Source organism: Theobroma cacao, chromosome 5 (genome assembly GCF_053813885.1).
Source record: "Theobroma cacao isolate CCN51 chromosome 5, ASM5381388v1, whole genome shotgun sequence".
In the NCBI taxonomy this organism is placed as follows: Eukaryota; Viridiplantae; Streptophyta; class Magnoliopsida; order Malvales; family Malvaceae; genus Theobroma; species Theobroma cacao.
This window is the reverse complement of record NC_142643.1, coordinates 12,687,530-12,759,618: the sequence shown is the minus strand read 5'-3', so window position 1 is coordinate 12,759,618 and position 72,089 is coordinate 12,687,530. Positions and strand designations below refer to the sequence as shown.

Genomic DNA, 72,089 nt, shown 5'->3' with positions numbered 1-72,089 from the left:
CCACGGAAAGGGCCCAATAGCCACAAAGAAAGAAAAGTCCAAGCGAGAATAAAGGTGAAAAATTGGGCTTGGACTAACCTAGCCCAAATAGGTAAAACATTTCTTTACTTTTATTGGGCTTATTATGAAGTTGGATTATTTTAAGCTAGCCCACTTGTTTAGTTAAATTTTTTGTTATTAGTGATATGAATTAAAGTTAAATTATTTTAATAAAACAAAAAAAAATTCTTTATGACGTCTCATGGGATTAGAGCAAAGAAGAAAATATGAAATTGATGAATAGTGCTCAAGTGTAGTTAAGGAATTTTGAAATGATTTGTTGTGAAGAAGCATTGTTGCTGGAGGAATTTATTTACACAAGTTAGTTGAAAGTGTTAAGTTGAATGGTATATTATTTGGAAGAAATAAAGAGGAATAATGTGGGTTGAAATTGAAATATAATTGGGTAGATTCGAAATGACTGTGGTTATTGTAAATATAGTTAATACTGTGGAAAAATAAAATGCCCCATAGTTTGATATGGTGACAAATAAAGCTTATCGGATGTGAATTGAGGCATAATAAGGTATTTTGGGAACCAAAGAGACAAGATAAAATTTTTAGAATAAAATAAAATTATATTAATAAAATAATATTAAAATATTAATATTTAGTTGGATGTCGAAATCAGGCATGAAGAAGGATCATATGGTTGATCCAAGTAGGGGAGAAGATGTCAATCTTGACTCTATAAAATACTTGTCATAACATGCATGTGATTGATTGAATGTTTACATACTAGCTGAGCCCTGAAAAATCAACAAAAGTCAGTATTGTACCTAGAGGTACAACAAAGTTGATTTAAGTCTCGAACTAGATCAAATAGATATTTTAGGGTGAAATTGAAAATTTTAAAGTCCCAGAATGACTTAGAATGGTGATTCAGAGTTCCATGATTAATTTGGAGTAAAATAAAAAATTTCACTATCTAGGGGTAAAATGATAATTTTGCAACTCGAGGATAAAATGGGAATTGTTTTCAAAGATTTTGATCATATTTGACTTATTGGAGTATGATTTGAGGTTGATAAGTGAAAAATTGAAATCTCAGTATTTTTCGGAGCATAAGGGTAAAATGGTAATTTTGCCACCCCAAGGGCAAAATTATAATTTTACACACCAACACTTGTCCAGCACATGGATTTTACCCAATATTATCATGGATAATTGAAGGAATTTATATGGTAGAGAGAGAAAGCTTAATAGTTAAGAAATGACACATGGACCAATAATAGGGTGACATGTGTCAAGTTTATACCCATTTATTATTTAGCTTTAAATTTAGCATAAAATCAGCCCATTTTCTTCATATGGCCGACCAAACCAAGAGCAAAGCAAGAACAAAGGGAGAAAAGAAAAACAAGAACCCTAGGTGGGAAAATTCAAAGGAATATTGGTGGATTTCAAGTAATCAAGCAATCAAAGGTAAAATTTCTTGATTTTGACTTGTTATCTACCTTTCCCACGCATTTCTCCTTATTTTCCATGGTTAAATTACATGTTTTCATGATGAATTCATGGCTGGTCAAAATGGGTATGGAGAGAAAAAGATGTTGGATTGATTTGATTTTAAAATATGTTAGTGTTTTTAGTTAGTTTAGCATATTTAGAAGCAAAACAACAAAAAAAGAATCCATTTTCCCCATGAATCTTCATTGGTAGAATCTTCCTTGATGTGTGTGGGTGATGGAGTATTATTATTTCAAGAGAAATGGCTTAGAAAATGATGAATAATGGTGAGAAAATTAAGTAGGAAAAATCACGGTGTTAGTGCACTGTAATGGCCGAATTTTTCCATGAGGAAATGGGAGGGTTTTGATGCTGAAATTGGTGTTATTTGAATAATGTTTGGTGAATTGAGGTATTAGAAAAGAAATGGAGTAATTTGGGATTAAATTGGATGTGTTAGTAATTTAATCGGGTGATAAGACGAATTAGGCCAATGCCGGGTTTACATAGTTACCAGTGCATTTTTGCATTCCCTATCATGCATTAGTAGTTTTAATTAGTTTAATTTCAATTTATTACCAATGTAGTAAGTTTCTTGATTTTGTACTGTGTCAATGTGGTGAGTCCTCCGACAAGGGCAAGGAAATTATACTCGAGGATCGATAATCGGAGTACTTTAGAAATTCGACTTCTAAAATAGTGAGTAACCTTATCATCATTTTAATTATCTAAAGTATGTTTTGATTCGATTTTGGTGAATTTTATGAAAAAGAGTTCAAATGGTAAATTTTAGGTTTTATAAACAAAAATGAGTTTAAATGAAAATATTTTATAAATTATCTTGAAACGAAATAATGATTTTGAAAATAGAGTAATTGGAGACCACTAGTATGTTGTAAATTTTATGATTGAAAATTGATGGCTTATGTTATATTGTTATTGTGTTGGCATGATTGGCTGGGCTGTGTTTTATGAATTGTATGCATTGTTTTATTTTACCCTTGCAGGCTGGGTAGTAAAATATTAGCCCTGTCATGCTGTCAAAATTTTATTGTATGGTGGGTTTAGCTTGCTGCAGTATGCGGGTTTTCGTGGACTAGCCTATTAGAGGGGCACGGTAAACCCCGTTATATTTTACCTCGGTTGGAGAGGCAAGTAGGGTAACTCCCGAGGTATAACTTTTAGAGTTCACTTCACTCCAAACCACCACGTGAGGGGGAACTCAGCCAACGCCAAGGAACGACTATCTTTTCAAAATAAAAACATGATTTATGCGTACATGACTTTCTAATAGCCTTGGCAGACTCAGTTGGGATAGCCCTCGACCAAGGTTTCCCAGATAACTGAGTATCATAATAATTTTTGGCATGAGCCAAGCTTTTTAAGCAATTCATAAGCCATACTGATTACTTTATTTAAATAAATTGATTTCATTTGGTTGAAATAAGTTGAAAAATGATAAATTACAGTTTGATGAAATGTTTTAATAGTCTCCTTTTACTCACCTTTAGATATTTTAAATGATATTTGTTTACTCACTGGAATTACATAATCTCACCACCCTCCTTTCCACCCCTTTTAGGCTCAGGATAGTCGGTAGATAACTCATTTCATCAAGGATTACAATTGGACTAGCATCCTCAAAATATGTAGGTTTATCTCTCTAGATACCTTTGGTCATTTGTGGGCCCACGTGTCACTGCAAATTTAATTTATACTTTGGTTATCTGTATTACAATATATATGAATTTATTTTGCTTTTTCACTGTAAAAATTAATTATGCAGTGTTCTAAAAATATTGTTTTATGAGAAAATTGAATATTTTATTCTATATCTTTATTATATTCAAATAGTTATAATTTCATTTTAAATGAAAGTTTTAGACGTTTAAATTTATTTTTGATTATGAATTATGTGTTTTATACTTGCATATTACATTTTTAACTGGTTTCGAAACTTTTAAAGAAAAATGACCAAAATGCCCCTCTGAGACAAAAATAATTTTTTTTATTGATTTCAGTTGGAAATAGCTTAAATTCTTTTAGAACATGATATTTGGTAACGGTTGCTCACCGAGGAAAAGAGAAACTGATATTAAAGCCTTACGGGGTTCCGGTTGACATTCTAGGTAATGAGTGTTGATCGGGACAACGAGGCGGTTGTCACAGGCTCGAGGGGAGTACCGAGTCGTGACAAAAAATAAGATGGATTTGGGCAGAAGTTAATTAAAAGGTTGAAGTAGGTACGGGACATTATAAATAAGTTGTCGATGTTATAATTTAAGGAATTACATAAGCAACGAATATATGTAATTTTAGTAAAAATGCCTTATGATGTGAGTTAATTGAATATGATTTCATGATAGGGTGAGAAACAGAGGTGGGATTGATGTACTAAATGTATTGAGTTTGGATTATTGCTAGAATGTGTTAAAGTAAAGGTAGAATACTGTGGTGGCGTGTCGGAGGGAATAACGAGCAACTGGCAAGTAGAAATAGCTAGATACACCTTTGAGCTAATAGCGATGTAACATCCCGCTATCATAAAGTTATTGAACTTGCACTAAAATGTTTTGGGTAGATGTAAATATTGTGAGACCTTGACCTTTATAGACTCGTAGATAGAAGTACACGCGATGTCCCTGATCAGGGGTAATTTCGTCATTTCTTTAGTAAGCCCCTAAAAGTAAGTTTTAAACAATATTAAGGCCTAAGTAGGCCTAAGGCATAAATGGATGATGAAAATATGGGTAAAATGACAAGGAAATAAATATTTTGATGATTTTCATGGTAGGGGCAAAATGGTCATTTTTCACATTGGGTTAGAATTTTTAAGTTTTCATGAACCTGAGCATTTCTAGACCATTATGGACCTTGTGCCAGTGTCAAAGGAGTAAAAAGATTTGCATAAAGGGTTGGAGGAGAACAAGCTAATTTGTGGAAGGGCATTTTGGTAATTTAAGTGGAGTGGATAAGCATGGGTTATAGATATCTCTTATCTATTTATCCTACTCATCATTCCATCAAATATTGCTAAGTCACATTTCATAACTTTGAATCCAAATAGTGATAGACATTGCCAACTCGTACTGGCATTACTCATTTAAAATATACATACATTGTCTACAACATGTATTTTAATAATTTACATTAAGTTTGTCTATACATATCAAAAAGAGACTCGATATCCAGCAAAGAAACTCAACGAATGTACAGCTTCTGAATGTCGAGACACCTACCAATAGTCGAGCCTACAAGGACACCTTGACCTAGTTACCAACTGCTTCGTGATTTGAAAACATGAAGTTGAAAATGGTGAGTATAAACCCAGTGAGTGAACAAGAAGGGAACAAGCATACCATAAGAAATGTTTAACGAAATCATCATGCATTTATTTTTCAAAATAATGCAATTTATTTGAGTTCTTATTAAACCCCTCATGTAAACCCCACATGAGAAAAATCAGTTGTTGAAAAGAGTCCATGCTCAACAAAGGTTTTGGAGAGTGAAAACTTTAATAGCATTCATGCGAATCAAGTCAAATAAATGACCGATTCTCATTGCAGGGAGAATGCTTTTTCACTGTAGTGACAGTTGACTTAAATTATCATCTAGCTGAGGGTTTCTTAACTGGTATCAAAGAAGTGGAAAATAGGGCAACAATTGATCAAGATGTCAGACAAAACAAAAAGTTTTTCGCTGCAGTAAGAATGAATCTTGCTGCAGCGAGAATGCTATAGTATTTTCTCGCTGTAGTTTATTTTCAGCCAGCCACCCTCCAAAAACCTGAGAGTTTCTTGATTCTCGCTGCAACGAGAAATAGGGCACCTATGAAAATTTCCCTTCCTCCCAAAGAAATTCGCCGTACTGAAATGTCCAAAACCAATAAGAAACACATAACAACTTCTCAAAGTTTAACATACCGAATTTCACATACATTACAACCATATACCATCACTCATAAATTTCTTATAAAATACATGTTTACGTATGTATATATATATACATATACCCATCATCATCATGCACACCATCCCATCATCACCAGCTCATGCGCACTCCTTACTCGCACATGGCTAAGTCATCACCGGTTTATGTGCATTCCCTACTCGCACATAACCGGGTCATCATCGGCTTATGCGCACTCCCTACTCACACATTACCAAGTCCATATAATTACACAACAATATATTCATACGTATATACATATATCAACATAATGTAGCAGTATAGGAATCCATAATAGCCACATATCACAACATAACTCATTTCTCAAAAGCTTATTCCCAAGGCACTCATTTTTAAGAAAGTTGTATAAAATCATTCAAACGCTTTGTACAAACAATCACATTCCCCAAAACGAATTTGAAATCCAGTTCACTCACCGGTATATTGTTGAGCCTTTAGCTGACTCTAATTCCCCTAATGATCCAATTGGGGTAATGGGGCTTCATTAGAACCTAGAATCACATTAGCATAGTATTATGTTAATACACACACTATAAACCCTAAAAGCTATCTCTTAACTAGCTTTCAATTACCATTTTAAATGGCTATCTATGTTCACTACCTAATCACATTAGAGTCAATACACAATCTCAACAATAAACTTACAAATCAATCACTAACCATTATCAACACTTAAAACTCAATTCTAATTTACTAGTCACCTTGATAGCTTTGTAACTTTGAAATTCTTTCCAACAATTCCCAAGCTTATTATAGGGCTTTCTTTCTTTTTCTCTCTCTAAACACTTAGCTAGTGAGAGAAAGTATCAAGTAGGATTTTTCAAGGGTTTTAAAGTGAAAGAGAGAAAGAATACAAGGGTTCTAGTCAAAAGAGCACAAAGGTATGAAAACTAGAGCTAGAGAGAGAAAATTATGCAAGCTCCATATCAAGCTTCCATGGAGGATGGAAGCAACGTGAGATGGGAAGAGAAGAAGAAGAAGAAACTACAGGAAATTCAAGAAGTTGCTAGAAGGAGAAGATATTTATAGCCCAAGCTTATCCACTCCCTTAAAAATTACGAAAATGCCCTTAGTAAATTAACTTGTCCTTCTCCACCCCTATATGAAATCTTTTTACTCTTTTGACACTAGGACAAGGTCCATAATGGTCTAGACATGCTCGGGTTTGTGAAACTTGTAAATTTTTGACCCGAGGTGAAAAATGACTATTTTGCCCCTATTATGAAAATTATTGTCATTTCTAGTTTTCTTCGTGTTTTCATCATTACACATCATGTATGCGGTCTTATGCCTATTTAGACCTTAAAATATCATAAAAGTTTCTTCTGAGAGCTATTAGAAGAAAGGACGAAACTACCTCTAACTCGTGTTATTACATCTATGCTTAGTTACAAGCCTATAGAGGTTGGGGTCTCACAACTTCCATCCTCCATGGAAGCTTGGTATGAAACTTGCATAACTTTCTCTCTCTAGCTCAAATTTTCATACGTTTGTGCCATTTTGACTAGAACCCTTGTGCTCTTTCACTTTCTCACTTTAAAACCCTTGAAAAATCCCACTTTCATACTTTCTCTCACTAGCTAGTGTTTAGAGAGAGAAAAAGAAAGAAAGCCCTAATAATAGCTTGGGAATTATTGCAAAGAATTTCAAGGTTACAAAGCTATTAAGGTGAGTAGCAAACTAAAGTTGATTTTAATGTTAAGAATGATTAGTGTTTAGATTTGGGGGTGAATTGGTAGTTAGGGTTGTTCATTCATTTTAGAGTGATAAGGGTAGCGAGAATAGATAGCCATTTAGATGGCCATTGAATCTAGCTAAGAAAAAGCTTTTAGAATTTATAAGTGTGTGGCTTGAATTAATGGTGATGCTAATGTGATAATAGGTTCCAACGAAGCCCCATCGCCCCATGTGGACAATTAGAGAAGTAGAGTCGACAAAAGGCTCAACAAGATACCGGTGAGTGAACTTGCATTTCAAAAATAGTTTTGGGAATGTGAATGATTTATTCAATCTTTCTTAAAACGGGTGCCTTGGGAACAAGCCTTTGATAAATTGTCTCTATGTGTGACATGTGGCTGTTATGGATTGTTGTATTACTACATTATGTTGATATATATATATATAATGTTGTGTAATGATATTGACCTGGCTATGTGCGAGTAGGAGTGTGCATAAGCCGATGCTGACCCCGCTATGTGTGAGTGGGAGTGCGCATAAGTTGATATTGACCCAGTTATGTGCGAGTGGGAGTGCACATAAGCCGATGCATATGAGCTGATGATGATGGGAGGGTGTGCATGATGATTGATATATATATACATATATGGTATATGGTTGTAATGCAAACTGTGAGAATTTAACTAGTAATTTTGGGAATTTATATGTGTTTCATGTTGTTTGGTTAACACAGCAGGATGGCTTTTTCTTGAGGGGAATGGAATTTTTTTGTTGTTGCTCTGTTTCTCGTCGCAACGAGAAACTCTTGGGTTTGGAGGGGTGGTGCTGGTCGGAATCTCACTGCAGCGAGAATGTTATTGTAGCTTCTCGCTGCAGGGAGAAACTTTCTATTTTGAGACCAAAAATTTCGTTGAAGTGAGATTGAATCTCACTGCAGCTAAAAACTTTTTGTTTTGCTCCTCATTTGGTTCAGTTGCTACCCTATTTTTCATTTCTTTGGTACCATAGTTGAGCATGGACTTCCAACATTAAGGAATAAATGAATTAAGTTTAAAATGAAGAGGTTTGGTGAGAAATCATCGGCCAGTTAAGAAACCCTCAGTTAGTTGACAATTTAAATCAAGTGTCGCTACAGCGAAAAGAAATTCTCGCTGCAGTGAGGACCAATTGTTTTTTTGACCTGATTCGTATGAATGTTATTAAAGTTTTCACTCTCCAAATCCTTTGTTGAGCATGAACCCTTTTCATAAAGTGATTTACTCTTGTGGGGTTTACATGAGGGGTTTTTAATAAGAAGTAAAACAAATTGCATTGTTTTGAAAAATAAATACATCATGATTTCGTTAAACATTCCTTATGGTATGCTTGTTCCCTTTCTTGTTCACTCACTGGGTTTATACTCACCGTTTTCAACTTCATGTTTTCAAATCATGAGGAAGTTGGTAACTAGGTCAAGGTGTCCTTGTAGACTTGTACCTTTGATCGGTATCAATGGCATTCAGTAGCTACACCTTCACTGTGGTCACTCCGCTGGAAACCCATAGTCCTTTTGTTGTAAACATGTACAAGTGATGTAAATTATTAAATTGTACGTTTACACAATATATGTACATTTGATTTGTATGCCACTATGAGTTGGCAATGCTTAGTATTATTTTGATTCAAGTTATAAAATGTGACTTAGCAATTTTGATGGAATGGTGAATAGGTCATATTAATAGGCTTGCTTGGGCTTAGTGGACTACGTCCATTGAGCCCATGCGCTGGTCATGGCCCAAAATTTGGGTCGTGACACATATGTTCGATTGAATTACTTGAACTGTTTAAATTGTTTTTTCTGCAAAATGCATGGGAACAAGCTTTTAGTGAAATGTCTTTGTGACGTGGAACATGATTGTAATGAAACTATATACCTCTATATGATGCTGATATGTATGTAAAGATATATGATGTGTATTGTTAAGCAAAGTAATTTTGTATAATGGATGTAACCGTGCATGTGCGGAGTGGGCAGTGCACATGCCTGTTGAATGATGAGGTTTTGATAATTACAACCGTGCATGTACGGAGTGAGCAGTGCACATGTCGGTTGAATGACGATGTTGTGATAATTACTACTGTACATGTGCGAAGTGGGCAGTGCACATGCCGGTAATGATGCATATGGCCTGGGTGATGTGATGGAGGTGTATGTGCTTATATATATATACATGATTACTATATAGATATGTTTGGATTTAAAATATGATTAACTATTGATAACTTGAGTATTGTCAATGTGTTCAATTTAATTTACAACGTGGCGTGAGTGGATTTTCCCAATGGCATTGAATACCCCTTGGATTTTATATGGCTAGAATCTCGATGCAGAAAAAATGCTTTTTTACTGCGATGACAGTCAATCTATTATGTTTGACTTACTTGAAGTTTACTAAAGTTTTCACTTCTCAACTTCTTTGTTGTTCATGAGTCTTTCGTTATTAAGTGACTAAAAGATCAAGATTTGAAATGAGGGGTTTTTAATAAGCGTTAAGCTAAACTGCATTGTTTTGAACTTAAACGCATCATGATTTTTTTTAAAACCTTCCTTAACGTTGCTTGTTCCCTTCCTATGTTCACTCACTGAGTTTATACTCATGTTTTCAACTTCATATTTTCAGATTCAGTGGTGGTTGATACGTATATTGAGGTGTCCGCGTACCCCCATCTTTTGGGTAGGTATCCTGACACTCAGTAGTCACATCTCCCATCCAGAGCCACTCCACTGATGGTCAAAGTCTTTGTATATGTTTAATGTAAATTGTAAAGATATATTGACAAACTATCTATGTATGATTTGAATTATGATGCTAATGTGAGCATTCACCTAGGTTTTATAAGTTGCGTTGGAGAAATCGACATTTGAACACTATTAAGTTTATTCTTAAAGAAATATGCTAGATAGATGGGTTAATATACTAGTGCATATTGAGAGGGTTGCTTGGGCCTAGTGGGCTATGCCTATTAGGTCCTTGCGCCGGTCATGGTCCAGGAACTGGGCTGTGACAGAGGTGGTATCAAAGCTCTAGGTTTAGTTGAGTCCTAGGTATTCCTGTGTGGTCAGCGAAGTTGTTGGAGTTCGTGTAGAGTCTTGTCCTTGGATTGTGGGTGCGTAACGCAAGTCAAGGATAGAAGCCTACATGGGCCCTTACATCATTAGAACCCTAACTGTTTTTATGCGTTATAAATGGCTAAGTAATTTATACTTGGTTGCTTATAGGTTTGGAGGTGTGCTTATTATAAGTGCCATGTTTAGGAGAGGTGGTAGTCCCGATGCCCCTCATAGTGCTAGCAAGGGATCATTAGATTCCATTGCTAGGAGCCAATGGGGCCTTGATCCAGGTAATCTGAAACGTGGTCCATCCTAAATTCTTAATGACAGGATTCCTTCGAACTTAGCAGAATGGTTTCGTAATAAGGAAAGCTTCAAGAGTAGTGAGAGTCTTGAAAGTGAGGATAGCTTCGATACTCCGAAAACTGTAAGAAATTTCCTTTTGAAACAATCTGAGGAGTGGCATAGAGAATGGACGAGGAAGGCAATTTCAAGGGAAGATATTCATCCTAGGAAGGTGTCAGCTATTCGACAATTTCCTCCTGGATGTGGAATAGGTGCCGCACCTGTGAGTAGCGAGGAATGCAGGAGAATACAGCAAGCTTGGATTGAGAAACAAAGGAGAAAATCTCGAAAGGAAGAGGAGGACCCGAAAGAGGATCCGTCGATGTGCTTGGATCAAGGCGACGAGGATCCTAACGATACTTAATACCTTCGTTGAAGTTCGTATCACCATAAGTCTAAGTAGTTGTTGTTTAAAGGAAAATGTAGTAGTTATCTGTACAAAGGAATTAGGAGTTGGCTTTTAGTTTGTATAACTCAAACGGAATATAAAGTAGCTGTTTAAATGACTAGATGTGTATGGGAATCTTTTGGTATGACAGAGGTAAACTGGCAATATAATTATCGAGAAACGTTATGGGAGGAATCAATAAAGTTATAAATGACATTCGAAATGGATGATGTGATTAAGTTGATGATTGTAATTTAAGCATGAAACGGATTACCAAGTGATGCCATGACACTATGAGGTAATAATTGGGCACAAATATAGCCCAATGGAGTTAAATTATGGAGTTTGAAGAATATGAAATTTTGATTTAATAAGGATTGTGAGAATAAAGTGAGGAGGAAGCTGAATTGTTTTCGTAGTTATTTATACTGAAAGTTAATAAACTATTGGAGTACAAGACAAGAAAGATAATTAGATATGGATAGCAATAAATTTGAGGAATGCCGTAGATAGTGAGTAATTATGTGTGGGGTGATATATGTATCGTGAATTCATTACACCATATGGAAAGGATGCTTTAAGGTGGGATTTCATGAATGATGATGAAAGTCAAAAGATGATATGAGTTGAAAGTATTAACTTGGCTTAGTGCGTATGATAAGCAAAGAGAAGAATGACAAATTGGGAATTGAATAAACGAGTATGTATTTATATATATACCCTACAAAAATGGTGTGGGCTTTTGAAATATTTTATAAGCATATAAGTGTTGCATATGTGTGGAGTAGCTTAAATGGGGTTGGTTTTGATTGTAATTACGTAACTGTGAGATTCCAAGGCTTAAATTGAATTATTGTGGTTTATGGTTATAATTGCATGAATTAGCTCAAGGGTGAAAATCTCTGATTATTATAATTGATGTGTGGTCATAAAGAAAAAGGCTAGTAAATGATCTGCTCTAAGGATGAGCTTGAATTTTGCTATGCTTAGTGTGGAGCCAAAGGATTAAAGGACTAGATGTGGATTTAGCAGTTTGAAATTAAATGGCATGGAAATGACAAATTTAGTCGAAGTGCCATATGGAGTTCTATATGAAGATCGATATACAAATTGCTTTAAAGGTCAATTTAAAAATATGTTTGATTCAATATGCAACCTATGATGTAAATGATTAGTCTTGAATGTGACTTCTCTAAAGGTTAGGGACTTAAAACATGTGGATTTTCATATATGCTCTAAGAGGAAGCTTTTGCATCTTAAGTTTAAGAAATTTTGATCTTATGACTGCAAAGGCAAGATACAAAAATTACGTGAATTGTCCATCTTATGGATGTAATTGGTTAAGAATTGATGAGTAAAGTCAAGATCTTAACACTAAGTGGTGTACAATTTGATATATGTGTACCTAAGAGTAAATTTGGAGATCATTGCTTAATCAATTTGCACTTAATGTTGTGGTAAAGGTATATGAATGTTGGTAGTGAAGTATGTCCAAAGTGAGATATGTGGAGACTAATGTTCTGATCACAAACTTGTGATAGAAATCTAGTTTTGCAAATTGTGGTTTTTATGACCATGAAATATATGGAGGTTACCAATATGTAAGCATACACTCGAAGTTGTATATCTTGTGATTCGCATTCATTGTATGGAAGGAGATATTCCATAGAAGGATTTGGCCTAATTGGTGATTACATGACTATAGGCTTGGTATGAGATTAAGAATGCCTTAACATGTATGAGAAGTGTGGTTCGAAAGGCTAAAAGTCATTAAGACAAATGATGGGTGAAACATAGGTGTTGTTAAGATAAGCATAAAAAGCTCAAGGATAATCAATGCAATTATATTAAGTTAGTTTGGTTTGGTTCGAAATAAAAGTAAGGACATCTTGAAAGATCTTAAAATAATGTTCAATGGGGTTAATGAGCCAAATGTTATCGAATATATATTAAATTGTTAAAGTTATGCGTGGCTTTGAAGATAAGCCTTTGATTGTTTGAGTCCTCAACAGAATTCTATTAAAGGCTGTGTTAAAGCATTTTGGAAGTGTATTGGAAAACATAAGAATAATATACTAGTTTGACTTGCTATAAGAGGTCGAATTTGGATGGCCATGAGTGGCTTGTGAACAATCAAGCAGTGTAAAGTATGTGCTCATAAAGGGAGCTATGATTGGTAGGTAAAGGTGGACTTTTAGAATTTCATTGTCATAGTTATTAAATTATATTTCATATTATATAATATAGCGTAGAACATCAATGATGAGGTTGTGTTCAATGCTTTAGGCCTTGAACTATAAGATATGGACATGTATCCACCTTGTGAATACCTTGATGAGATAAATTCGAAAGACTTTTCACAATGAGCAAACATTAATTCTCAAAGAGCAAATGGCTATACAATCAAGTTGGGCTCGTGACTGACATGTCACATAAGTATGAAGATATAATACAAGCATAAGTATACTTGAAAATACTAGCTTAAGGCAATGATTATCCTATCGTTTTGTGGACCCGATGAGGTTATGGTCTCGACATAGTTGTAGACACAAGGCATAAATTGTGAAATGTGCTTCCCCCACAAGTTCCAATTTATTTTGAGTAATTATCAAGGTAAAGTGCCTGATAGGGATAGTGGAAGGTTGAACTATGCTTCAAATGTTTAGAGAACGAGGGTGACATGGTTTGATTAAATGATACTACCCTTGGTAAGGGAATAGAAATACGCTACGAAAATTGTAGAAATCTACGTAGAAAAGAGATGATGATTCGAGTATTTATGTGAGACCTTGTCAAGCTCGATTAAAAGACGGTATTGTACCGAGTGGTACAACTAAGTTAAATCGAGTCTTGAACTAGTTCAAATAGAAATTCTAAGAGGAATTTGAAAATTTTAAAACCCACAAAATGGCTTAGAATAGTGATTCGGAGTTCAAGGTCCAGCTTGGAGTCCATTAGGAAAATTGACCAATTAGGGACAAAACGGTAATTTTACCATTTGATGATAAATTGGAGATTTCTAGCCAAGATTTGATCACATTTGACCAAGAATAATTATATGAAATATAATTATGATTATTGGAGTACAGAATGATGTTTAATAGTGAAAAATTGTGATTCTCGGTATTTTGGAGCACAAGGGTAAAATGGTAATTTTGCCACTAGAGGACTAAACGGGAATTTTTATAAAATGATTTTTGCCCCATTTGGTTAATATTGATCAATATTATTGTTATTTGAGGTTGAAAAGTAGAAATAATGTGATTCCGGTACATTTCGGAGTATAAAGGCAAAATCATAATTTTTCTGTCTCGGGGGAAAATCAGTAAATTTTTTGCCCCAGCACTTGTCAAGACCAAGGGATTTTAAATGTGGTAGGATTGGATAAATACCAGAATAATTGTGGTGGAAAATTAAGAAGAAAAAGTCAAAAAGTTAAAAATTGGGCCAATAAGCATGTGACACATGGCATGCTTGATTTTTTTATTATTTTCTATAGAAATCAGCCCATTAAATCCCCAATTCTCTCACCATATTCGGCCTAGACAACCAACAACAAGAAAAAAGGAAGAACAAAGGGAAAAACAAGAAAACCTAGGTGGAAATTCAAAGAAAAAGTGAAGAAATCAAGGAAACAAACTGGGTAAGTTAAAATTTCTTTAATTCTCCATGATACCTAGCTTACCCATGCTTTTGTTCTTGATTTCCATGGTTGAATATTGAGTTATCATGATGAATTCAATTCTGAAAAATGGGTATGGAATAGGAGTTGTTGTTGGAATAATTTGATTTTAGACTATGTTAGTGTTTAAGGATAGTTAAGCATGGTTATGAACAAAAACACAAAAGAAATATTCAATTTCTCTAGGGTTCTTTGTTGGTCGAACCATGAGGGCTGAATATCAATGGGGGATTATTTTTATTTCAAGGAAAATGGCTTGAAAACTGATGAATTAAGGTGAAACGGTTATGTAAAAAAAATTTCGGTGCTAGTGCACCAAATGACCAAATTTTTCTATAAGGAACTGTGAGGGTTCTAATGCTGAATTTGGCTTTATTTAAATGGTATGTGGTAAATTAAGTTATTAGAGGAGAAATGGATTAATTTGGAGGTGATTTGGACACAATCGCCAATTAATCGAGTGATCGGTCGAATTTAATCGATATCGCGATTAAGCGGTAATCGGACGTATTTTTGCATTTACATATCAAGCATTAGTAATTTAAATTACTTTATATCAATTTAGGGACAATATAGTAAATTCCTTGACTTTGTTATTTGACAAGGTAGTGAGACGTCCGAAAAAGGCAAAGGAATTGCGCTTGAGGACTATTAGTCCGAGTGCACCCGAAATCCAGATTTTTGACACCTGTGAGTGAATTTTCATTTCAAAATTTATTTGGGAATTCTAATTAAGTTGAAATGAAATGCGTGAATAATTATATCTAATTCCCATTTAAAAATGAATCTCGAGGAACAAGCCTTTAGTGAAAATCTTTCTGTGATGTTAAATATGATTGCGATGCATCTGTGTATATCTGCATGATGCCTACATGTATTATTGAGAAATTGTGTGAAATTAAGTGTACTGAATCTTTGTACCCTTGTATTATGCTGATAAGCATTATTAATAAATTATGGTGAAATTGATGAAACTGTGCATGTGCGGAATGGGAAGTGCAATGCCAGTTGAATGAAAAAGGATGTGATAATTACGACTGTGCATGTGCGGAGTGGGAAGTGCAATGTCGGTTTAATGATAAAGGTTGTGGGGAAGGCGATATGTAACGCCCACAATTTCCTAAAAATTCAGAGGTGTGCAAAGAGGGATACTGAGTGATACCCCTTACCGAGTACTCCGATAGTTATTTCTTTGTACCACCAAGAATAGTGAAGACTTGGCGGTGTATATAATTGCTCATATCTTTGTGTATATATGTTTGATTGTGTAGCATGTGAAACCCTTGTTTGTGACGGTTTGTGATAAACCGTTAATTTTGTTATCTTGCTTGATAGAACAATTGGTGAATGAAATTGTATGTGATACATATGCATATATGAATCATACGGGTTGTGAAACCCTTATTGTGTGACGATTTGTAAATAACCGTCAGTTTTACTACTTTGCTAGAAGGATCGGTGTAAATTCAAGGATGTTTAATCCTTGAATGCGTAATAAATTTCTACGTAAGGGAAAAAGGGTTTGGAATAGTAGTTAGATGAAAATGGCTTAATTTTCAATCGGTGCATCATGATTGTCAAATTTCCTGGTTGAGATTGCTTGTTCCCTTCTAATATTTACTCACTGAGTATTGTACTCACGTTTTATAAAAATTCATGTTTTCATATCACGAGGTAGTCGATAATTAGGACGAGGTGTCCTTGCAAACCTGTGTCCATCTTTTAGTAGGTGTCTCGGCATTCGGTAGCTGTATATTCATCCGAGTCCCTCCGCTGGAAGTGAGTATTATTTTGTTATGTATAGATGAACTTAATGTAAATTTTAAATGAGTAATGCCAGTACGAGTTGGCAATGTATATCACTATTTTGATTCAAAGTTATGAAATATGACTTAGTGATAATAGATGGAATTATAAGTAAGATAAATAATAGGCTTGCTTGGGTTTAATGGATTACGTCCATTGGACCCATTCGCCGGTCATGGCCCGAAATTTGGGTCGTGACAATTTATATATGAGTAAAGACTTTGGTAATGAGCTACGACCTACAAGCATGATATTAGAATATGAATTTTGGCTAAGAAAAATCTATTTTTAAGACACGTGGTGCTTTGAGGATGGTGCCAATTAGTAGTCAATTCTAGTATGAGAATCGAATATTGGGATTAGCTTTGTGTATTCACCACAAATGATGAGCATGATCTAACCAACTATAAGAAGAATTGATTATAAACTTGATTGTTGGTTATTTTGGTTTTACAGATGGCTTATTAAGCTTGATATGCCTAAGGCTATTCGAAGTTAAATTTTTGGAAATTATATGTATGGATATATATGTTGCATATTGGTATAAAAGCTCATGCGGAGTTAGTTATAATTTGATTCGATGATGACATTCTATCAAAGGTTATAGTGCCAGACAATGATTAAGATAATTTATCACTGATTTTGGCAGTGAACAAGTGGATTATAATGCTGTTAGCTTAAAAGTAAGTGTTTATACTTTTGGTGTGAGTTCATCAAATTCTATTATATAGTGATAAAATTTGGTGTTTTAATATAGCCTGAGAGGTTTGGCATATAAACTAGCTTAACTGTGAGCTAGAAATTGTTAGGTTGTTATGAAGTACCCAAATAGAGAAGTATGCCATATATTTAATTCTTTAAAGGCTAATGGAATAGAACGTATGAGGACTAGTATAGCTTCAAAATAAGGTTTTGACTTATGGAGATTTGGGTAAAAATTTATAGCTTATGAGTAAAGGTGTGCACTTGAATTCATGTAATTAAAAGTGTAAAATCTGCCTTGATTGGTGTAAAGCTCATGATTCAAAATGAATGATTATGGATTTAATTTTCTAAGGTAAAAAGGACTAAAGAAGTTAATATCAAAAAAGTCTTAATAGATGATTCTTAAATTTTAAAGTGCACTTAAGGGGAGATAAATGTTTAATTTGATCTTCAGATTGATAAACTAATGAGGCCATGAGATCTGATGTTTGGAGTAAATTTGAGAAATATCAAGTTCAATAATGTTGTAGGTGATTGATGACGAGCAAATTAGCTATGACATTAAAAATATAGAAATGATTAGTAATCAAAATAAGACTTGAAAAGGAACTTTATAGGGAAAATTTTGAGCAACTTTAATCTTGAGAGGTTGAGTTACTAATTAAAGAGATTGGTTAAGATTATAAGGAGGTATGTGGAATGTCATAATTTATTGAAATGCCTTGTGGTAGAAGTTGAGATTTATCTAGTGAGCACTCGATCATGAAAGTATAGGAGTTGTTTTTGGGAATATGGTTACTAATGGTTATCGGATTTGAATCATCCGTGATGTTAAATATATATGAATAAATAATGAGTGTTTGATCTTTATGTATTGTGAAATGCTTAAATGGAATTTATATGGGATAATGAAAAATGAAATAGAGATTGGTTGACAAATTAGACCCATAGTCAATGGTGGAATAGATGCTTGAATATTGGAAGGTTTTGGTAAAGATGCGAGGTAGAGGAGTTACGAATGGTTAAGTAAACATGCATAATTGATGATTTAAGGATGATTCGATTGAGGTGTGACCAGAATTAATAGCTTATTTGAATTCTCTTCATAAGATGAAGGATGATATTGCTTTGATCCAACAAGAATAGTACACATAACTATATATTATGACATTGTCGAGTTTTCTATAGGATTGGAAGTTGATATGATGCATAAACCAAGGTTCTACGTTAAGAATGCCTGATAAAAGTGATGTGGTAGAACTTTAGAACTATGATTATTCACCCTACGCCGATTTGAATTCGAGGATGAATTCATTTTTAAGTGGGGGAGACTGTAGTACCCCGTATTTTAATACGGTGGCTAATAGAGTTTACGGATGCCAATTGAGGTTGATTACTGAGTTAAAAGGGTAATTCATAAGTGAACTTGTGAAATCTCGGTCTCTATAGGCACATAACTAGAAGTAGAGATGATAATGCGGACTAGGGGTAGTTTCGTAATTTCTCTTGGTAGGCTCTTATGAGTGGGTTTTTTTTATGCTATTAAGGTCTAAATAGGCCTAAGGAATGAATGAATGATGTTTATGATGGTAAGTAAGTGAGGAAGATAAAAATAATGATAATTTCCTCGGTAGGGGCAAAATGGTCATTTTGCACCTCGGGTCTAAATTTTTAAGTTTCGTGAACCCGAGTACCTTTAGACTATTATGGACTTTGTTTCGGTGTCAAAAGAGCAAAAAGGTTGCACAAAGGATGGGAGGAAGACAAAGCCACCATGTTAAAGGCATTTTGGTAATTTTGGTGGAAATTTGGAATAACTTGAAGCTTAAATATCTGAGCTTCAGCAGCTTCTCATTCTTCTTCTTCCTCCCCTTTCACGTTCCTTTTGTCCTCCATGGAAGCTTGCTTTGCAACTTCCATAACTTTCTCTCTCTAGCTTCAAATTTCATGCTTTTGAGCACTTCTTCATGGAACCTTTTGTTCTCTTTCACTCTCTCACCTTAAAACTCTTAAAAAGTCTTTGTTCAACACTTTCTCTCACTAGCTAAAATTTTCAGAAAGAGAAAGAGAGACTTTCCATGATAACTTGAGTATTCTTGAGAAGGAATTCAACTAAAAATCCACCAAGGTGAGTGATGAATGAGGATTGAATTTAGGTTGTTGATAATGGCTAGTAATTGGAGTTGTGAGTTGTTTTATTATTGAGGTTTGTTTATTTATTTCTAGAGTTACTAGAGTAAAAAGAATAGATAGTCATTTAATGGCAATTAGAAGCTAGTTAGGACTAATTAGTGGAGCTTGAGTTAAGAAAGAGCTTTCGGAGTTATATTAATGCCAATTTGGGTTAGTTGTGATGTTGTGTGTGTGTAGGTTCCAACAAGGCCTCACATGTCCATTTGGAGCATTAATTGAGGTTAGAGTCAAGCAAAAGAATCAACAAGACTGGTGAGTGAACTTGCATTTTAAAATTGTTTTAGGAATACGAATGTATTTGCACAAAACATTTGAATGATTTTAACCAATTTTTCTTAAAAACGTGTGCCTTGGGATCAAGCCCTTGATAAATTATCTCTATGTTGTGACATGTGGCTGTTATGGATTTCATGCACTACTATATTATGCTGATATATATATATATATATATATATATATATATATATATGTTGTGCATTGATAGTTGATATTGTGTAATAATTATAACCGTACGTGTGCACGATGTGGGGGGATGTACACGATGGCACTGACTATGCACGATGTGAGGGGATGCACACGATGACTCCGGCTATGTGCATGATGTGGGGTGATGCACATGAGCTGGGTGAGATGATGGTGGTATTGATGTTTATTTATGTATATAAGTACATATATGTTTGTGAAATAAAAGTTCATTAATATGGTATATGGTTGTAATGCATGTGAAATTTGGCATGATGAATCTTGAGAATTTCTCATTTTCTTGCAAATTGATTTTTATTACGACACCAAATAGATTTTTAGTGCAAAGGAGGTTTTTTTTACACTTAGGTACCCTGCTTCTTGCTGCAGGGAGAAACATTCTATTTTGGCAGCCAACAACTTGCTATTGCGAGAAACTCTCGGGTTTTGATGTAGTGTATTTATTTTGATAAAGATTTTGACCACATTTTCGTCTGAACTGGGAAATGTAGTAAACATAAACGTTGTATCCCTGCGTCTTATCTTTCTAATGGTCTAAAAATCAGGTCAATTGGACTTCTTTATCGGGAGATATGATAGAAAAACTGAAACACATGTAAACTGACACTATTTCTCGCTGCAGGGAGAAACTTTCTGTTTTGGTCACCCGAATCTTGCTGCAGCGAGAAACTTGCCGCCATGCTTGCTACCTTGGTTGATTTTGACCTACTTTTCACCCATTGAACTTCATGGATTGATCATGGGTTTGTGAAACACTATGAGGGTATTAATCAAGGTTTGAAATGAGGGGTTTTTAGCAAGAAATTAAATCAAGTGCATTGTTTTTTGAAATAAGTTGTCACGACCCAAATTTCGGGGCCATGACCGATGCATGGGCCCCAATGGACGTAGTCCACAAAGCCCAAGCAAGCCTATTAATCTGACATGTTCATCATTTCATCATAAATTGCTAAGTCACATTTCATAACTTAGGATCAAAATAATATTAAACATTGCCACCTCATATTGGCATACTAAACAAGTGTATATACATTGTCTACAACATGTATCTTAATAATTTACATTAGGTTTGTCTATACACAACAAAAGAATACTCAACTTCCAGCGAAGAGGCTGGGATAAATGTACAGCTACTGAATGTCGAGACACCTATCAAAAGATGGATACAAATCTACGAGGACACCTCGTCCTAGTTACTGGCTGCCTCTTGATCTGAAAACATGAAGTTGAAAAAGGTGAGTATAAACCTAGTGAGTGAACAAGAATGGAACAAGCATACCATAAGGAATGTTTAACGAAATCATGATGCATTCATTTTTCAAAACAATGCAAGTTATTTTAGTTCTTATTAAACCCCTCATGTAAACTCCACATGAGAAAAATCACTTATTGAAAAGAGTCCATGGTCAACAAAGGATTTGGAGAGTGAAAACTTTAATAACATTCATGCGAATCAAGTCAAATAAACAACGGGTCCTCGTTGTAGCAAAAAGGCATTCTCGCTGTAGCTACTGCAGCGACACTTGACTTAAATTATCATCTAGCCGAGGGTTTCTTAACTGGCCGAAGGTTTCTCACCAAACCTCCTTATTTTAAACTTAATTCATTTATTCCTTAATGTTGGAAGTCCATGCTCAACTATGGTACCAAAGAAATGGAAAATAGGGTAGCAATTGAACCAAATGAGGAGAAAAACAGAAAGTTTTTCACTGCAGCGGGATTCAATCTCGCTACAGCGAAATTTTGGGTTTAAAAATAGAAAGTTTCTCTCTACAGCGAGAAGCTATAGTAACATTCTCGTTGCAGCAAGATTCTCGGCCAGCACCACCCTTCTAAACCCCAGAAACCTCCCTAATGGTCCAATTGGGACGGTGTGTGTCACGACCCGAAACCTCCCTTGGGCCCATAACAACAGCCGCGACGTCCCGATTGACACTCATTACCCGGAATGCCAATCGGAACCCCGCAAGGCTTACGTATCAGTTTCTTGCCTTTCTTGTGAGCAATCACTATTAAACATTCCGTTTTAACCAATTACCAGTCGTTTCCGGCTCAAGTAAATCAAAAGACAAAAATATATTCTTTTTTTTAAAAGGATTTATGGACAAATATTACTATTTAAAATACTGATTAAAATATAGCATTTTTATATAAAACAATATTTATAGAAACACGTGTAAGTAATCTTTTGTAAAGAAGAAGTAAAATAAATTCATACACACAATAATTTACAAAGTTATAAAGTACAATAATAATTACAATGACAAGTGGCCCATAAATACACCAAGTGTTGATGATAGTAACCTACTGTTTGTGAGATAAAGGGGTTAACTGGAATCCTCTACAAAATCGGGTATCTACAAGCTACCACAAGCCTGAAATATTTGGAAAGGAGGTGGGTGAGATTTTGCAATCCCAATGAGTAAACAGACATTATTATAAATATCTAAAGGCGAGTAAAATTGTCACGACCCGGAACTCCCATTGGGCCCGTGACAACTGCCGCGACGTCCCGATAGGTACTCATTACCCCGAATGCCAATCGAAACCCTGCAAGGCTTAGCATCAGCTTCCGCATCTCCCCGGTGAGTGACAGTTATTAAATCTTACATTTCAAGAAATCATAAGTCGTTTCCAAATCAAAACAATAAAATATTATTTTTTGGCTCATAGGGGCATTTTCGTCATTTTTCTTCGATAATATCTAAACTTGCCAAAAACATGGTGTAAAAGCTAAATATGTTCATACATATTTTAAATCCAATAACTAAAGTATAAAATTACTTTTACAATGACACGTGAGCCCCCAACTAACCAATAAGATGCGAGTCTGTGGACCTATAATTTTAACAATGCAAGGCTAACAAAAGTCCTTGATGCAATCGGCTATCTACCGGCTATCCCGAACCTGAAATGTGGGGAATTGAGGGTGGTGAGATTATAAAATCCCAGTGAGTAAACAGACACCATCTAAACTATCTAAAGGCGAGTAAATGGAGACAATTAAAAAATAATTAACTTTAGCACATTTTTCACATCATGAATATTCATTTCAACCAAATCAATATGGCTCGTGAATTACTCAAAACTTGGCTCATGCCAAATCCTGTACTCGGTGACACTTGGACCATGGGTATCCAACTGAGTCCGCCAAGGCTGTTAAAAATTCATATTTCGCATAAATCATATTTTTGTTTTGAAACATAGCCGTTCCTTGGTGTTGGCTGAGTCTCACTCTCACGCGGTGGTCCACGTGAAGTGCACTCAAAAAGCCCACCTCAGAAGATACCCTACGCGCCTCTACGATCAAGGTGAGAATATAAAGGAGTTTACCATGCCCTTCTAATAGGCTGACCCACGGAACCCCCCACTACTACAATAGCTAATCTATTATCTACCACCTGATTTATAAAATCTTTTTCGGCATGACATGGCAATTTATCACAACCTAGCCTCTCAAGGCTAAATACACAGTATAAATAATTCTAACACCAAAATCAGTTTAGCCATTCATGCTCATTTATTGTCATAAGACATTCAATTTAAAACCATAAATTTACAACACAAGCAAGCAGTCTCCAATTACTCTATTTTCAAAACCAGTATTCGATTTTCCAGAAAATTTATAAAATCATTTTATAAAATCACAATTTCTCTTAAAACATAGCAATTTACCATTTAAACCCATTTTTCATAAAATCACACAATTGTATAAAACTACTCTAGATAATTAATACGATAATAAGTTTACTCACAGTTTCTGAAAACTAAATTCGGGTACTCCAACTATTACTCCTCGAGTGTGATTTTTTTGCCCTTGCCAGAGGATTCGCCACCTTGATAAATTGTACAATTAAGAGGTTTACTACTTTGGTATTAAACCAAAATAAACTAATTTATACTACTAATGCATGATATGAAGTGCAAAATGTCTAAATTTTGCCTAAACGTGATGTTAACCTATTTCGGTCTTTTACCCGATAAATCGATATACGTGTCCGTTTAAACTCCAAATTAATTTTTTTCAGTTTCTATACCTCAATTGCACCCAAATTGACATAATGTCCCTCAGTGTGGCGCAAATTATCAATCCCGATAGCAAATTACGAAAATACCCTTAGTGGGTAAAAATTCATATTTTTGCTCTGAAAATTCCCATTATTTTTCTAGGCTCATAATTCATCATTATTCATCATAATTCCTGAAATAAACATCAAGATCAGCAGCCAATATTCCCCTAGAAAATTCAGTATAATGGGTTTCAATGGGAGAAAATTATTTCTCTAGCTTATTTTTTCTAAATTTCAGTATAATCTAACTAAAATCACTTAATTCAATTAAAATCAACCAAAACTCAAGCTCAAAACTCATGCATGGAGGTTTGGCCAGCATGGGTGTCCATACCCACTTCTAAGTTTGCATGGAAATGAGAAAAAATGCATGGGTAGTGAAAATCACAAGGAAAATCAATGAAATTTATCTTTTTAATGCTTGATTTCTTGATTTCTCTTGATTTTCCCCATTTTTTTTCAGCTAGGGTTTTTATTTCTTTTCCCCCTTTTTCTCTCCTGGTTTGGACAGCTGAAGAAGATGAGAATTCTAGAATTTTGACTTTTTTAAAGGCTAAAATAATATAATATTATTTTACTTATTTTTTTTATTTTATTAATTTCTTAAATTCTAGCCATCCATTTATTTCCAAATTTTCACCATACACTTGTCCCACATATCCATAGCTTAGATAAAATTTTCAGACTTATCCAAAGTCTTGGTGGAGTAATTTTTTAAATTTTCTCTTTTGCCCTTGTAAAAGTCAAAAATTACATTTTTGCCCTAAAAACTGAAAAATTGCCCATAGACATATTTTTCATCCCTTATACTCATACCATTCTCCAATTTGTCAAATGTGATCTAAATTCTCTCAAAATCTCAAATTTTGTTCGCGGATGGAAAAATTACGATTTTACCCCTACACTCCAAAAATCACCGAAATTAAACTTTTTCACTGCCAAACCCTCAAATTAAACTCCAATAAGTTTAATATAATCAATCTTAATCAAACGGGATTAAAAATTTCCATATTCGTCTTCAGGTGGCAAATTACCATTTTGCCCCTAGAATACTTAAAGTCCGGATTAACTCCATATCGGACCTCAAACTCTGAATCCTCATTTTAAATCAACCCATGGGTTTTAGTTTTCTCAAATTCATCCTCGATTCTTTGTTTAAACTAGTTCAAGACTTATTTGACTAAACCGTACCATTATGGGCAATACAATCATTTAACTTGTTTTCCGGGGCAATTCAATATACAAACATGCTATCCAAAGCATGTGAATGATATATCACAGATAATTTAGGGTCGGGTGTTACAGTACTACCCCCTTTAAAATAAAAATTTTGACCTCAAAATTTCATTTATCAATCTCAAAGAACTAATCGGGGTATTATCTTTTCATCATGTCTTAAGTTTAACTCTTGAACCACTAAGAACCATTTTTCACTTGAACTGATCATAATATCAATCCCTACACATGTGTATATGCCTCATAATCCCATTTATGCTTCCAAGATCTACCTTGATTTGATCATTGAATATGATGTAATATCACAAATTCTCAGAGTCATCCTTTTGTCCTTAATCATCTTTCATGCCTCTATATTACCTTGTATCTTTCTTGCGTTACGATATTGATTTGTCACTTAAGACTCAAACTCATTTGAATCATGTATACCTCAAGCATTTTCGAATTCCAATTTCCGTAATGTATTAGGAAAATTTCATTATCTAACTTCCTTTTCAAGGTTAACTTCTATCATCCTTTGCTCTACTCTTTCATATGAATATAACATCACTCTTCCTTAAACCAATTTATAAATTGTACCTGAAATTGTAAAACTTGAAACTAGATTCTCCTCAAGTATTTTCAATATTAATATGAATATCACTTTCAACTTACAGCTTCCTTTTTATAATCACATAACTTAGTGTTTGCTTTCATGAAATCCGTAGCAAAACTCTTCTTGAGTATTTCATTGGGAATATCTATCTTAGACTTATGTCTCACAGTATACGATCACTTAACTTGTGACTTAGCCGTTAGGCTCCTCAACAAGTTTTAAAATCACATATCTTATACTCATCTCGTGTAATGTATAAGTCTTCCTCAAAGGTATTTAAATATTCTTGAAACACCTAATCACTTATTTGCTCTTTCATACTCCAAGTATATCATTTCCATAAAGGTATACCCAACTACTAATATTTCAGTTTATCTCCAAGAGTTTCTAGCATGTCACCTAGTTTACTTGTGTTATTACTAATCCTTTCCTTTCAACAAAGTTAAGACAAGATCAGTATATTCTCATAACAATATTCTATATCAACTCATTTGCTATATCATAATTGAAATCTTTATTTACATTTTTCCTCACTTGGTATTGACATCTCTTATCAGTATCTCATACATTCATCTAACCTTTCGCTCGCTTCCTCATTAGTCTTTAACAAGACTTAATCTCTTATTTTCTTTATTTCTTAAGATTTGACTTCAGTCATCATATTATTTATCTTAACACTCCCCATGTTAATTTAGTTTTATGTAACCATCTCAAAAACTCTCTAACTTTTCTTTCTCTTACATGCCAATATACAAGGCAATAAAGAAACTTTACAATTTCACTCATCATCTTTATCTTAATACCTCCCAAATGCACTTAAGATTCCAAACAATAAAGCTTAGCATGAAAACCAATGACCATTCCTCAACTCGTAAGTTTCATCTTCATGCCATTCTCAATTTGCTCATGCTTACTAGCCATTAGGGGTTCTTAAGGTGACAGCGTTTGATAGTCAGTATTGTGACGTTGCAACTGTTTGAATTCACTTTATCCCCGCAACTCTTCTACCTTTAAAGCTACAACCTCAATCATTCACAATCGTGTGGCTTCCCTCTAAGTCTATACCACAATTAGCAATACTAACTTTCATCACAAGTACGTGATCAGAACATTGATTTAATGTCTTTATTTTGTCACTAACATTCATATATCTTTACCATAACATTTAGTACGAGTTTGCTTAAGCAAAGATCTCCAAATTTATTCATAGCTACATGTATCTCAGATTGCACATCACTTATCATCAGTCAATAAATCCCACTTTAGAATAGTCTTTCCATATTGTATAGTAACTTCACCATATAGTATCACGGCACTCTGTTCCTCCATTCTACTATCATGCATACTCCACAAAATTTAATTAGAAGATTCACGTACCTTAACTAATGCTAATTCTATTTAATCATATCTTAAGTACTCCAAACTTGTAAATTACAACTCCAAGTGTATGTCCATATATTGATAATCCTTATATATTTCATGAAAACTATAACTTACAAACTAGCTTTCTATCATATGCACACTATTAGAACATTAACTTCAACATGTTTAATTCTCCTTTGGTGATATGTTAAGATCATTCCTGGATACATTTTCATATTAACATTGATATGCCTTTACCATAGCATTTAGTGCAAATTTGATAAAGAAAATGTCTCCAAATAACCCTTAAATACATAATTATCAAATTGTATACCACTAAACATCAAGATCTTGACTTTATTCATCAATAATCAATCACACTTATTAAGTGAATAATTTACTTAGTTATTACACCTTGCCTTTGCAATCATAAGATCAAAGTTGTCCTAAACTTAGGATGCAGAAGTTCTCTCTCTTTGAGTATATCCAAACATCAACATTTTCTAAATTCCTTGCTCTGGGGAGATCACCTTTAAGACTGATCATTCGTATCATAGACCACACTTTGAATCGAATAAACTTTTAAATTGATCTTTCAAGTAATTCGTATATCAATCTCAATTATAGAACTTCATATGACACTTAGACTAGATTCAACATTTCCAAGTCATTTAACCTCAAGCTGTTAATTCCACATCTAGTCCTTTAGTCCCTTGGCTCCTCCTTACTATGCATAGCAAAGTTCAAGCTCATCCTTATAGCAGATTTGTTTACTAACTTCTTACTTCATGACCACACATCAATTATAGTAATCATTAGTACTCACTCTTGAGTTAGTTCACGTGCTTATATCCATAGACTATAATAGATCCAATCAATTTTAAAAATCTCACAATCGCTTAATTGAAATCAACACCACTTTTATATGGGCATAACACGCTTAATTAACATAGTGTTCTTATCTTCATGCACATATGTTTGAATTTACTCTTACCTCAATACTTAATTTGTACACTCCACCAAATGAATAAATTATCACGGCCTATTTGTCCAACTCCAAATTTCTCCATCCATAATCGGAGGGATATATCATTTCATTAATCTTTCATTAGGAGCATTCGTTTTAAGATCTCTCCAACACTGGCTCGTGGCACGAGTGGCATCTTAAACCCGAACAACAGCCCTACTTATGACCTTTGCATGACATTAACAAGGAAGTGGATTACTAGGATCAAGAGTTCCTATAGATCCCATAAGATCTATAAGAAAAAACAAAACAAGTCTAAACAACTCCAAATTTTATATGCAAATGCACGTATTCTATTCTACCTAACCTGACTTAGCTTAACTAACTTAACTTAATTTAACTTGGGCCACGCAGTGTCAATGTGGATTTCTTAAAACAACTTTAAAACCAAAAACTATGAAATCCAAAGCTTTAAAATCAAAATCTCTGATCTTTAAACCATGCTCTGATACCACTCTAATTGTCACGACCCGAAACTCCCATCTGGCTCGTGACAACCTCTGCGACGTCCCGATAGGTACTCATTACCCTGAATGCCGATCGAAACCCCTCAAGGCTTAGCATCAGCTTCCGCATCTCCCCGGTGAGTGACAGTTATTAAATCTTACATTTCAAGAAATCATAAGTCGTTTCCAAATCAAAACAATAAAATATTATTTTTTGGCTCATAGGGGCATTTTTATCATTTTTCTTCGATAATATCGAAACTCGCCAAAAACATAGTGTAAAAGCTAAATATGTTCATACATATTTTAAATCAAATAACTAAAGTATAAAATTACTTTTACAATGACACGTGGGCCCCCAACTAACCAATAAGATGTGAGTTTGTGGACCTATAATTTTAACAATGCAAGGCTAACTGAAGTCCTTGATGCAATCGGCTATCTACCGGCTATCCCGAACCTGAAATGTGGGGAACTGAGGGTGGTGAGATTATAAAATCCCAGTGAGTAAACAGACACCATCTAAACTATCTAAAGGCGAGTAAATGGAGACAATTAAAAAATAATTAACTTTAGCAAATTTTTCACATCACGAATATTCATTTCAAAAAAATCAATATGGCTCGTGAATTAGTCAAAACTTGGCTCATGCCAAATCTTGTACTCGGTGACACTTGGACCAAGGGTATCCAACCGAGTCCGCCAAGGCTATTAAAAATTCATATTTCGCATAAATCATATTTTTATTTTGAAATATAGTCGTTCCTTGGCGTTGGTTGAGTCTCACTCTCACGCGGTGGTCCACGTGAAAGTGCACTCAAAAAGCCCACCTCAGGAGATACCTTACGTGCCTCTACGACCAAGGTGAGAATATAAAGGAGTTTACTGTGCCCCTCTAATAGGTTGGCCCACGGAACCCCCCACTACTAGAGTAGCTAATCTTTTATCTACCATCTGATTTATAAAATCTTTTTCGGCATGACATGGTAATTTATCACAACCTAGCCTCTCAAGGCTAAATACACAGTACAAATAATTCTAACACCAAAATCAGTTTAGCCATTCATGCTCATTTATTGTCATAAGCCATTCAATTTAAAAGCATAAATTTACAACACAAGCAAGCAGTCTCCAATTACTCTATTTTCAAAACCAGTATTTGATTTTCCAGAAAATTTATAAAATCACAATTTCTCTTAAAACATAGCAATTTACCATTTAAACCCATTTTTCATAAAATCACACAATTGTATAAAAACTACTCTAGATAATTACGACGATAATAAGTTTACTCACAGTTTCTGAAAACTAAATTCGGGTACTCCAACTATTACTCCTCGAGTGTGATTTTTTTGCCATTGCCAGAGGATTCGCCACCTTGATAAATTGTACAATTAAGAGGTTTACTAATTTGGTACTAAACCAAAATAAACTAATTTATACTACTAATGCATGATATGAAGTGCAAAATGTCTAAATTTTGCCTAAACGCGATGTTAACCTATTTCGTTCTTTTACCCGATAAATCGATATACGTGTCCGTTTAAACTACAAATTAATTTTGTTCAGTTTCTATACCTCAATTGCACCCAAATTGACTTAATGTCCCTCAGTGTGGTGCAAATTATCAATCTCGGTAGCAAATTACGAAAATACCCATAGTGGGTAAAAATTCGTATTTTTGCTCTGAAAATTCCCATTATTTTTCTAGGCTCATAATTCATCATTATTCATCATAATTCCTCAAATAAACATCAAGATCAGCAGCCAATTTTCCCCTAGAAAATTCAGCATAATGGGTTTCAATGGGTGAAAATTATTTCTCTAGCTTATTTTTGCTATATTTCAATATAACCTAACTAAAATCACTTAATTCAATTAAAATCAACCAAAACTCAAGCTCAAAACTCATCCATGGAGGTTTGGCCAGCATGGGTGTCCATACCCACTTTCTAAGTTTGCATGGAAATGAGAAAAAATGCATGGGTAGTGAAAATGACAAGGAAAATCAATGAAATTTACCTTTTTAATGCTTGATTTCTTGATTTCTCTTGATTTTCCCCAATTTTTTTCAGCTAGGGTTTTTATTTCTTTTCCCCCTTTTTCTCTCCTGGTTTGGACAGCTGAAGAAGATGAGAATTCTGGAATTTTGACATTTTTAAAGGCTAAAATAATATAATTTTATTTTATTAATTCCTTAAATTCTAGCAATCCATTTATTTTCAAATTTTCACCATACACTTGTCCCACATATCCATAGCTTAGATAAAATTCTCAGACTTATCCAAAGTCTTGGTGGAGTAATTTTTTAAATTTATACTTTTGCCCCCGTAAAAGTCAAAAATTACATTTTTACCCCAAAAACTGAAAAATTGCCCATAGACATATTTTTCATCCCTTATACTCATAACATTCTCCAATTTGTCAAATGTGATCTAAATTCTCTCAAAATCTCAAATTTTGTTTGCGGATGGAAAAATTACGATTTTACCCCTATACTCCAAAAATCACCGAAATTAAACTTTTTCACTGCCAAACCCTCAAATTAAACTCCAATAAGTTTAATATAATCAATCTTAATCAAACGGGATTAAAAATTTTCATATTCGTCCTCAGGTGGCAAATTACCATTTTGCCCCTAGAATACTTAAAGTCCGGATTAACTCCATATCGGACCTCAAACTCTGAATCCTCATTTTAAATCAACCCATGGGTTTTAGTTTTCTCAAATTCATCCTCGATTCTTTGTTTAAACTAGTTCAAGACTTATTTGACTGAACCGTACCATTAGGGGCAATACAATCATTTAACTTGTTTTCCGGGGCAATTTAATATACAAACATGCTATCCAAAGCATGTGCATGATATATCACAGATAATTTAAGGTCGGGTGTTACAAAAATGGAGGCAAGTTTAAACAGCAAATCACAAACCATTTCATAAGGTTTTCAATTTATTTCTTAAACTATAAAATATTTGTAATTTACCAAAACAGTTGTTAGGGCTTATGACTTTTATTAGAAACAGGGCTTAAGCTAAAAACTAGTCCTCGGGGATACCTTGGCTGAGGCATCTAACCAAGTCCACCAAGGTTGTTAAGATATTTACATGTTAAACACATGTTAGTTTTGAAAACAAGTCGTTCCTTGGCGTTGGCCAAGTTACACATTCACGTGGGGGTTCGACGTGAAGTGAGTTGTAACACTACCCGAGAGTTACCCTCCTCGCATCTACAACTGGAGTAACTATAAAATCGGGTTTACTGTACCCCTTTAATAGGCAGTCCACAGAAACCCGTCATTGCAGTGACTAAACCCACAAATTTTAATAAAATTTCGACAGTATAACGTGACTTTTATTTATTTACCCAACCTACATATTAAAAGACAACTTACATAAATTCCCCATGCAATTATAAAATATCGTCACATATACTCATATATCATAAGCCATTCATAGGAAAATATATTTTTCAAGACAATTGGTAGCCTCCAATTACTCAATTTCATAATCAAAAGTTTCTTATTTCAAATAATCAACACAATATATTTATTTGTTACATTTATTTCTAAAACATCAAAAGTCCCATTTTAATCTCATTTTCATTTTATAAAATACATAAAGAGCATTTAAAAATAAACTCTAGATAATTTACAATAATAATAGGTTTACTCACTTTTTGTACAATTTAAATGCTTTCTAGGTGCCCCGATCACTGTTCGTCGGGTACGACTTCCTTGCCTTTACCGGAAGGTTCTCCTCCTAGACACATTCCAAAAATTACACAATTCACCACATTGATGCTAAATCACTATATAAATTGACTTAAATACTATACTAATGCATGGAATGAAATGCAATAGCCTAAAACGGCTTAAATGCGGTATTAACCTATTTTTGGCACTTTACCCGATAAATTGCTAACGCGCTCCATTTTAACTCTAAATTGTCCCATTTTCTCTCCAACATTTCTAACCATTAAATATCAGCCAATAATCCTCTAAAATCACCAAAATCAGCTCACTTTCCTCCTTGAAAAATTGGGTAAAAAATGGGACATTAACTCAGTTAATTTTCCACTATGTTTTTCTATCACATTTAACCATTTTTCATCATTTTCTCTTCATTTCTCTTAGAATACAAATCAGTTCATCATTATTGTACAACACTAAATATTCGGCCAAGCGTGGGTATTGTGAGAATTTCATGCTTTCTTGCCCAATTTGATTTCTATACACATTTAACTAACTAAAACTGCCAATTTAACTAAGAATCAAAACATAAAAATTTCAAAATCCCTCCCCTTGAAATTCGGCCAGCCCTTGGTATCACTTTTTGATCTCTCTCCTCAAGCATGCTAAATGGAAACAAAGGCATAGGAAAGGTAGAAATCAAGCTAAAGTTGAAAAATCTTACCATTAGATGCGTAAACAGACGAAAAACGTGAATTCCCCTTTGAATTTTCTAGTTTTGCTTTGGTTTTTCTCTTTTCTTCCTTTCCCCTTATGGCTGACCATCACCTGATGTGGGGTTTAAATGGGCTGATTTTCCTTTAAAATAATATGAAATCATTAAAAAGTGCCATGTGTCACTTTTCCATTGGCCCGTTTTTAAAATTTCGTCCATTCAACTTCAATTTTTCACCACTTAAAATACCATAGTTATTCATACCAAAAATAAATAAATCCTATGATTTTGACAAGTTTTGGGTGGTGAAAATTACGGTTTTACCTCGGGCCAACAAAATTATCGTTTTGCCCTTATTTTTTTGAAAATTGCCGGAATTGAAAATTTTCACTTCCTTTCATTAAATTATACTCCAAATAGTTAATCTTGGTCAAAAATTTCACTCCATGATCAAATTATTATCTTAGGTGGCAAAATGACGATTTTGCCCCTAAACATCAAAATTCTCAATTTTTTCTCAAATGAACCCTCGAACTCCGAACAATCATTTTTAGTCATTCCTGGACTGTAAAATATTAAATTTCATCTTAAGATTCCTATTTGAACTAGTTCGAGGTTAAATCAACTTAAGTGTACCGTTAGGAACAATACCGGGTTTCGTCTATTCTTAGGGGCTTTCCTAGCGTAATAACATGCTACTCAGTGCATGTATGTCATGACATGTGTTTATAGGGTCGGGTTTTACAGTGTGGCTTCGTTGGAACCTTAATAGCTTTGAAACTTTGAAATTCTTTCCAACAATTCTCCAAACTGTTGTAAAGCTTCCTCTTTCTCTCTCTAAAACACCTAACTAGTGAAAGAGAGTATGGAAACAAGATTTTTCAAGGGTTTTAAAGTGAGAGAATGGAAGATCACAAGGGTTTATGGAAAGGGTGCACTAAAAGCATGAAATTTGAAGCTATTTGAGGAAGGTTGTGGAACTTTCTTATCAAGCTTTCATGGAGTTGGGAAGCAATGTGAAAGAGAAGAAGAAGAAAAAGAAAAGCTACTGGAGAATGTAAAAGCTGCTGGAAGAAAGGGATATTTATAGCCTAAGCTTATTCACTCCACTTAAATTACCAAAATACCCCTTCACAAATTAACTTATTGTCCTCCAATCTTTTATGCAATCTTTTTACTCTTTTGACACTAGGACAAGGTCCATAATGGTCTAGAAATGTTCGGGTTCATGAAAACTTAAAATTCTAACTTGAGGTGAAAAATGACCATTTTGCCCCTACCATGAAAATCATCAAAATTTTTGTTTCCTTGTCATTTTACCCATAATTTCATCATCCATTTATGCCTTAGACCTATTTAGGCCATAATATTGTTTAAAACTTACTTTTAGGGGCTTACTAAGAAAATGACGAAATTACCCTAGTCCGTGTTATTGCGTCTATGCCTAGTTACGAGCTTATAGAGCTCAAGGTCTCACACAAGTGCATCATGATTTCCAAATTCTTCCTATCGATTGCTTGTTCCCTTTTTATGGTCATTCACTGAGTTTTATACTCACATTTTTAAAATTCATGTTTTCAGATTCGAAGGCAATTGAGACCTAGATTGAGTCGCACACATATGCTCGCCTTCTTGGTAGGTACTATGACATCTTAGTAGCTGTACCTTCACCCACGATCACTCCGCTGATGGTCAAGAGTCTTATGCTTGTGTACATGTATAAGTAATGAAGACCACTAAGATTCATGTTAAAAATCAAATATGTATATTTGATTACTGATGCCACTGTAAGGTGGCAAATGAGTGATACTATGTTAGCATAATACAAATGTGAATATTGGATTGCTATAAAACGTTATAGAAATATTTATAATTGAGAATTGCAATATGTGGTTTTAGAAATGATGGTTGGGATTAATGATCGGGATTGCATAAATAGGCTTGCTTGGGCTTAGTGGGCTATGCCCATTAGGCCCATGTGTCGGTCATAGCCTGACATTTGGGCTATGACACATATCTCCTAATAAAGAAGTCCAAATGACATGATTTTTGAACCATTAGAAACTAAAAGACAGAGCTAAAACTTTGGTGTTTATCAAATTTCCCAATTCTGATCGAAAAGTGGTCAAAATCTTTGTCAAAGTGAAAGTACTGCACTAAAAGAACAAAAATGGGCATTTTTGTAAATTACGTGAAACTTTGATTGACTTTAGAGATAAATATGTAAAGTTCCAACACCTTCTTCATTTTCCTCTCATTTCTTCTCTCCTTTTTGCAGAACTTTTCATCCTCCATGGAAAGAAACCTTAAAACCTCCATAACCATCTCATACTAGCTCCAAAATTCATGTTTTTGCACACTTTTTCATAGGGTTTTTGTTCTCTTTCACTTTTTCACCTTAAAAACCCTCAAAAAAAGTTTTTTCTCTATATTTTCTCTCACTAACTGAACATTTTTAAGGAGGGAAACTCTTCAAATTAGCTTGAAAACTCATGAAAGAGTTTTCCTCTTTTAATCCGCACTAAGAAAATTCGACTACAAGTCCACTAAGGTGAGAAATAAGTTAGGGTTCATTTTAAGTTGTTAAAGATGCCTAATAATTAGATTTGTGGGCTATTATATTTTTTATGGTTATATTGTGTGTGACAGGTTCCAACGAGGCCCCACATGTCCATTTGGAGCATTAGTTGAAGTTAGAGTCGATCAAAAGAATCAACAAGGACAAGTGAGTGAACTTGCATTAAATTATTTGTGGGAACTACATATGTGTTAAGATGAAGCACTTAAATGATTATATTTTACCTTTTTTCTCTAAATCATGCTTGGGAACAAGCCTTTGATGAAATGTTTTAAGTTGCAAAATGTGTAATGTGATGAACCCATGTGTTCCTATATTCTGATGATATATATGTTATGCTTTCAATGATAATATTGTGCGATAATTGTAACCGCGCGTGTGCGGTGTGAGAGTACGCATGCCCGTGATGACGGGTGATTCTAGCTATGTGCGGTGTGGGAGTGCACATGAGCTGATGATCGATGGATGATGATTCTAGCTATGTGCGGTGTGAGAGTGCACATGAGCTATTGACCGATGGATGATGATTCCAACTATGTGCAGTAAAGGAGTGCGCATGAGCTGATGATCGGTGGATTATGATTCCAGCTATGTGCGGTGTGGGAGTGCACATGAGCTGATGAGCCGGTGGTTGTATACATGTTTACACATACCATCGAAATGTTAAAGAAAATATTATGTGATTGTAATGAATGTTGAATGTTGAAATTGTTAATTGCTTCTAAATTGATTTTTAATGCAATGAGAAACTCTCTGTCTTGCCTGTCTTGCTTGGATATTTGCTGTCATTTTTGCTAGTATAAGCCTTACAAGCCAATCTGTGGTTGTATGGGAATTGCAATTTTGAGATATTCATGTATGATATTTTGTTATCCATAATAACATTGAGGTAGTTCTTTATCCATAAGTTTGTAATTTAATTACCTTTTTGTACTTATGTAGATAAAGCCCATGGAACTATATATGCCTTGCAAAGGAATTATATTGGGATACAATTATGAGATCCTTATGCATTAAAGCATTGTTCCTAAAAGTTCCTGGTCATTGTATTATTGAGACAGGGTATCAATATTGCTCAAAGATTGGCACATGTTATGTTCCTTACTTGTGAAGTAAGCAATCGTTCTCATAGGTTGAAGTATAAAGATACTTGGAACTAGCATGTGGGTGCTTGCCATGGGAGAGCGAGTTCACTGAACATGACCCGCCATGAGAAGTGCATTTGGTATTTCACTCAAGTGTCTATGCAATACTTCTCATGTGTCAGTTATGTAAATACTCCCTAGACTTAAGACACCAGGTTGTCTTATGTGTGGAGTGCTATGCTTTGATTTCATCCCTATGGGTGCCTAACCAAGGATGCCAAAACAGGATGCTTTTGGATATAGCATGAAGCACGTGAAGGCAGATGAGTGGTCAAGATAGGAATCATCACCCCAAGTGATTGAAAGGGAAATATCTCATTAGTTCTTGGTTGATATTAGCTTAATCAAATCCTTGGCCAAGATGATTAGGAGATTATGAAATGAGTTTCATAAGTCTCCATAAAGCTAACAGTCTAACTGCAAGGAGAAATATGGAGATCAATAAGAGTAGGCACTGCACCAAGCTCTTATCATCTTCAGGATATATAATGAGGGAATGAATTACACTGAAAGGTTGTCAAAGAATCCTTTGACTCTCCTAACAATTGGGTGGCCATGATGCATTGCTAGATGCCAATCATGGTTTATGGAATTGAATTAGTTAATTTAAAATTGAATATGATTCATTTAAATTAATTAATTAATAATATTATAATTCAATTCCATTGCCAACATTTTAGGAACCTAATGGGTCACACACAAAGGTTGCAATTTGGATTAAATTGAGAGTGTGATGATTTAAGTTAAACTTAAATCAAATACTAGGTTTTAACTGTTAAGGACCTAATTAAAAGAGTTTAATTAGTTATTGGTTAAATATTATAATTGTTACAATATTAAGGACTTATTTTGCAAATTTTAATAAGTTAAACCTAGATATAAATATCACATTATAGCCACACTTTTTTTTATGGAGAAGGATTTTTCTCTTGAGTTCTACAACTCTTGAGACATTTATTTTCTTTTGAAAACTTCTCCTTTAATTCTTTGCTGGAAATCAAAGAAGAAAAGAGGACAAATCATTGTCCACTTGCTAGCACAAGCTCGTGAAATAAAGCTCTCTCCTTGAGAAGGATCCGTTGCAATCATGTGTGCATCATTGGAGGCCAAATGATTGAGTGGCTGGGATTCTTTCACACCAAACTTGTTTTGTCACCAAAAGGAATCCATTTGATTACGATATCACTTGGAAAGGTATATTCTTTTTCTGATTTTATGTGGTACATAACTTGTAAAACCCGACCCTATAAATACATATCATGACATACATGCATTGAGTAACATGTTATTACGCTAGAAAAGCACCTAAGAATATACGAAACATGATATTGTACCTAACGGTACACTTAAATTGATTTAACCTCGAACTAGTTCAAATAGGAATTGTAGGATGAAATTTAATATTTTATAGTCCAGGAATGACTAAAAATGATTGTTCGGAGTTCGAGGGTTCATTTGGGGTAAAATTAGAAATTTTGATATTCAAGGGCAAAATCGTCATTTTGCCACCTAAGATAATAATTTGATCATGGAGTGAAATTTTTGACCAAGATTAACTATTTGGAGTATAATTTAATGATAGGAAGTGAAAAAGTTTAATTCTGGTGATTTTTGAAGTGTAAGGGCAAAATCGTAATTTTGCCACCCACGGACAAAATTTGAGATTTTGAGAGAATTTAGATCAAATTTGACAAATTGGAGAATGATATGAGTATAAGGGATGAAAAATATGTCCATGGGCAATTTTTCAATTTTTGGGGCAAAAATGTAATTTTTGGCTTTTACGGGGGCAAAAGTGTAAATTTCAAAAACTACTCCACCGAGACTTTGGATAAGTCTGAGAATTTTATCTAAGCTATGGATATGTGGGACAAGTGTATGGTGAAAATTTGGAAACAAATGGATGAAATTTAAAAAATGGGCCAATAGGAAAGTGACATGTGGCATTTTTTTAATGATATAATATTATTTTAATGAAAAGTCAGCCCATTTAAACCCAAATTTTAAGTGCTGGCCGGCCATAACGAAGAACAAGAGAGGAAATAGAGAGGAAAGGAAGAAAAAAAGAAAAACCAAAGAGAAACAAGAAAATTCAAAGGGAAATTCGTGATTTTCGATCGTTTACGCGTCTAACGGTAAGATTTTTTGATTTTAGCTTGATTTCTACCTTTTCTATGCCTTTATTTCCATTTAGCATGCTTGAGGAGAGAGATCAAAAAGTGATATCAAGGGCTGGACGAAATTCTAGGGGAGAGAAATTGAAATTTTTAGGTTTTGATTTTTAGTTAAATTGATAGTTTTAGTTAGTTAAAGGTGTTTAGAAATTAAATTGGGCAAGAAATCATTAAATTTTCACAATACCCACTCTTGGCTGGATGCTCAATGCTGTACAATGATGATGAATTGATTTTATTCTAAGGGAAATGAAGAGAAATGATGAAAAATGATTAAACGTGATTTCCAAGGAAGGGAGTGAGCTGATTTTGTTGTTTTTAGAAGGTTATTGGCTGATATTTAATGATTAGAAATGTTGGAGAGCGAATGAGATTATTTAGAGCTAAAATGGAGCGCGTTAGCAATTTATCGACCAAAGTGCCAAAATAGGTTAATACCGCGGTTAAGCCGTTTTAGGCTATTGCATTTCATACCATGCATTAGTATAGGATTTAAGTTTATTATATAGTGATTTAGCATCAATGTGATGAATTGTGTAAATTATTGTAATGTGTCTAGGAGGAGAGCCTTCCGAAAAAGGCAAAGAAGTCGTACCCGACGAGTAGTGATCGGGGCGCTTAGAAAGCTTTTAGTTTGTACAAACAGTGAGTAAACTTATTATTATTGTAAATTATCTAGAGTTTATTTTTAAATGCCCTTTATGTATTTTATGAAATGAAAACGAGATTTTTGATGTTTTAGGAATAAATGTGATAAATAAAAATATATTGTATTGATTATGAAATTGAGTAATTGGAGGCTGCAAACTGACTTGAAAAATATATATTTTCCTAGGAATGGCTTATGAGAAATGAGTATATGTGGCTATATTTTGTGAGTGCATTTGGGAAAGTTATGTAAGTTGATTTCACTATGCAGGTTGGATAAATAAATAAAAGCCACGTTATACTGTCGAAATTTTATTAAAATTGGTGGGTTAGTCACTGTAGTGACGGGTTTCCGTGGACTGCTTATTAGAGGCGCACGATAAACCTAGTTATATAGTTACTCCGGTTGTAGAGGCGAGGAGGGTAACTCCTGGGGTAGTATTAGAGCTCACTTCACGTCGAACCCCCACGTGAATGTGTAACTCGACCAACGCCAAGGAACGGCTAGTTTTTAACAATAAAAATGTGTTTCACGTGTGAATGTTTTAACACCCTTGGTGGACTCGGTTAGATGCCTCGGCCAAGGTATCCCCGAGGATTAGTTTTGGCTTGAGCCTTGTTTTAATAAAAGATATAAGCCTTAATAATTGTTTTGGTAAATTACAAATATTTTATGGTTTAAGAAATAAATTGAAAACAATATGAAATGGGTTGAAATTTGTTGTTTAAACTTGCCTCCATTTTACTCGCCTTTAGATAGTTATGATAATGTCTGTTTACTCATTGGGATTTTATAATCTCACCACCCTCATTTTCACCAATTTTAGGTTCAGTATAGACTGTAGATAGCTGATCTCATCGAGGACTACCATTGGATTTGCATTTTCCAAACCGTAGGTTCACAGTCCTCTTTACTTTTGTTTATTCGGGGGCCCTCTTTTTATTGTAAATTAAATTAAATATTTTGGCTTACTGTATTTTAGTATGTATAAATTTATTTAGCTTTTACGCTTTAAAAATTATTCACGTATAACTTTATAAATATTGTTTTATAAGAAAATAGAATATTTCCCTTAATATTTCTTTTATTTTCTTATTATATTCAAATAATCGTAATTTCATTTTAAATGAAGATTTTAGACTTTTAAACTCATTTTGAATATGAATTATGTGTTTTGTACTTGTATATTACGTTTTAGCCAGTTTCAAAATTTTTTAAAAAAAAAATGACCAAAATACCCCTGTGTGGCGAAAATTTTATTTTGATTGTTTTTTATCTAAAATAGTATATATTCTCTAAAAACTCGATATTTAACAATGATTGCTTACAGGAAAGGAAAAAAACTGATATGTAAGCCTTGCGGGGTTCCGGTTGGCATTTCGGATAATGAGTGTCAATCGGGACGTCGCGGTGATTGTCATGGGCCTGAGGGAGGTTCCGGGTCGTGACAATTCTATTGGTATCAGAGCTTTTGGTTTTAAAGATAAGAGCTTTTGGTTTTAAAGATAAGAGTTTTTGGTTTTAAAGTGGTTTTAAAAATTTACAGTATCAGTGCGGCCCCGGATTAAGTTAGGTTAGGTTGAATAGAATGCATGCATTTTCATATAGAGCCTAAGGTTCCCTAAGCTTGCTCGTTTTCTCTTATAGATTATTATGCCTCCTCGACGCGGACGCCCACCTCTCACTAGATCGGTTGGGAGGGGAAAAGGTCGTTCCCAACGTCGTCAACTAGATGCAGTAGGGGAAGAATCGGCTGCGTCTACCATTCGGGCAGCACCTACTACTGAGCAGGCCAATAGTCCTCCACATCCTCCACCTCCTCCGCCACCTACGGGTATTCCCACCATGCCTACAGAGGCAGCACAAGCATTGGTAGCTTTCTTTACCGCAATGGCTGGTGGAGCTCCGACTGGTCAAGTTCCACCTATAGTACCACCAGTTACTCCTTTAGTTCCACCACCGGTACAAGATGTATCCATTTCCAAGAAGCTAAAGGAGGCTAGACAGCTCGGTTGTGTGTCTTTCACGGGTGAGTTGGATGCCACTAGGGCAAAGGACTGGATTAATCAGGTTTCAGAGACTCTCTCTGATATGAGATTAGACGACGATATGAAGCTGATGGTGGCTACGAGATTATTAGAGAAGAGGGCTCGTACTTGGTGGAATTCAGTGAAGTCCAGTTCCACTACTCCTCAAACGTGGTCCGATCTTCTCAAGGAATTCGATGGTCAGTATTTCACTTATTTTCATCAAAAAGAAAAGAAGAGAGAATTTCTGAGTTTGAAACAGGGAAATCTAACTGTAGAGGAGTACGAGACTCGTTTTAACGAGTTGATGTTATATGTGCTGGATTTGGTGAAATCTGAGCAGGATCAGGCCAGTTATTTTGAGGAAGGGCTTCGTAATGAGATTAGAGAGCGGATGACAGTGACTGGTAGGGAGCCGCATAAGGAGGTGGTACAGATGGCTTTACGAGCTAAGAAGCTCGTGATTGAGAATAGAAGGATTCAGACTGAGTTTGCAAAAAGGAGGAATCTTGGTATGTCTTCTAGTCAGCCAGTAAAAAGAGGCAAGGACTCAGCGACTTCAGGGAGCACTACTTCTGTTTCCGTGACATCTCCTCGACCTCCATTTCCACCATCACAGCAGAGACCTTCGAGGTTTAGCAGATCTGCTATGACTGGTTCTGGGAAGAGTTTCGGAGGTTCTGACAGATGCAGAAATTGTGGGAATTATCATAGTGGGCTAAGTAGAGAGCCAACAAGATGTTTCCAATGTGGACAGACGGGTCATATTAGGAGTAATTGCCCACGGTTAGGACGAGCCACGGTAGTTGCATCATCATCACCAGCTCGCACTGATATACAGAGGAGAGATTCTTCTGGGTTGCCACCGAGACAGGGAGTGGCCATACGATCCGGTGTGGAGAGTAATACCCCGACACATCCACCTTCGAGACCACAGACTCGTACCTCGACAAGAGTTTTCGCTGTGACAGAAGATGAGGCACAGGTCTGACCTAGAGCAGTGACAGGTACTATGTCTTTATTTGATAAAGATGCTTATGTTTTGATAGATTCTGGCTCAGATAGGTCTTATGTGAGCACCATATTTGCATCAATTGCTGATAGAAACCTGTCACCATTAGAGGAAGAAATTGTAATTCACACCCCTTTAGGAGAAAAGCTAGTTAGAAACAGTTGTTATAGAGACTGTGGGGTAAGGGTAGGCGAGGAAGAATTTAGGGGTGACTTAATTCCTCTAGAGATCCTGGATTTTGATCTAATATTGGGTATGGACTGGTTAACTGCACATCGGGCGAACGTGGATTGTTTTCGAAAGGAAGTTGTTCTTCGAAATTCGAAAGGAGCAGAGATTGTGTTTGTAGGGAAACGCCGAGTATTACCGTCCTGTGTAATCTCGACCATCAAAGCTTCAAAATTAGTGCAAAAAGGGTATCCGACTTATTTGGCATACGTAATTGATACTTCAAAGGGGGAACCTAAGTTAGAGGATGTCCCGATAGTAAGTGAGTTTCCTGATGTATTTCCTGATGATTTACCAGGAGTGCCTCCTGATCGAGAGCTTGAGTTCCCTATTGATTTACTTTCGGGTACCGCACCTATTTCTATCCCTCCATATAGAATGGCTCCAGCAGAGTTGAAGGAGTTGAAAGTACAATTGCAAGAGTTGGTGGACAAGGGTTTTATATGCCCTAGTATATCTCCGTGGGGAGCACCGGTTTTATTTGTGAAAAAGAAAGACGATACACTTTGGTTATGTATCGATTACCGACAGCTTAATAGAATGACCATTAAGAACAAGTATCCGTTACCGAGGATTGATGATCTTTTCGATCAATTACAAGGAGCTACAGTGTTTTCCAAGGTTGATCTAAGGTCTGGGTATCATCAGTTGAGGATTAAAGAACAGGATGTACCTAAGACAGCGTTCAGGACTCGGTACGGTCATTATGAGTTCTTGGTCATGCCTTTTGGGTTAACTAACGCACCGACAGCTTTTATGGATCTCATGAACAGGGTGTTCCACCCTTACCTGGACAAGTTTGTTATTGTGTTCATTGATGACATACTGATTTACTTGAGAGATAATGATGAGCACGCTGCCCACTTGCGTATAGTATTACATACTTTGCGGGAAAGACAATTGTATGCAAAGTTTTCGAAGTGTGAGTTTTGGTTACAGGAAGTGGTATTCTTGGGACACGTAGTATCGAGAACTGGAATATATGTTGATCCTAAGAAAGTAGAGGCAATTTTACAATGGGAGCAACCTAAGACAGTGACGGAGATTCGTAGTTTTCTCGGATTAACCGGTTATTATCGGAGGTTTGTTCAGGGGTTTTCCTTAATAGCAGCTCCTTTGACCCGTCTAACTTGTAAGGGAGTTAAGTTTGTGTGGGATGATATTTGTGAGAATCGATTTCAGGAGCTAAAGAACCGGTTAACCTCCGCTCCCGTTTTAACACTTCCTGTTAATGGTAAGGGATTTGTAGTATATAGTGATGCCTCAAAGTTGGGGTTGGGGTGCGTATTGATGCAGGATGAAAAAGTTGTGGCTTATGCTTCTAGACAGCTAAAGAGGCATGAAGCAAATTACCCTACCCATGATTTAGAGTTAGCAGCAGTGGTGTTTGCTTTAAAAATCTGGATGCATTACTTGTATGGTGAGCATTGTCGGATATTTACGGATCACAAGAGTTTAAAATATTTGCTCACCCAAAAGGAGCTTAATTTGAGGCAAAGGCGATGGTTGGAGTTGATAAAAGATTATGACTTGGTGATAGACTATCATCCTGGAAAGACGAACATTGTAGCTGATGCCTTAAGTCGTAAGTCTTCATCGTCTTTAGCAACACTTCAGAGTTGTTATTTTTCAGCATTAATAGAGATGAAATCTCTTGGGGTTCAGTTGAGAAATGGTGAGGATAGATCCTTATTGGCAAACTTCATTGTGCGACCTTCATTACTTAATCAGATCAAGGACATTCAGAGGTCTGATGATGAATTAAGAAAAGAAATTCAAAAACTGATCGATGGGGGAGTCAGTGAGTTTAGATTTGGAGAGGATAACGTCTTGATGTTTAAAGATCGAGTTTGTGTTCCTGAGGGAAACCAGTTGAGACAGGCGATCATGGAAGAAGCCCATTCATCTGCTTATGCATTACATCCCGGAATCACCAAGATGTATAGGACTATCAGGGAGAATTATTAGTGGTCGGGTATGAAGCGAGACGTAGCAGAATTCGTAGCAAAGTGTCTCGTATGTCAGCAAGTTAAGGCGGAGCATCAAAGGCCAGCAGGTACACTTCAGTCTTTACCTGTTCCCGAGTGGAAATGGGAGCATGTAACTATGGATTTTGTTTTGGGATTGCCGCGGACACAGAGGGGAAAGGATGCGATCTGGGTGATCGTAGATCGATTGACTAAGTTCGCTCACTTTTTAGCTGTCCATAGTACATACTCTATTGAGAAGCTGGCTCAGCTCTATATAGATGAGATTGTGAGGCTACATGGAGTTCCCGTTTCTATAGTGTCAGACCGAGATCCTCGATTCACTTCTCGATTCTGGCAAAAATTTCAAGAAGCTCTCGGAACCAAATTGAAATTTAGCACTACTTTTCATCCACAGACGGATGGTCAGTCAGAGAGGACTATCCAGACCTTGGAGGATATGTTACGGGCTTGTGTCATTGACTTTATTGGGAGTTGGGATAGACATTTGCCATTGGTGGAGTTCGCGTATAATAACAGTTTTCAGTCTAGTATTGGGATGGCACCATACGAGGCTTTGTATGGAAGGAAGTGCCGAACTCCGCTCTGTTGGAATGAACTAGGTGAAAGGAAGTTAGTGAGTGTGGAATTGATCGAGCTAACTAATGACAAGATCAAGGTTATACGAGAGAGGCTAAAGGTAGCCCAGGATAGGCAGAAGAGCTATGCAGATAAACGGAGAAAAGACTTGGAGTTTGAGATCGATGATAAAGTTTTTTTTAAGGTTTCTCCTTAGAAAGGTAATAATTTGAATACTTTGAAGTATTAAATCTTATTGATTATACTATCATGATAAATTATGGTGTTTTATTGGATAATGAAAGGTGTGATTCGATTTGCGAAGAGGGGAAAGCTCAACCCGAGATATATTGGACCATTCCGAATCATTGAAAGGATTGGACCAGTGGCTTATCGGCTAGAATTACCTCCGGAGTTAGATCGGATCCACAACGTTTTTCATGTCTCCATGCTTAAGAAATATGTACCAGATCCCTCTCACGTCCTCGAAGCACCTCCGATCGAGTTGCATGACGATTTGAAGTTCGAGGTACAACCTGTGAGTATCTTGGATCGAAAGGATTGAGTATTGAGAAACAAGAGTATTTCAATGGTCAAAGTGTTGTGAAAAAGTGCTCGAATGGAGGAAATGACATGGGAAGTAGAGCATCAGATGAGGAACCAATACCCGCATCTATTTGTCGAATCTGGTAAGTGAAATTTTGAGGTCAAAATTTTATTTTTAAGGGGGGTAGAATTGTAAAACCCGACCCTATAAATACATGTCATAACATACATGCATTGAGTAGCATGTTATTACGCTAGAAAGGCACCTAAGAATAGACGAAACCTGATATTGTACCTAACGGTACACTTAAATTGATTTAACCTCGAACTAGTTCAAATAGGAATTGTAGGATGAAATTTAATATTTTATAGTCCAGGAATGACTAAAAAGGATTGTTCGGAGTTCGAGGGTTCATTTGGGGTAAAATTAGAAATTTTGATATTCAAGGGCAAAATCGTCATTTTGCCACCTAAGATAATAATTTGATCATGGAGTGAAATTTTTGACCAAGATTAACTATTTGGAGTATAATTTAATGATAGGAAGTGAAAAAGTTTAATTCTGGTGATTTTTGAAGTGTAGGGGCAAAATCGTAATTTTTCCACCCACAGACAAAATTTGAGATTTTGAGAGAATTTAGAACAAATTTGACAAATTGGAGAATGGTATGAGTATAAGGGATGAAAAATATGTCCATGGGCAATTTTTCAATTTTTGGGGTAAAAATGTAATTTTTGACTTTTACGGGGGCAAAAGTGTAAATTTTAAAAATTACTCCACCGAGACTTTGGATAAGTCTGAGAATTTTATCTAAGCTATGGATATGTGGGACAAGTGTATGGTGAAAATTTAGAAACAAATGGATGAAATTTTAAAAATGGGCCAATAGGAAAGTGACATGTGGCATTTTTTAATGAAATAATATTATTTTAATAAAAAGTCAGCCCATTTAAACCCAAATTTTAAGTGCTGGCCGGCCATAAGGAAGAACAAGAGAGGAAATAGAGAGGAAAGGAAGAAAAAAAGAAAAACCAAAGAGAAACAAGAAAATTCAAAGGGAAATTCGCGGTTTTCGACCGTTTACGCGTCTAACGGTAAGATTTTTCGATTTTATCTTGATTTCTACCTTTCCTATGCCTTTATTTCCATTTAGCATGCTTGAGGAGAGAGATCAAAAAGTGATCTCAAGGGCTGGACGAAATTCTAGGGGAGAGATGTCACGACCCGGAACTCCCCATCGAGCCTGTGACAACCGCCGCGAAGCCTCGACAAACATTCTTCACCCCGAATGTCGATCGAAACCTCGCAAGGCTCTCGTATCAGCTTTCGCACTTCCCCGGTGAGCAATAGTTATCAAATAATCAAAATACGAAGGATTTCAAATCATTTCCAAATCATAACATAACATTTTTTTTTTGCTCATAGGGGCATGTTTGTCATTTTTGTCGAAAACCTCGAAACTTGCTAAAAATGTAGTAGGTAAGCCGAAAATATATATTTAATGATTTAAAAAAAATTAAGTATCTAAAACGTTGATTTGAAGTGAAAATTTGACCATTTGAATATAATAAAAATATTCAATAAAATAAACTATTTTCTTGTAAAATAATTTTCATAAAACTATCGATACATAATTCTTATAGCGTAAAAGATAATTATATACATATATACTATAAAAAAAATAACCAAAGCATAAAATTTCTTTTACAGTGACACGTGGGCCCATATCTATCCAAAATGCATCGGAAGCTGGAAACCTACAGCTTTTACCGATTCGAGTCCAAATGAAAGTCCTTGTCAAAATCAGCTAACTATGGAATTCCTTGAGCCTGAAATGTGAGGAAATGAGGGTGGTGAGATTATAAAATCCCAGTGAGTAAACAGATACAATCTAAACTATCTAAAGTCGAGTAAATGGAGACAATTAAAAAAAATCATCATACTGTAATTTCATTACCATTCAACTCATTTCAACCAAATAAAATCAATCCATAAAAATTGAGTAATCAACTTGGCTTATGAATTTCTTAAAACTTTGGCTCGTGCCAAAACTCATACTCGGTGATACCTTGCGCAGGGCATCCAACCGAGTCCGCCAAGGCTATTAAAATTTCGTATACACTTAAAATATATTTTTAGTTTGAGAAAAATACAGCCGTTCCTTGGCGTTGGCTGAGTTCCCCTTCACGTGGTGGTGTGGCGTGAAGTGAACCCTAAGCTTTACCCCAGGAGATACCCTACGCGCCTCTCCGTTCGAGGTAATAATATAATGGAGTTTACCGTGCCCCTCTAATAGGCTGGTCCACGGAACCCCCTCTGCAGTAAATAATTAATATATAATCCACCAATCAATAAAATTCATTCTAGCATGTCATGGCAATTTATCGCAACCTAGCCTCTCAAGGCTGAATACACAGTATATATAATTATAACACCAAAATCAGTTTAGCCATTCATGCTCATTTATTGTCATAAGCCATTCAATTCAGAACCATAAATTTGCAACACAAACTAGCAGTCTCCAATTACTCTATTTTCAAAACCAATATTCGATTTTTCAGAAAATTTATAAAATCATTTTATAAAATCACAATTTCCCTTAAAACATAACAATTTACCATTTAAACCCATTTTTCATAAAATCACATAGTTGTATAAAACTACTCTAGATAATTAAGACGATAATAAGTTTACTCACTATGTCTAGAATTCAGACTTTCGAAGCACTCTGTCTACTGGTCCTCGGATGCAATTTTCTTGCCTTTATTGGAGGACTCACCACCTTGACACAGTACAAAATCGAGAATTTCACTAAGTTGGTACTAAATCAAAATTAAACTAATTTGGACTACCAATGCATGATATGGAATGCAAAAATGCACTGGTAACTATCTAAATCCGGTATTAGCCTAATTCGTCTTATCACCCGATTAAATTCCTAACGGGTTCGTTTAAACTCCAATTTAATTCTTTTCAGTTTCTATACCTCAATTACACCCAAATTAACTTAATGTCCCTCAGTGTGATGCAAATTATCAGTCCCAACAGCAAATTACAAAAATACCCCTAGTGGGTAAAAATTCGTATTTTTGCTCCGAAAATTCCCATTATTTTTCTAGGCTCATAATTCATTAGTCCTTAACCAATTCTCCTAGAATAAAATCAAACTCATCCTCACTCACTACATGGTAAATTCAGCCATTAATGGTTGGGGGAGAAAATAAATTCTTTTCTTGTTGTTTTGTTTCTAAATATGCTAAACTAACTAAAAACACTAACATAAATTAAAATCAAATAAATCCAACAACTTTCTCTCTCCTAACCCATTTTTTCAGAATTGAATTCATCATGAAAAAATGTAATTTAATCATGGAAAATAAAGAGAAATGCTTGGGAATAAGAAAACTCAAGCTTAATGGAAAAAATCTCACCTTTTTCACTTAATTTCCTTGAAAATTCACACTTTTTCTTTGATTTTCTCTCTCTAGGGTTTTGTTTTCTCCTTTCTCTCTCTTGTTTCTTGCTTGGCCGAATGTTGAAGAAGAAGAATGGGTGGGCTGATTTTTTTTATGCATTTTTATTGTTTAATGAAATAATATTATTTTATTCATATTTTAAATATTTTATTAATTCATTTCTTTTTTCTAGCCATCCACTTGTCCTATTTTCTTTCACCATGCATTCCCTTTGACTTATCCAAGTCTTAAGTGATATTTCCAGATTTTTCCAAAGTTTTGGTGGAGCAAATTTTTCAAAATTACACTTTTGCCCCTGAACTTTTCAAAAATTACATTTTTACCCCAAAAATTGAAAATTTTCCATAATGCATAATTTTCACTCCTCATACTCATTTCACACTCCAAATAATTAAATTTGATCAAAATCCTTTCAAAAAATTAAATTTTCGATTCCGAATGGTAAAATTACCATTTTACCCTTTTACTCCAAATTATACCGAAATTAAAATTTTTCACTTCTAGACCTCAAATCTTACTCCAATAAGTCAAATGGGGCCAAAAATCTTTTCTAAAAATTTTCATTTTGTCCCCAGGTGGCAAATGACCATTTTGCCCCTGGATAGCGAAAATTCCAATTTGACTCCAAATTGATCTTCGAACTCCGAATCACCATATTAACCCATTCTGGGACTTTAAAATTCTTAATTTCATTGTAAATTCTCTATTTGATCTAGTTCGAGGCTTAAATCAACTTTATTGTATCTCTAGGTACAATACCGACTTTTGTAAATTTTTCAAGACTCTCTTAGCATGTAAACATGCTATCCACCACATGTATGTCATCACAAATATTTCTGTAGAGTCGGGCTTGTCATCTTCTCCCCCACTTGGATCAACCATATGATCCTCCTTCTTGATTGACTTCGACATCCGGCTAAATATTAATATTTTAATATTATTTTATTAATAAAATATTATTTTATTCTAAAAATTTTATCTTGTCTCCTTGGTACCAAAAATACCTTATTATGCCGCACTTGACTTCCAAATCGCCTTTTATCTCATAAATTCTCCTTCGAGAAAATTATTATTATTTTCTTACTTGCGAAATATTTTATCCTAAACTACTCCTTTCGTCTTTTATCACTTTTAAACATTTTAATTGATCTCAATTTGCATTCAATCAACTTTATTTATCACCATATCAAAGTATGGGGTATTTCAATCTCCCCCACTTAAATAGAATTCGTCCTCGAATTCCCATCGATGTTGCGTTATCAATCTCCTTCTATGATCCTACTCCTTGTTCCTTTTATTGGGACATTCAATTTATTTCCCTCGTTCACCTTCAGTTCAATTAAATGCTTTATTTAAAGCAATTATCATCCTTTGGAACCAGATCAGTAATACTTTTCACAACCATGATCTCTTATATCTAGACACTAAGCATGCCTTTATCTCCATTATTACATTTGAACCATAACTTCATCTCAATTATACCGATTTCGATCACATATCATACTTACTTATGTATACCTATTCATCGTTTTATTAATTTGCTCCATACCAATTTTCTCAACCTTGATTCATCCATCTTATACTGGTCCAAACCCTTCCTTTAATGGAGTTCCATTAAAAACTTAAACAATTTAAGGTTTACTTTCAAAGTCATTCATAACTTTAATCGTTCATTACATGTCTGTTAACACTTTAGCTCACTAACCTCTCTGGACACTATTTCAAAATCTCCCAATTACCGAGAACCATTCTTCACTTCAGTTAGTAAAATTATCAATTTCATATATACATATATACATGCATTTTCAAATGTCAACCTCTCTCTTTATATATAGGAATCCATGTGTTCACATGCCTTGGACTACATTCCCCCATTATTCATCTGTATCCCAATCCTAGTTTCAATATAATAATTCTTATAGTGCATGTCAACCTTCTTATTATACTTGTGTATAACTTCATATCATTCATATCATTTCCAACCATATGTTTGAGTTTCCTTATACTATATATCATTCATCACAATGTCATCTCCATTGAATTATAATCTATTATACGTGTATGCTTTATAATCCTATTGATGCCTCAAAGATTTATCTCAACTTGATCATTGCATCTCATGCAATACCACAATTCCTAAGAGTCATCCTTTTGTCCTTAATCATCTTTCATGCCTCTATATTACCTTGTATCTTTCTTGCATTACGATATTGATTTGTCACTTAAGACTCGAACCCATTTGAATCATGTATGCCTTAAGCATTTTCGAATTCCAATTTCCATAATATATTAGGAAAGTTTCATTATCTGACTTCATTTTCAAGGTCAACTTCTATCATCCTTTGTTCCACTCCTTCCTATGAACATAACATCATTCTTCCTTAACCAATTTATAAATTGTACTTGAAATTGTAAAACTTAAAACTAGATTCCCCTCAAGTATTTTTCAATATTAATACTAATATCACTCTCAGCTTACAGCTTCCTTTTTATAATCACATAACTTAGTGCTTGCTTTAACGAGATCCAGAGCAAAACTTCTCTTGAGTATTTCCTTGGGAATATCTATCTTAAACTTATGTCTCACAGCATGTGATCCCTTAACTTGTGATTTAGCCGTTAGGCTTCTCAGCAAGTTTTAAAAATTTTATGTTTCATACTTGCTGTGTATGATTATAATCTCTTCTCAAAGATGTTTATGTATTCCTAAAACACTTAATCTTAAAGGTATATAAATACGTACTCATCCATTCAATCCCTAACTCATCTTCAGAGGTTTCCAGGGTGCCACACAATTAGCCTCATGTTGTTACTAACCCTTGTCATTTTACTGTATCAAAATAGATATTACAAATTCTCGTAATGATATTCTATATAAACTGATTTTCTATACCAGTCTCATAATTCTTCCTTCACACTTTCATTATTTGGTATCTCATCTCAATATAGTCATTTCAAGAATCTTTCAAATTTTTTTTCTTTTAATTATATGCCTATATACAAGGCAATAAAGAAGTTTTTCAATTCATTTGGGCAAACATTCTCCAGAATATTTAAGACTCCCAGATAACAAAACACAAAGACCAACAACCAAAATTCAATTTGTAAGCTCATTATCGTGTCACTCCCATCTTACTCATGCATCATAAGTGTGAGGTATTCGGAGCATTATAGCATTGAACAGTCAATGCTAAAGTACTGTAGCTATTAGAAATTTTTCCATCAAAGCTATTTGTCTGCATTCAAAGTCACCACATCAATCATTCTCAACCAGTGGTTTCCCTTCTAGATATATATCATGAGTTCCATAAGTATAGGTACCTTCTATTTTCTTGTCCTACACACTAAGCCAGATTAATACTTTCATCTCATGTCATCTTTTAACTTTTATCAACATTCATAAAATTCCACCTCAAAACATCCTTTCCATACAGTGTAATAAATTCATGATACATATACCACTCCACACATAAGTTGGTTACTATCTACAACTTTCCTCAAATTTGTTGTCATCCCTATCCAATTATCTTCTTTGTCTTATACTCCAGTAATTTTATTGACTTTCGGTATAATTAACTACAAAAACAGCTCAGCTTCCTCCTTACTTTATTCTTGCAATCCTTACTGAATCAAAATTTTATATTCCCCATATTTCATAATTTAACTTCATTGGGTTATATTTGTGCCCGACTATTACCTCATAGTGTCATAACATCACTAAATAATCCCCTTCATGCTTAAATTACAATCATTAACTTAATCACATTATCTATTCCGAATGTCATTTATGACCTTATTGCTTCCTTCTATAACCTTCCTCAATAATTATATTACCAATTTATCTCTGTTATACTAAAAGATTCCCATACATATCCAATTATTTAAACTGCTATTTTACATTCCGTTTGAGTCATACAAAATAAAAGCCATTCCTAACTCCTTTACACAGGTAACTACTACATCTTCCCTTAAACGACACTTGCCTAGATTTATGACAATACAACTTCAACTAAAGTATTAAACATCTTTAGGTTCCTCTTTGTCCTGATCCGGGCACATCAATGGATCCTCTTCCTCCTGAGATTTTCTCCTTTGTTCTTCAATCCAGGCTTGTTGTATTCTCTTATATTCTTCATCACTCACCGGTGTAGCATTTCTTCCACAACCGGGAGGAAAATGTCGTACACCTGACACTTTTCTAAGAGGTTTACTTGCCACTGTTACTTTCTCCTTATCCTTTTCTGGTTGTCCCCTTACATTTCTCCCACAACCTAGTGGAAAGTGTCGGACTACTGTCACGCTCTTCCTAGAACAAATACCTCCTTCGGCTATCCTTAATTTCCCCCTTTCTTTAACATGTTCCTTAGATTCTCTCAAAAGGGAGCCTCTCATGCTAACATTAATATTATCACTATCTGCACTTTTTGGACTACTCGATTTGGGTTGCCATCGGCTCTTAGCAGTAGAATCTAGCGATCCCTCGCTAATACTATGAGAGGTGTTGGGACTACCGTCTCTCTTAGACATGGTGTATGTGTCACCAGTGCACCTCAAAACCTATATGCAATCAAATAGTAATTGTTTAATTATTTATGCATCTCAAAAATAGGTAGATTTCTATATGTAGATGCATACATTTTATTCAATCTAACCTAACTTAACTTAACTTAACTGGACTTGGGGCCACACAGTGTCAGTGTAGATTTCTTAAAACAACCTGAAAATCAAAAACTTTAAAATCCAAAGCTTTAAAATCAAAATATCTGATCTTTAAACCATGCTCTGATACCAATCTAAATTGTCACGACCCGGAACTCCCCATCGAGCCCGTGACAACCGCCGCGAAGCCTCGACAAACATTCTTCACCCCGAATGTCGATCGAAACCTCGCAAGGCTCTCATATCAGCTTTCGCACTTCCCCGGTGAGCAATAGTTATCAAATAATCAAAATACGAAGGATTTCAAATCATTTCCAAATCATAACATAACATTTTTTTTTTGCTCATAGGGGCATTTTTGTCGAAAACCTCGAAACTTGCTAAAAATGTAGTAGGTAAGCCGAAAATATATATTTAATGATTTAAAAAAAATTAAGTATCTAAAATGTTGATTTGAAGTGAAAATTTGACCATTTAAATATAATAAAAATATTCAATAAAATAAACTATTTTCTTGTAAAATAATTTTCATAAAACTATCGATACATAATTCTTATAGCGTAAAAGATAATTATATACATATATACTATAAAACAAATAACCAAAGCATAAAATTTCTTTTACAGTGACACGTGGGCCCATATCTATCCAAAATGCATCGGAAGCTGGAAACCTACAGCTTTTACCGATTCGAGTCCAAATGAAAGTCCTTGTCAAAATCAGCTAACTATGGAATTCCTTGAGCCTGAAATGTGAGGAAATGAGGGTGGTGAGATTATAAAATCCCAGTGAGTAAACAGATACCATCTAAACTATCTAAAGTCGAGTAAATGGAGACAATTAAAAAAAATCATCATACTGTAATTTCATTACCATTCAACTCATTTCAACCAAATAAAATCAATCCATAAAAATCGAGTAATCAACTTGGCTTATGAATTTCTTAAAACTTTGGCTCGTGCCAAAACTCATACTCGGTGATACCTTGCGCAGGGCATCCAACCGAGTCCGCCAAGGCTATTAAAATTTCGTATACACTTAAAATATATTTTTAGTTTGAGAAAAATACAGCCGTTCCTTGGCGTTGGCTGAGTTCCCCTTCACGTGGTGGTGTGGCGTGAAGTGAACCCTAAGCTTTACCCCAGGAGATACCCTACGCGCCTCTCCGTTCGAGGTAATAATATAATGGAGTTTACCGTGCCCCTCTAATAGGCTGGTCCACGGAACCCCCTCTGCAGTAAATAATTAATATATAATCCACCAATCAATAAAATTCATTCTAGCATGTCATGGCAATTTATCGCAACCTAGCCTCTCAAGGCTGAATACACAGTATATATAATTATAACACCAAAATCAGTTTAGCCATTCATGCTCATTTATTGTCATAAGCCATTCAATTCAGAACCATAAATTTGCAACACAAACTAGCAGTCTCCAATTACTCTATTTTCAAAACCAATATTCGATTTTTCAGAAAATTTATAAAATCATTTTATAAAATCACAATTTCCCTTAAAACATAACAATTTACCATTTAAACCCATTTTTCATAAAATCACATAGTTGTATAAAACTACTCTAGATAATTAAGACGATAATAAGTTTACTCACTATGTCTAGAATGCAGACTTTCGAAGCACTCTGTCTACTGGTCCTCGGATGCAATTTCCTTGCCTTTATTGGAGGACTCACCACCTTGACACAGTACAAAATCGAGAATTTCACTAAGTTGATACTAAATCAAAATTAAACTAATTTGGACTACCAATGCATGATATGGAATGCAAAAATGCACTGGTAACTATCTAAATCCGGTATTAGCCTAATTCGTCTTATCACCCGATTAAATTCCTAACGGGTTCGTTTAAACTCCAATTTAATTCTTTTCAGTTTCTATACCTCAATTACACCCAAATTAACTTAATGTCCCTCAGTGTGATGCAAATTATCAGTCCCAACAGCAAATTACAAAAATACCCCTAGTGGGTAAAAATTCGTATTTTTGCTCCGAAAATTCCCATTATTTTTCTAGGCTCATAATTCATTATTCCTTAACCAATTCTCCTAGAATAAAATCAAACTCATCCTCACTCACTACATGGTAAATTCAGCCATTAATGGTTGGGGGAGAAAATAAATTCTTTTCTTGTTGTTTTGTTTCTAAATATGCGAAACTAACTAAAAACACTAACATAAATTAAAATCAAATAAATCCAACAACTTTCTCTCTCCTAACCCATTTTTTCAGAATTGAATTCATCATGAAAACATGTAATTTAATCATGGAAAATAAAGAGAAATGCTTGGGAATAAGAAAACTCAAGCTTAATGGAAAAAATCTCACCTTTTTCACTTAATTTCCTTGAAAATTCACACTTTTTCTTTGATTTTCTCTCTCTAGGGTTTTGTTTTCTCCTTTCTCTCTCTTGTTTCTTACTTGGCCGAATGTTGAAGAAGAAGAATGGGTGGGCTGATTTTTTTTATGCATTTTTATTGTTTAATGAAATAATATTATTTTATTCATATTTTAAATATTTTATTAATTCATTTCTTTTTTCTAGCCATCCACTTGTCCTATTTTCTTTCACCATGCATTCCCTTTGACTTATTCAAGTCTTAAGTGATATTTCCAGATTTTTCCAAAGTTTTGGTGGAGCAAATTTTTCAAAATTACACTTTTGCCCCTGAACTTTTCAAAAATTACAGTTTTACCCCAAAAATTGAAAATTTTCCATAATGCATAATTTTCACTCCTCATACTCATTTCACACTCCAAATAATTAAATTTGATCAAAATCCTTTCAAAAAATTAAATTTTCGATTCCGAATGGTAAAATTACCATTTTACCCTTTTACTCCAAATTATACCGAAATTAAAATTTTTCACTTCTAGACCTCAAATATTACTCCAATAAGTCAAATGGGGCCAAAAATCTTTTCTAAAAATTTTCATTTTGTCCCCAGGTGGCAAATGACCATTTTGCCCCTGGATAGCGAAAATTCCAATTTGACTCCAAATTGATCTTCGAACTCCGAATCACCATATTAACCCATTCTGGGACTTTAAAATTCTTAATTTCATTGTAAATTCTCTATTTGATCTAGTTCGAGGCTTAAATCAACTTTATTGTATCTCTAGGTACAATACCGACTTTTGTAAATTTTTCAAGACTCTCTTAGCATGTAAACATGCTATCCACCACATGTATGTCATCACAAATATTTCTGTAGAGTCGGGCTTGTCATCTTCTCCCCCACTTGGATCAACCATATGATCCTCCTTCTTGATTGACTTCGACATCCGGCTAAATATTAATATTTTAATATTATTTTATTAATAAAATATTATTTTATTCTAAAAATTTTATCTTGTCTCCTTGGTACCAAAAATACCTTATTATGCCGCACTTGACTTCCAAATCGCCTTTTATCTCATAAATTCTCCTCCGAGAAAATTATTATTATTTTCTTACTTGCGAAATATTTTATCCTAAACTACTCCTTTCGTCTTTTATCACTTTTAAACATTTTAATTGATCTCAATTTGCATTCAATCAACTTTATTTATCACCATATCAAAGTATGGGGTATTTCAAGAGAAATTGAAATTTTTAGGTTTTGATTTTTAGTTAAATTGATAGTTTTAGTTAGTTAAAGGTGTTTAGAAATTAAATTGGGCAAGAAATCATTAAATTTTCACAATACCCACTCTTGGCTGGATGCTCAATGCTGTAAAATGATGATGAATTGGTTTTATTCTAAGGGAAATGAAGAGAAATGATGAAAAACGATTAAACGTGATAGAAAAACAAAGTAGAAAATTAACCGAGTTAATGTCCAATTTTTGGCCGAAATTTCCAAGGAAGGGAGTGAGCTGATTTTGTTGTTTTTAAAAGGTTATTGGCTGATATTTAATGGTTAGAAATGTTGGAGAGAGAATGGGATGATTTAGAGCTAAAATGGAGCTCGTTAGCAATTTATCAAGCAAAGTGCCAAAAATAGGTTAATACCGCGTTTAAGCCGTTTTAGGCTATTACATTTCATACCATGCATTAGTATAGGATTTAAGTTAATTATATAGTGATTTAGCATCAATGTGATGAATTGTGTAAATTATTGTAATGTGTCTAGGAGGAGAGCCTTCCGGAAAAGGCAAAGAAGTTGTACCCGACGAGTAGTGATCGGGGCGCTTAGAAAGCTTTTAGTTTGTACAAACGGTGAGTAAACTTATTATTATTGTAAATTATCTAGAGTTTATTTTTAAATGCCCTTTATGTATTTTATGAAATGAAAACGAGATTTTTGATGTTTTAGGAATAAATGTGATAAATAAAAATATATTGTATTGATTATGAAATTGAGTAATTGGAGGCTGCAAACTGACTTGAAAAATATATATTTTGTGAGTGCATTTGGGAAAGTTATGTAAGTTGATTTTACTATGCAGGCTGGATAAATAAATAAAAGCCACGTTATACTGTCGAAATTTTATTAAAATTGGTGGGTTAGTCACTGCAGTGACGGGTTTCCGTGGGCTGCCTATTAGAAGGGGCACGGTAAACCCAGTTATATAGTTACTCCGGTTGTAGAGGCGAGGAGGGTAACTCCTGGGGTAGTATTAGAGCTCACTTCACATCGAACCCCCACGTGAATGTGTAACTCGGCCAACGCCAAGGAACGGCTGGTTTTTAAAAATAAAAATGTGTTTCACGTGTGAATATTTTAACACCCTTGGCGGACTCGGTTAGATGCCTCGGCCAAGGTATCCCCGAGGATTAGTTTTAGCTTGAGCCTTGTTTTAATAAAAGACATCAGCCTTAATAATTGTTTTGGTAAATTACAAATATTTTATGGTTTAAGAAATAAATTGAAAACATTATGAAATGGGTTGAAATTTGTTGTTTAAACTTGCCTCCATTTTACTCGCCTTTAGATAGTTATGATAATGTCTGTTTACTCATTGGGATTTTATAATCTCACCACCCTCATTTCCACCCATTTCAGGTTCAGTATAGACTGTAGATAGCTGATCTCATCGAGGACTACCATTGGATCTGCATTTTCCAAATCGTAGGTTCACAGTCCTCTTTACTTTTGTTTATTCGAGGGCCCTCTTTTTATTGTAAATTAAATTAAATATTTTGGCTTACTGTATTTCAGTATGTATAAATTTATTTAGCTTTTACGCTATAAAAATTATTCACGTATAACTTTATAAATATTGTTTTATAAGAAAATAGAATATTTCCCTTAATATTTCTTTTAGTTTCTTATTATATTCAAATAATCGTAATTTCATTTTAAATGAAGATTTTAGACTTTTAAACTCATTTTGAATATGAATTATGTGTTTTGTACTTGTATATTATGTTTTAGCCAGTTTTGAAATTTTTGAAAAAAAAAATGACCAAAATACCCCTGTGTGGCGAAAATTTTATTTTGATTGTTTTTGATCTAAAATAGTATATATTTTCTAAAAACTCGATATTTAACAATGATTGCTCACAGGAAAGGAAAGAAACTGATATGTAAGCCTTGGGGGGTTCCGGTTGGCATTCCGGATAATGAGTGTCAATCGGGACGTCGCGGCGATTGTCATGGGCTTGAGGGAGGTTCCGGGTCGTGACATAACTTTACATTAAACAACCAAGGTGATCCAAAGGTAGGAGGCATGGTTTTTTTTTATTTCAACCCTTTTTTTTATTCCGCTGCGTTGATGCTCTAATCATGACATTCCTAGCAGTGGTATTAGAGCGTCCCTTGGCTCATTTTAATGCAAAGGTATGTCTTGTTATTTTTAATTTCAATTCTGATTGGATGTGAGGGATATGGAAGAGAGCAAGTAAGTGTTAAATTTCGATTATGTTTTAAAGTTGTTTATCACATATTCAAGTTTTGATTTTTAATACTTATTTTGTTTCAGCAACTAATCTTGTTTAAGTGTCTCAATTTTGCAGAACAATATGCGCATGAGATGTACAAAAGAGTTTAGGAAGAAAAGGATTCGAATTCATGGGAAACAAGGTGCGGTTTGGTGATAGAAGTCGATTCTGTCCAGATTTGCATGTGATTTGATTTTCAGTTTTTAACAGGGGCCTAAAAGCCTCCAAAAATTCTGAAAAAATTTGGAATTAATCTACATTGAAATTGTTTCAATATGATTAACTACCAGCTGAAAATGGTGAAGGAAAGGCCGTGAAATCATGGCTGAAACCATTGCTGCCAGCAGTAGTTTTAGGTCATGATTTTGCTGAGAAAGTCATCTTCAAAGAGTTCTAAAATTGTGCAATTGTTGTACCTTTTTGGATAAATTTTGAAGTTTGAATATGTTCAAAAGATGCCTGGAAAGATTACTAAAATTAAGGGATTTGATCCCTTGATTTAAGCCATCATAATGCCACATATGCAACCCAAAAACTGCAGCTATGTACACGATACATAGGCTGCGTTTTTTTTTTGGGGTTTTGACCAGCTAAATGAAGTCCAAAAATTATGAAATTTTAATATGGAAAGGTTCCATATGTTAGCTGACCGTGCTTAAAATTTGGGAATTAAATTCCCTGATTTGATGCCGCATCCAGGCATAAAACTGTGACTGGTACATTGCTGCCAGAATTTTGTAAAGTCATGGTTTTTGGGATTTTAGTGTCCATATTTGCAGCCTAAATTGGTGCAATTAAAAACTCTAATTTAATAAACAATATCTTATGAAAAAGTTCCAGAAAGATAAATTTTGATATATTTAAATTAGGGAATTTGATTCCTTAAAATAAGGATATCAGGATTTAATTAGTCACATCCATAAATTTAGGAATTTGATTCCTACAAATATGGGAGTGTGATAAATATGGACAAGATAAATATCATGAATTAATTTCCTTCTTTTAAGAAGTGAAATTCGAATAGGACACTTAAATATAATTAAAGGTAATGTTGTCTTAAATATTATATTTAAATTATCTAATGAGATTAGATAATTGAAGACACATAATCTTTAATTTAAAAGGATTAGTAAAAGTTACTTAAAACGTTTAAAGATTACAAATTAAAAATGTTTTAATTTGTAATAATATTTTAATTCTAATCCTAATGAGATTAGGAATGGATAATATTACTAATATTGATTAGTAAAGACTTTTCATACATGGAAGACTGTTTCCATACACGGAATTAAAATTGAACTCGAAATTAGTTGTACACTAATTTTGGATGCCTCATATGATTAACAATTAGAATAAGACATAGTTTTAATTTTATGTTCATATGGATGGATGTATGTGGATGATTATGGACTAGGCCCGATATGATTGTGGATGCATGGTTAAATTGTATCATGGTATTTATTTATTAAATGAGGTCTGCGCACCCTGCCTTTCTCTTGATTTTCAAGGATTGTAAAATTCTTTCCTCACCTAACTCCCCTCAGATGTACCACGAGGTTTCTTTACTAAAATGTAATTAGTTACATATAAGTGTAGAATTAGGATTAGGAGTTATTTTACAATTCGAAGATGAAGACCTAAAGGCGCCATGAAGATTCGAGGAGGAAGATTACAACATGTTGTATGTTATCCCTTAGGTTTGACCAAGCTAATTTCCTTCTATGGCTCAAGGAAATTAGTATAGATAAAGTCCATAATCATCCAAAGTAGTATGCATGAGATAGATTTATTTATGCAATTAATAAATTTTATGCATGCAAAGATGAGACCTTAACTAAATTAAAAAAAAATAAGATAATCCCTCGGTAAATATTGAGTCACATGCCACACATGATTAAGTTGCCTTCCACCATATAGCAAGATAACCTGGCTACTTTTTTAATCGGAGACTTGTTGAGCACACTCAAGGTCACACTTCTACAAAAGTATGTTTGAGCGATTGGTGGGTCCTACTCAACTAGTTTCATAAAATTCAGATGCTTGGAAACTTGATTATTATGGAAACTAGAGGCAATGGCTAGGCGAAACATATATGATATGTTTAGGCAATGTGTTGTCACCTAGCTGATCTAGGAGTTGTATAGAGATACAATTGGTAAGCTTAGTTACCTACCTAATCTAGCTATCATGGCTTGTTGAGCACACTTAAGGCCCTGACTAGATGGATGGGATCCTAGCCCACTAAGAGAATCTTAGTAGAGATCTCTCGAGGTGATATGGAGGGTTATCATCTCGAAGAAAATAGTGGGAGCAATCAATTTAATATTTACTATCTTATCTTAATTGATTATAGTACATGATTACTCATATACGTTTTTTAAATGTCTAGGTTGTTAGAATGCGAATACATATTACTTTGCGTGGCATACTTGATGTCATCATGAAATTTGAGCCAAAATGTTTGGACTGGTATATCAAGTTGAGAAATGTTCTCAAATATCTATTTAGAATAGATGTCATTAAGGAAGATATCCTTGCCTTCTTGACAAGGTCAAAGAATGAGAAACTTGTAGAAGTTTCATCTTTGACCATGCATATGATTGAAGTAAATCGGTCTACTATTGATCCGTCATCATGGGTATTACATACTAGATGTGGGTCACACTTATGTAATGACATGAAGGTGCTGGAAACGAGTAGAAGATTAACGAAATGAGAGGTGGTCCTAAGAGTAGGTAATGGAGTAAAGGTTGCTGCATATGTTGTAGGGACAGTTACCATACCTTTACCTTCTGCGTTGATCTTGGAATTAAGAGACTATTACTATATTTCTTCCATATCTCGAAATATCATATCTGTGTCATACTTGGCATTATATGATGATATGGAATTTTGCATTAAAGGCAATTGTTGTTCTTTCTCAAAGGGAGAGATGCATTATGGTGTAGGGACACATTCGAACAGTCTCTATATTCTTGATCCTAAGAGACCCATACTTAATATAGAGGTCAAGAAAGCAAAGAAAGATGATCTAAAACTATCCTACATCTGGCACTGTAGGCTTGGACACATCAATGAGACTCGCTTAACCAAGTTCCACAAACAAGGTTACATCGATTCATTTAATTATGAATCTTATGGAACATGTGAGTGTTGTCTCCTTGGTAAGATGACCAAGTCGCCTTTCACTAAAAAGAGTGAACTAGTTGGGGTGTTACTAGGACTTGTACATTCAGATGTATGTGGTCCTATGAATACTAATGCTAGAGGAGGATACTCCTACTTTATCACCTTCACAGATGACCATTCTCGCTATGGTTATGTATATTTGATGAAATATAAATCTGAATCCTTTGACAAGTTCAAAGAATACAGAGGGGAGATGGAGAAACAAATTGGGAAGAGTATTCTCACTCTTAGATCTGATCGAGGAGGAGAATATCTTTGTCAAGCCCAGCTCTACATTATGTTTATTTTGCCATTCCTACATAAGAATGCATGTTTGCTTACTTGGGTACCTCGAAAATTGTTAAAGGACGGTATTGTACCAAATGGTACAATTAAGTTGAATTAAGCCTTGAACTAGTCCAAATAGAGATTTTAAGATGAAATTGAGAACTTTAAAACCCCAGAATGACTTAAAATGGTGATTCAGAGTTCGAGGATCGATTTGGAATCAAATTGGAATTTTCATGACTTAGGGGCAAAATGGTCATTTTACCACCCGAGGTTAAGATGTGAGTGTTGGATGAAATTTTTGACTAAGATTGATCATTTGGAGTATAATTTGAGTTTGAGAAGCAAAGAATTTTAATTTCGACATTTTTTCGAGGATAAGGGTAAAATAGTCATTTTGCCACCCTAGGGGTAAAATTGTAATTTTACACCACCCAATACTTGTCCAGCAAATAGATTTTATCCAATATTATCATGGATAATTGAAGGATTTTATGTGGTGGAGAAAGAAAGCTTAATAGTAAAGAATTTAAAAATGGACCAATGGTAAGGTGACAAGTGTCAAGTTTTTATTTCTTTAATATTTTCCTTTATAAAGACAATTTGAACTCTTCCACATTCATTCTTATGGCCGACCAAAGCAAGAACAAAGGAAGAAAAGAAAGAACAAAAACCCTAGAGTGAAAATTCAGGAGAAATTTGGTGGATTTCAAGTAATCAAGCAATCAAAGGTAAAATTTCTTGATTTTGACTTGTGATCTACCTTTCCCATACATTCTTTTGCATTTTCCATGGTTGAATCACATGATTTCATGATGGGTCTCTTGCTGGCCGAACACTTAGAGAGAGATTTTGATCGTTGATTTGGTTAGATTTCAATGTATTTTAGTGTTTTTGGTAATTTAGTGATGTGTAGCATGAAAAACCAACAAGAAAAATTCACTTCCTCCCCTCACCCATCATTGGCCGAATCTTCCATGTAGAGTGTGGATGGTGGATTTGATTTTATTTCAAGTGAATTGGTTAGGAAATGATGAATTACAGAGAGAAAATCAAGTAGAAAAAATCATAGTATTGATGCACCCACCATGGTCGAAATTTCCAAGAGAAAATGTGAAGATGATTTTGCTAAATTTTATGCTATTTGACTTGTGTTTGATGGTTTGGAGAATTGGAAGAAAAATGGAGTTAAATTGGACATATTGGCTAATTAATTGAGTGATAGATCAAATTAGGCCAATACCGTTTTATTTAGGTACACAATTGAATTTGTGTAGAACACCGTGTTTAGACGATAATCCGAACAATTTGCATCCCATTTCATACATTAGTATAAAGCCTGAATTGGTTTTACAACAGTTTAGCACATATGTAGTAAATGGCTTATTGTGCATTATGTCTAGGTTGTGAGCATTCTGGCAAAAGTAAAGAGATAGTACTCGAGAATCAAGAATCGGGGTACTCGAAATTCGACTCCTAAAATAGTGAGTAACCTTACTATCATCTTAATTATCTAAAGTGGTCTGTATCCAATTTTATGATTTTATGAAAAATGAGTTTAAATGGTTAATTTTTAGGTTTTATAAACAAAATGTGTTTAAATGAAATGATTTTATAAATTGTCTTGAAATTGAATGATGGCTTTGAAAATAGAGTAATTGGAGACCATTTGATGTATTGTGAATTTATGGTTATAATTGAATGGCTTATGATAATATTGGCATGAATGGTTGAATTGGTAAAAGTGCTGAAAATGTATAAACTGTTGATTTGCCTTGAGAGGCTGTAAAATAAAATAATTTCCATGTCATGCTATCGTAAAATTTATTGTATGGTGGGTTTAGCTTGCTGCAGTGGGCGGGTTCTGTGGACCAGCCTTTTTGAGGGGCACGAAATCCCTTTATATTCTTACCTCGATCGGAGAGGCGTGTAGGGTAACTTTGTTGCCCACAGGGGAGGTGCGAAAACTGATATTAAAGGCTTGCGAGGTCCCGGTTGGCATTCCGGGCAATGAATGTCTATCGGGACGTCGCGACGGTTGTCACGAGCTCGTGTGGAGTACCAGGTCATGACAATTAAAGTGGTATCAGAGCCTTTGGTTTTAAAGATCAGAGCTTTTGGGTTTAAAGTTGTTTTAAAATTTATAATGTCATTATGGCCCCGGGTTAAGTTAGGTTAGATTGAATAGAATGCATGTATTTGCATGTAGAGCCTAAGGTTGTTTAAAATTGCTTTGTTCCTTCTTATAGATTATCATGCCTCCTCGACGTGAACACCCACCTCTCACTAGATCGACTGGAAAGGGAAGAGGTCATTCTCAACATCGTTAGCTAGATCCTATAGAGGGGGAATCGGCTGCGTTTACTATTTGGGCAGCACCTGCTGTTGAGCAGACCAAGACTCCTCCACATCCTCCACCTCCTCCGCCACTTACTAAAATTCTTGCCATGCCTCTTGAGGTAGTTCAGGAATTGGCAACCTTCTTTACCGCTATTACTGGCCAGGCTCAGGCTGGTCAAGCTCTTCTTACAGTTCTTCCAGCTGCTCCTTTTGTACCACCACCCACACCTCCTGTCCCACCACTAGTGTTGGATGTTTCTATTTCTAAGAAGCTTAAAGAGGCTAGGCAACATGGTTGCGTTTCTTTTATGGGTGAGTCAGACGCAACCACAGCTAAAGAGGTGCTGCAAATGGCTTTAAGAGTTGAGAAGCTTGCGAATGAAAATAAGAGAATGCGAGCTGAGTTAGCAAAAAGGAGAAATTTGAGTGTATCTTCTAGTCAACCACCAAAAAGGAGCAAAGACTCATCTATTTCAAGAAGTACTACTACTGTTTCAGTAACATCTTCCCGACCTCCATTTTCATAGACACAGCAGAGGCCTTCGAGATTTAACAGATCTGCGATGACTATTTCTGGGAAGAGTTTCGAAGGTTCTGATAGATGCAGAAATTGTGGGAGATATCATGTTGGGCCGTGTAAAGGGCCTATACGATGTTTTTATTATGGTCATCCGGGTCACATTAAGAGAGATTGCCCACAGTTAGGACGGGCTACGGTAGCTGCTCCATCTCCACTAGCTCATACGAATATGTAGAGGAGAGATTCCTCTGGATTACAATCGAGACAACGATAATTTTGACATACCACCAAGGGTAGATTAAATATGTTGAAATTAGTGTTCTAATAAAGTACATATGATAGAAATATAGTTTTGTAAATTGTAGTTTCCATGATCATGAAGCTTTTGAACTAATAATAAGATAAGCATAAGATGTTGATTCAATTGGATTAATTTCATGACGATTTTTAGTTGAAGTGATTGGACTATATGAGTTGTAAGACAAAGAAGACCAGTAGTTGTGAATACTAAGGAATTGTGGAACACTAGAAAACAATGAATAATTATGTGCGTGGTGTCATACGTATATGGTGAAGTCACTATACAATATGGAAAGAGTATTCTCAAGTGAGATTTATTGACTGATGATAAGTGATGTGCAATCTGAGATACATGTAGCTAAGAATAAATTTGGAGATTTTTGCTTAAGCAAACTTGTACTAAATGTTATGGTAAAGATATATGAATGTTAATGGCAAAATAAATATGTTAAATCAATGTTCTGATCGCGCATTTGCAATAGAAAGTTAGTCTTGCTAATTGTGGTATAGACTTAGAGGGAAGCCACACGATTGTGAATAATTGAGGTAGTAGCTTTAAGGGTAGAAGAGTTGCTGGGATAAAGTGAATTCAAACAGTTGCAATGCCACAGTACTGACTATCAAAAGCTGTCGCGTTAAGAACCCCTAATGGCTAGAAAGCATGAGCAAACTGTGATCGGCATAAGGATTGGACTCACGAGTTGGAAAATGGTCATTGGTTTTGATGTCGAGTTTCGTTATTGGGAGTCTTAAGTGCATTGGGGAAGTAATAAGATAAAGATGAAGAGTGAATTAAAAAGTTTCTTTATTGCCTTATATATTGGCATATAAGAGAAAGAAAAGTTAGAGAGTTTTTGAGATGGCTACATAAAAATAAATTAACATGTGGAGTGTTAAGATGAATAATATGTTGACTGAGGTCAAATCTGAAGAAATAAAGAAGACAAGAGATTAAAGATTAAGGAGGGAGTGAGTGAAAAGTTAGGTGAATGTATGAGATATTGATAAGAGATGTCAATACCAAGTGATGAGAGCATGAATGAAGATTTCAAAAATGATATAGCAAATGAGTTTATATAGAATATTGTTACGAGAATTTACAAATCTTGTCTTGATTTTGTTGAAAAGAAAGGATTAGTGACAACACAAGTAAACTACGTGGTATGCTAGAAACCCTTGGAGATAAATTGACGCATTAGTAGTTAGGCATGCCTTTATGGAAATGATATACTTGGAGTATGAAAGAGCAAATAAGTGATTAAGTGTTTTAAGAATGTTTAAACACCGTTGAGAAAGAATTATAAATTATACGAGATGAGTATAAGATGCGTGATTTTGAAACTTGCTAAGGAGCCAAACGGCTAAGTCACGAGTTAAGTGATCACTTGATGTGAGACATAAGTTTAAGATAGATGTTCCCAAGTACTCAAGAGAAGTTCTGCCATGGATCTCGTGAAAGCAAGCACTAAGTTATGTGATCATAAAAAGGAAGCCATAAGCTGAGAGTGATACTTGTATTGACATTGAAAAGTACTTGACGAAGACATAGTTTCAAGTTTTACAATTTCAAGTACAATCTGTAAATTGGCTAAGGGAGAATGAAGTTATGTTCATATGAAATAGTGGAACAAAAGATGATTGAAGTTAACCTTGATAATGAAGTCAGATAATGAAACTTTCCTAATATATTATGGAAATTGGAATTCGAAATGCTTGAGGCATACATGATTCAAATGAGTTTGAGTTTTAAGTGACAAATCAATATCAGAATGCAAGAAGTATACAAGGTAATATAGAGGCATGAAGGATAATAGAGGAAAAAGGATGACTCTTAGGAATTATGGTATTACATAAGATGCAATGATCAAGTTAAGATAAATCTTTGAGGCATCAATGGGATTATAAAGCATACACGCATAATAGATTATAATTCAATGGAGATGACATTGTGATGCAATGATATATAGTACAAGGAAACTTAAGCATATAATTGGAAATGATAAGAAGAGAGTATAAGTATGTAAATAATGTGGAACTATGCACAAGTATGATGAGAATTTGTATGAATTATGAAGATTATTCTATTGAATCTTGGTTATGGATGGGAATGAACAAAGAGAAATTAGTCTAAAGGCATTTGAAAACAGAGACCCGTATACATAATGAGGAATATGGACATTTGAATGTGCGTGTATACGTATGTGTGGAGTTAGTGATGTACCCAACTAAAATGAATAATGATTTTAGTGGTTTGAGATTTGAACTCAATATATTTGATGAGTTGTATAGATAATGTAACGATCAAGAATCTTATCAAAAGTCAATTTATGGCGACCTAAGGAATTTTGGGGAAACAGTTAAGGGAATGTAATCTATAATGCAATTAAGCCATATGAGATGGATTAATAGGATTAAGAAGATTGAAATTTCCTAAATGCAAGGTAAACATGAAGTATGTGGAAATAATTGAAGCCATTAATCTTCTCTAACGCTGAGGATATGTATAGGAATGAGTATGGCATGTTAATGATGCCATAAACTACACAATAGTGTATGAGGATAGGATGAATGAATGAAAGTCGAGAACTTTGATATGTAATGAAGTAATAAGATAGTGATTGGTATACTTACATAAGTATAAAATGCAATCAAAATTGGTATGATTGAGATGGAGTTATGGTTCAAGTTTAATGATAGTAATATAAGCATGCTTGGTGTCTCGATATAAGAGATCATATGTCACAACCCGAAACTCGCATCGGGTCCGTGACAACCATCGTGACGTCGAAATAGGCACTCATTACCCTGAATGCCGATCGAAACCCTGCAAGGCTTAGCATCAGCTTCCGCATCTCCCCGATGAGCGACAGTTATTAAATCTCGCATTTCAAGAAATCATAAGTCGTTTCCAACTCAAAACAATAAAATATTATTTTCTAGCTCACAAGGGCATTTTTTGTTATTTTCTTTTTTTTTTTTGAAAATTTTGAAATCCGTAAAAATGTAATATGTAAGTGGAAACACATATTTTATGATTTAAATTAAATTTTGAAGTCTAAAACATTCGTTTAAAGTAAAATTATAGCTATTTGAATATAATAAAAACATTAAACAAAATATTCTATTTTCTTAAGACACAATATTTTTAAAGTCTTCCTAAAATAACTTTTGTAGCGTAAGAGTAAAATAAATTTATTCATATAGTAATAAAGATAATTAAAGTATGAAATTTCGTTTACAGTGACACATGGGCCCCCAACTAACCAAGAAGGTGTAGGGCTACGAACCCTTACTTTCTAGGACGCACTCCGAGATTAATTCCCGTCTTAATCAACTATCAACAAACTGTCTTGAGCCTGAAAAATGGATAGGGAGAGGGGTGAGATTAAATAATCCCAGTGAGTAAACAATTACCATAAAAAACATCTAAAGCCGAGTAGATGGAGACAATATAAAAATGTTATATCTCAATAATGTTCATAACACAAAATTCGTTTCAATCTATACCAAACAATTTCTTTTCATCAAAATTTCCCGACTTATGAATTTCTTAAACTTGGCCCCTACCAAAATCATTCTCCCGGGTACCTTCGTCAAGATATCCCACTGAGACTGCCAAGGCTGTTAAATGTCCCATACCCATAAACATGTTTTCGCATCTGACACAAGCCGTTCTTTGGCGTTGACTGAGTCTCACTCTCACGTGGTGGTCCAAACGTGAGGTGCACTCAAATCATACCTTAGGAGATACTTCATCCAACATCTCCCCCTGGAGGTAGTTATATAATTGGGTTACCGTGCCCCTCTCATAGGCAGTCCACGGAAACCCTCACCACTGCAGTGACCGTTTAATATACCACAAGACCCATAAAATTTTCAGTAGCATAATATGGCGAATAAAATTTAATCCAGTCTACCGAGACCAATCCAAAACTCTTCGTATATTTCATGCCAACCTCAAAAATTTAGGCATCATGCTACTATAGTGTCATAAGCCCCAATTTCAATAACATATAAAATCATAAATTTCAACACAGTCTCCATATACTCAATTTTTCCAAAACAATATTTGATTTCAAAACCAATATAAATCTCATTTTTATTAAAAAAAATTTTAATTGGAAAACATAATATTTTATAATTTAAACTCACCATTCAATAAAAGCATCAAACAAGTATAATTACTCTACATATTTAAGACGATAAATTGTCCACTCATAGTTCTAAGAGTCGATGTACTCCTAATCCCAGTCTTCAAGCACAATCTCTGTACTTTTACCAGTGTAATTTGCTCACCACCTATCCATAATGTACAATACATAATTCACCACATCAATGCTTCACCATTATAAAATCAATTCAGGCTCGGTATATATGCATGATATGATATACAACTTATCTGACTACCACTTAAATGCGATGCTGACCTAATTCGGCCTATTATCTCCAATTTAACTCCAAATCAATTCTTCTCACTTTCTACACTCCAATTATACTTAAATTACCTTAGTGACTATGAATGAGATTTAATTTATCAGTCTCGATAGCAAATTACGAAAATACCCCTAATGGGTAAAAATTCGTATTGTTGCTCCGAAAATTTCCATTATTTTTCTAGGCTCATAATTCATCATAATTTCTCAAATAAACATCAAGATCATCAGGCAATATTCGCCTAGAAAATTCGACCAATAATGGTAATGGAGGAAAATAAATTCTTTTCTTGTTGTTTTGTTCCTAAATATGCTAAACTAACTAAAAACACTAACATAACTTAAAATCAAATTAATCTAACAACTTTCTCTCTCCTAACCCATTTTGATCAGCCATCAATTCATCATGAAAACATGTAATTTAAGCATGGAAAATAAGGAGAAATGCTTAAGGAAGATAGATTTCAAGCTTAAGTTGAAAAATCCTACCTTTTTCACTTGTTTCCTTGATTTTCCATACTTTTTCTCTTGGAATTCCTCACCTAGGGTTTGTTCTTCCTCTCTTTCTCTCTCTTCCTTGCTTGGCCGAATATTTGGAGAGTAATGGGCTGATTTATGCTATTTTTTAGTTAAATAATAAAATATCCTAAACTTGACACATGACATTTTCTTATTGGTCTATTTTAAAAACTTTTAAAATTTTAAACCTTTTATCTTCACCACATGATTAGTCAAAGGTCAAAATTGAAGATAAAGGAAGACCTTGTGCTGGACAAATGTCCTGGTGGTGGAGAATTACAATTTTGCCCCTAGAGTGGTAAAATTACTATTTTACCCCTATACTCCAAATCATACCGAACTTAAAATTTTTCACTTCTAAACCTCAAATCATACTCCAATAAGTCAAATGGGGCCAAAAAAATCTTTTCTAAAAATTTTCATTTTGTCCCCAAGTGGCAAATGACCATTTTGCCCCTAGATAGTGAAAATTCTGGTTCGACTCCAAATTGATCCTCGAACTCCAAATCACCATTTTAAGTCATCCCTGGACCATGAAACTCTTAATTTCACCTTAAAATTTCTATTTAAACTAGTTCGAGAATTAATCGACTTAATGATACCATTAAGGGCAATATCGTCTTTT

General features: G+C 34.6%; 2 long non-coding RNA genes across 2 annotated transcripts; both read right to left on the bottom strand.

Moving 5' to 3' along the window:
* Positions 1 to 47,469: 47,469 nt before the first annotated feature.
* Positions 47,470 to 49,746, bottom strand: LOC148762460 (uncharacterized). Its single transcript, XR_016026458.1, has 3 exons — positions 49,308 to 49,746; positions 48,575 to 48,658; positions 47,470 to 47,705 (listed from the first exon to the last, which is right to left on the bottom strand). It is a non-coding gene; the product is annotated as an uncharacterized LOC148762460 (long non-coding RNA).
* Positions 49,747 to 54,520: 4,774 nt separating this feature from the next.
* LOC148762459 (uncharacterized) lies at positions 54,521 to 56,483 on the bottom strand. The gene is made up of 3 exons (XR_016026452.1): positions 56,359 to 56,483; positions 55,626 to 55,709; positions 54,521 to 54,756 (listed from the first exon to the last, which is right to left on the bottom strand). It is a non-coding gene; the product is annotated as an uncharacterized LOC148762459 (long non-coding RNA).
* Positions 56,484 to 72,089: the final 15,606 nt, after the last annotated feature.